Source organism: Cibotium barometz, chromosome 2 (genome assembly GCF_041138505.1).
Source record: "Cibotium barometz isolate CiBa-2024 chromosome 2, ASM4113850v1, whole genome shotgun sequence".
Lineage (NCBI taxonomy): Eukaryota > Viridiplantae > Streptophyta > Polypodiopsida > Cyatheales > Cibotiaceae > Cibotium > Cibotium barometz.
Genome location: NC_141047.1, coordinates 32,013,756 through 32,085,844, shown reverse-complemented (window position 1 = coordinate 32,085,844; position 72,089 = coordinate 32,013,756). Strand labels below are relative to the sequence as shown.

Sequence of the window (72,089 nt, the reverse complement as noted above, 5' to 3'; positions counted from 1 at the left end):
ACAAAGCCCTTCGCATTGAGTTTCTGTCAAACCTCCGGAGATGCAGGGCAGTGGTTGAATGCTGAGTGGTGCTGCGTTTTGCTGATGGAATGCTGATGGTACAAGCGATGATGCTCCTAGGGCTGTAGGACTGAAACGCTTGCTCCAAACGATGATGAATGATGAGGTCCACTTGTTGTAGGCTGAATCCAGGATGAGCCAACTGCTGAATGCTGAGATGATTGAATGAGATGCAAGCGATGGCTATTTATATGAGCAAGGGCTGGTCGGCTGGCTGCAAAAGCTGGCTGACTATAGCATAAGATGCTACACGACTTGCTTAATGAATAAATAGAATAATGATGGTATTAAATGCTAGAAAAATATGGAAAAAATGCCAAATAATTAGGATAAAATACTCGATGATATCCTGAGGCTTGTGCAATGGTCTAGGTGGTATATATGCATATGGGATGAATGCTATGCAAAATGCAAACATCTCCTGATGCAAACTCTAAAGCTTCTATGACTTCTATATGCATGAATGATTCTCTCCAAGTGGGTTAAGGGACTTTGACTGAGTGACTGACTCTCTAAGGTTGAGGAATGACCTACGTAGCTCGTGTCTGACATATCCTAGAATGTGGATTACAATGGGGTCACGACGTACAACAAATATCAAATCCTAAAGAGTTCTAATGCTATATAGTGTTGCAATGATGATGAGCCATCTTGTCATCATGCACTACAGTGCAGAGTGCATGTGACACACTACAAAAATACAAAGATCGGAGACATGAAGGGCTAGTCGTGATGGCCATGGACTTAGTGGGCCAAGCAACTGGGCCCCACGTAACAATGTAGAAGGGGCATAGTTGTTGCGAGGCGCGCCTCTAACGGTTAGAAGCATTCGAGGCGTACGACTGCGTGATCGAGGGGTCCACAATTTTTTTTTATTTTTTATTTTTGGCTGGTTTGAGTCTTTAGACGGGGGCTTTAAGGGCCCAAGGCAGCCCCTCTCACACACACTCTCTCTCCCCCTCATTCTCTCCCTCCCTCCCTTAAGCCTTTCTCAAGACCCAAAGTTCAAACTTCAAACTTCAAACACACTAGGATGATGATGTTTTTTATACCCACTTTTGGAGCTCTCTCTATACTCTACTGGTTCATTTCAGTTCATTTCATTTTACTTTGTACCCTTGAATCTTGATGATGTATCCAGATGATGAGGATGGACTATTTTGGTCTCATAGGTCATTTTGGCCTTTTGCAGACGTTTAATACAGCTTTCTTTCTTTCACACACACACTCTCTCCCTCTCATACACACCCTCTCTCTCCCTCCCTCAAGGCTCATACATACACACTCTAGTCTCTCTCTCTCTCTCTCTCAACTTTCACTATATATATTATATCTATCTATATATATATATATATAATAGACGCCTCTAACACACCTCTAATGTCTCTAAAAAATACGAGTCTTTCGAGGTGCGTACCATACCCGCCTCGTACCAAACGCCTCTGACGCCTCTAACAACCTTAAGAAGGGGGTCCGGTCCATAGTGAAGATGGAGAGGATCCGTTGCCAAACTTGCTGAGCCTTCGGGCAATCCCAAAGACAATGACGATGGGACTCCTGGGGATGGCCACATGTCGGACATAATGTTGGCCTACCTCCGATGGCCAACCAAGTGCGAACCACCAAACTCCTATGTGCAAGCTGCCACATAAAAAGAGTGATCTTCCACAGCCAAAAACTATCCCACAGCGTCTTCCAGAAATCTAAGAGTGTGCGGCGAGAGGCCCTAAAAAAGGGGGTACCAAGAGTCTCCTCCATGTCCTTTGGATCATGCCATTTCCACTCCCCCAAGTGCTCAAATGTATGTCCTGCCTCCAGGGGTCCTCCAGAGAAAGAATACCGGTGCATGATCGGAAAAGGTAGTGCATGCCAAAATACCAATCATGCCACCACGACTCCACGGGCTTGCCTTCTTGAGTATACATTCACTCCACTACCTGTATGGCTTGCCATAATGTTTAAAAGCACTATCAGTTAGTGTATGCAAGATAACGATCATCTTCTACAGGAAGATCCTAGGCTCTGATACCAATGTAATTGCCCCAAAAAGGGTTGAGCACAATCTTGACACACACTTACAACTATTAATACTATTAAACAAGATGAAATGGCACAAAACCAAATGAGATAGCAATGCTGAAATTTAAATAACGCTACAATAGGGCTGGAAAGGGCTGACCCCCCTTGTAATATGACTGTATTATCAAGGATTTCTCAAGATCCAAGCTTCATGGGCATTACATGCCAGATTTCCAATGACATCCATGCAATGAAAATATTTTGCAAACATGTTTGTCGAAGTCGGGGTTGATTCCATGGCTTTTGTCACAAAGACCCTCACTCCCCAATCCCAAGTGTCTTGCCACAAGCAGCTATGCTCCTAGTGACATGTTTTGGAGTCTGCGTGCTCTCTTTTTTTTTCCCCAATTATTATGTGACTATACCTTTTTTGAAGTACTACAGCTGATTTTCTAGATCATCTGATGGCTACAGGTTTGTCTTTCAAGGGATAGATGAAGGCTCTTTGAACAGTGCATTGGAACGCGCTTTTAACTACTTTTCAGAAAGTGAGTGAGTGAGACCAATCTAAGGATAAAAATTATAGAAATTTCTTTTGGCTCTAACTTGTAAAGAGCCCATTTTCTGATGGAGCAGCTGTGTGCAGGCCCAGATCGCTGGATGTCTTTAGTTTCGAAGGTCATGAACGAAGACAATAGCTGGAATAAATCTGCTAGAGAATATGTTGCAGTCTACAAATCCATTCGGGTTAGATGGTGATCCCAGGGCTCGTGGAACCTTTTTTTTTTTGCAGAGTTTATTATTATTAGGTGTTTTAAACACTTAGTGGAGATCTTCCTGCCGGACGGGGAGTCTTCCCCGCCCATGCGAGAAAAGGGGGAAGTCTGTGAACACCCTTACTATACTATACTAGCACTGAGGTTCGACCTGCACGTCCATAGATCGAGTGCATTATCACTCGGCTAGAACCCCAAGCTCATGAAAACTGAAAACTGTTTTATGTATAATTGTACCCATGTTTATGATAGTGTCATTGTGACAAACCCCATCCTAAGAAAGCTCGTCGGTGAGTCTTGCAGCATATCACGGCCATAGTTCCCTTGACCTTAATTAATCACTTTCCTAGAATTCTAGTTTTTTCATTTTTTCCAAAGAGAGATCCTTCTATTAGTTAAAAAGACCTGCCTAGAAGGCAGAGTACAAACACTACTAAAGCAGTAAAAGAAACACAACATGGAGGGCGCTTCCTCCATGGCTGGCCGCTCTCGGAGGAAGGCTACATTGCTAATACAAAGGTCGAAAGCTGCACTAGGGACCTACTCTGAGTGTTGACACCAGCCTCCAAGCCTCCAAAGAGGGGGGCTAGCGTCCAGCTGAAGAAAGGATCCTCCGGCATTCCGAAGATCCACAAGGGGCATCTCATGCTTGGAAAGAGTGTCATCTTGAGGTCAGAGCCTCTCAACTAGACTGCGTTATAATAAAATGACAATAGCGAACCGGGGGGGGGGGGGGGGGGGGGGGGGGGGGGGGGGGGGCGTTGGTTGGCTGCTGAAACCTCCGTCTGCTCCCTAGGTGCCAAACCAACCAGGGGAACAGGTGCCCGAGGCTGGGTCGTCAAGGGTGCTGCACAGGACCCAAACCCGGGGCATCTGTCTCCTCCTACAGCTGGACTGCAGAATTTGGAGTTGTAGCCAGGGGAACCTCAAGCCCAGCTGTCTCACATGTAACTGGGATCTCAATGACTGCTTCTGTGGTGTCCTGATTGCGATGCCTGCAGCTCTCCCAGGACCAGGCAGCTGTCCCACCCCTGGTCCTGGTCCTGGGGACGGCTGCAAGGGAACACCTGGCGGCGCTCTCTCATCTCCAGCTGGCGGACCCTGGGCATCGGCTGGTGCAGGTGCCCGCGCGGGGGGGGGGGGGGGGGGGGGGGGGGCTGTGTCAGGGGTGTCAGGCTCCAGGTGAACAGGCTGACGAGCTGTTGAGGGAGGTTCTCACGGCAAGGGGAGGTTCTCACTTAAAGACCTGTCCGAGGGTGCACCTGATCATCGGGAGTAGCTCTAGATACTCCTTGGGGAATCCAAGAAGGCAAACAGTGACCGAAAAACCTGCTACTCCAGCTAAAGAGTCCACTCCAAAGAGAAACCATGGAAGGGCGGTACGTCAAACTTTTTACACTGTGTACTTCATTCTCCCAAGATCAATAAACATTATTTGAGGAAGAGGCCTGCTATTCCGGCTCATTGTGTCTCTTGTGAAGTGAGCAAATTACATCTTGTATTGTGCTTGTTGTCCATTAAATCTGGTGTATTTAAGTGTATTGATTACCATTTCGTTCAGCCAAACATTCCACACCAACCAGTGGAATTACATTGGTATCAGAGCATACAATTCTCGTTCACTTCCATTGTGAAAGACGATCACCGCAAACACTAGCTATCTCTACACTTAGAACACTATGGACAGTCGTACGGTGAATGTTGAACATGCCAACACAAGAGGCAGGGACAATGATATGCATGCCTCCAATGCTTTATAGGAAGAACAAAACTCATATGGTGCATATTAGGGAATTGGAACATGTGAGACAGTCATCCCGTGGTAAAGAGAAAATGCAGGAAGAAGAGTCCATAGCCCTAAGGGCTGAGCTTACTCCTATGCAAGCTCTTCTTTATGCACAACAAAAAGAATTGAAGCTCTATCACTAGGATCCATTGGCATGTGATCGTTTGAAGGCCAAGAAAGCTTAATCTTTTATGGATCATGCCATTATTGGGAATTACCCCAAAACTACAAGCACTCCATAAGCACATTAAGCAACAAGATAACTCAAGAAGACACAAGATGTAGTCCACAAAGAACTAGGCACGTAGCCCTGTTATTCAAGTACTAATACAAGAGTTAAACAATGGTTACATGGAGCTAAGTGTGGCCTCCCAATTTATAGGAAGAGGTGGAAGAAGGCACATACTTCCATGACATCATCCATGATGTCTAGTGCCCCTTGAGAGCATCTAAGGTCACCTCCAAGACCTCTTCAAATAGGGTGTCCACTTGACCCATGCCATGTGACACCCATGCCACCTAGACTCCTATTTGTGACTAGCTTATCTAGTCTCTTTTACTCCTTGTAAAAGCACCTATTACAAAGGTTTAAGATAATCGTAAAGCTAAACCATTTATTCCAATACTCCCTCTTGGTTTAGCTTCACTATGCAGGGTAAGCTCACCAAGTTTCTCAGTAATAATTACCCTTGTCTCTGAAAGTTGATTCATAAGACTTCTTATATTTGCTTAGGTGGGTTGCAACATTATCCTTGTCTCCCATGTCAAGTCTATACAGTCTCTTTCTTAACCACAAGCTTGAAGCAGCATTAGTTTGATCGAAGATACCTTTAAGCCTAGTCCATGCTTCATTAGCTGAACTTGCTACTTGTGGTATTTGAGTGTCATCTTATCCTTTGACAAGGAAAGCCAAAGCCTTCATGTCAAGTGCTTCCCAGACCTTTTGTGCCTCTGCATCCTGGTTCGTTTCTTGTAATTACCCTTTGTTATGGTTCAATAGTCCTTCTCTATCATGGCCATTTGCATTTTTATGGACCATGTGTGATACTTTGTACCATCAAATCTATCACTCTTTTCAAAGAAGTCCTTTCCCATTACTAAGATTTTGAAGAGCAAGATTAGGCAGAATCAAACAACTTTGGCTATTTAGAAACAACTGAAAGATTAATACAAGTCAAATGATAAAAACCAATGTTTTAGAGTCTGTCACCACAGCCATAGAGCTCCATATTAGAAGCTAAGAAATATCCAAGTCCTTGAGCTAGGATAGCCTCGTAATACCAAGGCTTTTCTTCTGTTGCTTCCTCGTCTGATTCTCCCTTCTTAGTTGATTGCTCCCTTTTTGAATTTTGATTTTTAGGTTGTCTAACCCGAAGTGTATCAAATTGCCTTGTCCTTTTTCTGGCAGTTTGTTTTACTCTAGAAGTCTACTCTCTTTTTCTGGATGTGCTTTGAGTAATTTACCTCCTCTGTGCTTTGAGCTGCAAAGTACTCCCTCTTGACCCGTGCTTGAGGATTTTGAAACTCAACTGATGAGTTTGAAGAAACTTCTACCACCCCTTGTACTCTTGATTCTTTGGTATCTGAAGAAATTTCAATTATGTTCATTTCATAATACCCAGTAAGAACCTTTTACAAGTGATTTTCTCCTCTCACAATAATGAGTGTACACAAAACTTGCCCCAAATAGGACCCTCACAAAAATATACTATGGTTGATCAACCCACCAAAAAAATAGCTCTTTTGAATGGTGCATTAAAGTGATTTTAAGAAACCTCTAAAGGGAATCTTGAAATTTCCATTATGCATCTTTCTATGCATAGAAATCAAATTTAATAATTAATATCAGTGATATCCATGCATATTACAGTGCCTGCCCCAGCACCAACTCGACGCGTTGATTACACTCGGGTCTTCTGTTCACCGCCTGGTTCCTTCACCTGTCTGCTTACTGCCTTTATCAGTCGGTTTGATACAGCACCACCGCGTTCCTTCGCCTGTCTGGTCACTGCCTTTATCAGTCGGTTTGATACAGCACAGCCACCTTGCTCCCCCTTGCTTCCTCTAGGCAAAGTGGTTTAGCGTTTTGTTGGCCATGGGGAAGCGTTGTTCCTTGATAGGTGAGGTAGCGAGCCAAAGCACACCAACCACAACGTGGGTACTGCCCCTCTCCCAACCAAAGCACGAGTCGGCCACCGAGAAGGTAAGAGCAGCATTAGAACTGATTCATGGAACAGCGCTCAGCACCAGCATCATGGAGCAGTAGACCTCTAGTCAACATTGTTGAATCAGTCTTTCTCTACTCTCTCCGCACGTCCAATTAGCATTGTAGAATCATTCTTCTCTACTCTCTCTCTCTCTTTAATGTAGAGAGTTTATCAGAATGATGCAACAGTCCAGTAGAACTGAATTTCTCTCTTTCCCTCTTGAATGCCTCACACAAAAACACTCAAAACAGAATGTCAAACTCTTTCACCTAGACTCCTATTTCTGACTAGCTTATCTAGTCCCTTTTACTCCTTGTAAAGCACCCACCACAAAGGTTAAAGATAATCTTAAAGCTAAACCTTTTATTCCAATAGCCATGGCAATGATAGCTCAAGAGGTGCACATGTAATCGAGAGATGCGGCACGTGCATACTTGGCTCGTACCGAGGATACCTGCTGCAAAAAAAAGGCAACCATCCCACATGTCTTGGTATCCCCACAGGTGGTTGAACAAGAACATATCTCTAAGAGGATGAAAGAGAGAGATCTCTTACCTTAAAAGGCTTGTATGTGTAGATAATCTACAAAATTAAAACAAATAAAGAAAAAAAAGTATTAGTAAATCTTAATAGAAAGCATATATAAAATCCTAATCTTAATAAAAGCTTTTGAATGACATAGAAAACTTATTGTATCTTTTTTTTCCCTTCCCATTGAAGCTTAACCCTAACCCTAGCTAATCCTTTTAATCCAAATTCTTCCATGGTTTGTTATGTCATTAAATTCACAATAGCTCTGCCATCCAATTATGCCCTAGGAATTGTATCTTTTTTTTTCCTTCTCATTGAAGCTTAACCCTAACCCTAGCTAATCCTTTTAATCCAAATTCTTCCATGGTTTGTTATGTCACAATAGCTCTGCCATCCAATTATGCCCTAGGAATTGACATATTACGTATGTTCACATCTATCATAGGGGCTCCTGGTGGATCCAGGAAAAGGTCAACTATACACACATCTTTTGCATTTTCTATCTCCATGTGCTCTTCTTCTCATCAATTTTTGGTAGAGTTATATCCTATAGCTTGAGGGAACTTCTAATAGTTGTCTTAAAATTACATTCCTAAAAAAACCTTCTCTAATTTTGTTCTTAAATCAAACACTCTAATGTCCATGAATCTACCAACTTCCCTCTCTATCTTCCTTGCTTAAACTAGTCATTCAAGAAAGGGTGCCACTCTCACCTAGATTTGTGGATTATATGGAACATAAACCATATGGGTTAGGACTCATCATAGCTTGCCCTTGCACACTTGTTACAAGCATTTGGAACATCCCATAAGCTTGTGGTGGCTCTATTGTCTTTACTTGTGTAATCAACAAGGATTGTGGAGGCCTAGGATCTTGCAACAATTATTGTCATCATTGTTAACTCAATTAGACTTCCTCCTGATATCTAGACTCTTGTTTGGCGTTACAAAAGTGGCAAGGCATCTAAGACTCGCGCATTTGTGCTTCTCTATTTCAAAGGCCATCAATGAATCGACCTTAAGAATAGGATCCCACTTTGGATCTACTAGTACCATTATTCCATCACGACATACAAGCTGGATACGGTTTGGGATGCCATCTATGCATGTCTCTTCACTCTAACGTTTATTTCTATTATTGTCTTTTTTTCTTGATCGCATATAATACAAACAAGGGAACTTTGTATTGAAACCATGTCACACACCAAACATGCACGTGAAAGTTTTTAGATCTCCTGCAAGATGCCATTCTACTAAGTGCTCACCAAAATTGTCAACCTTTAAAAGTTTCCCGCCACTTGACGTCTCACAACTTCTAGTTTGATGAGGGGGAGGTACTTGATGAAGAGTCTTATGCATCAAAGGAATTTGCGGCAACATTGTAATGAGAATAGTTGAGACTCATATTTGTTCAATTTGAAAGTGAGTCGATCTTTTCTTTATTTGCTTTTCCTTGGTTACATGATTATCAAAAGATACATTTGATTTCGTTGATGCTTATTTATGTGTTTAGTGTGAAGCTTATGCCTTCTGGATACGGTCTCTCATCCATGACATGGGTATTAATACACATGATTTGTCATATTGTTTTGATGATGTGGCATATTTTATAAATTTGAAAAGCCGTATTGATAACTATGATTTTAGTACCTTTCTCCTATGACCATTTGGATACCCATGGACATTGAAGGCTCTCCTTGTGCTTTGCACTGCATAAGGAGGACATAGCAACATGATGCATATTCTATGATTCCATATGTGGCAAATCAAGGTTCTATGGGTCTTTCCTTAGTGGATGATCCATAGCTCCATACCTTATATGCCACGTGCTTCATCAATTTGAGTTTGAGGTGGTATGTTATGGTGAGCACATTGTGTAGCGGGCTGCTGGAGCTTCATTGATTTTTTTTTTCGATAGGTGGTGTTATACCTATGCTATGTCCACTCTGTGCCGGTGGAGTGTAGATATACTTCTTACTACATGGTTCTATTTGTTCATTCTTTATGCCCATGTATGGATGACATTATATTTTATGGGTTCCGAGCCGTGGCATGTGGCCATGAAATGGTGCACCATACTTACACTATGACAACACTATGCTGCACTGTAATGTGTAGGTTAGAAAGTTATTTTCCACACCGTAGTAACACATTCAAATTTGGATGCCTTGTGTGGGTTTGAGTCTAGATTTTGCAAGCCAATCCATTAGGTGTGCTAGGTGAGGGCACCAACAAACAAATAATCTTAATTGCTTTAGTATTATGCACAATAAGGGTACCCTTGTAGTAGAGGTGATGCCAAGGGGTGTGGTTGGTTGGTGGGGTGTGCCTCATTGGTTACAACCACTCCCACCATCTTAATCTCTCTTATGGTGGAACCATGGAGCGAGCAATGTAATCTCTCTCTCATGCAATGAAATTACATCAATAATGTTCAATCTTTATCTCTCTCTCTGTGATTTAATCTCTATTAATGGCATTTTCCATTAACATAGCAAAAGTGGATAAATATGTCATTTATAAGCAATTATAAGGATCCAAGACCAAATTCAAGCTAGTCGAGCATAAGTGAAAGGACACGAGTTTCATGTGAATGTGACTGAAGAACTCATGTGAAAATGGGCATTTATGAGTAGCAACTCGTTGAGAAGAAAGGAGAGAAGAGGGTGGAGATTTTCATGTATGGAGAGCTTGAATCAGGGGTGCTTGAACTATGATCTATTGCTATTAGCTTTCAACTATTAAAATATTATCATGCTTTCTTCCATATTAGGACTTAATTAAGGGATAATTAGTGATTAGAGAGAGAGAGAGAGAGAGAGAGAGAGAGAGAGATGGAATCCAAATCCGAGGAGGCTTAGCAACATAATTACTCTCAATTGTGCATTCAAAGTTGAAGATCTAGTGAGGTGATTCTTGCAATTATGAAAAAATGGACCATAATTAGTGAAAACTAAATGTAATTTGATGCTTACTTAATAATTCTTATTTAATTATGATAGAATTTTAATTAATGAAAAAAGTGTATGATGCTTAATTAATAATAATTATTCAATTATGATAAAATTTTAATTAAGGAAAGAAGTGTATGATTTGTTGATGTTTTCTATGATGCGATTTCAATCAGAGAAATAACCTAAAAATAGAATCTTAACTTGAGTTTTTGATTATTATTTTTTGGAGCTATACTACTAATTAAAGATGAATTTCCAAAAATCACAACTTTTGCTACATATTTTCAAGAAAGTGGGTTCCACTTCACAATTTGAGAAATCCACTTAATCACAAATGAGTTAAAGTGTGTTTAGCTTTAAAAATTATAATTGCTAATATGGAGGATAGCTATAAGCAATATTAGGGTTTATATGTATTCTTATGAGTAGTAAACATTAAAAATAATTAGAGAAAATTACAAAGCAAGAGGATGGTGAGAAAGAGGAAAATATTTTAAAATATAAATTATCATATTTTTAGTATTTTTGTGAGTTGATTTAAAAATTTAAAATCTCTTAATTGAAAAGGAATTTGGGAAGGGTGTCAAAAAGGAAAGTTATTTTTTTAAACATAAGAATATGTCCATAAAATTTCACACCTAAATGATTTGATAAGAATATTCTTTCTTTGTAAATTGACCTAAACGGTAATTTATTAGAGGACGTATAAGGGAAGTCTTAGTAAGAATTTGGGAGTAGGGTAAAAACAAAAGTTAATTATTTTCTAAGAAGAATAAGCCTGGGTAGTTTGAGATTTAAAGGCCTTAAATACAGTATACTTCCTTTGTTAAATGAAGCTTAACGATGGAGGTGAATGTGAGATATGAACCTGTTGAAATGGGACAGACTTAGTGATTTGCGTAATATTTGTATGTCTAGAGTATGGAGTGATATACTACCAGGACTCAAAAAAATTAATACTAATAGGGAGTACACCCTCTAGTATATCCAAGAATGGTTCACAATATTGAGATCGATTTTTTTTTAGTCCTGGTAGTGATGAAAAGGGTTTTAAACCCTATAAACAACTTAGATTACCTCTCAGTGTGAGCAACAAACATGTGTGTGTGTGTAATAAAAGCTCACACACACACACACACACACACACACACACACACACACACACCACCACCACCACCACTCCACCCACACCCGCACCTTAACCCCCCACTACACATTACACCACTACTCATTGTACCCACGCAATAGTGATCATATCTATTGTAATAACATCTACCATGGCCTCTTATCGATGGATCCAGCTACACCTCTCTTGACACTCACTTCTCAACTCATAGCACTTCTCCATTCATCTGCTATTGCCAACTTTCCCCATACTTCTCATTCCACCACCAAATCTCAAACTAGGACAATGCCCCAAAATAGTTGGTATGATGTGGTGAGTGCCGCACTACACGTGCCCGTCTTTTACGAGAAGTAGCTACGGGCCAAACCTCGACCCAAAGGCTTAGAGACTAAACCAGTCCCTTATCGTAAAAAACGTGCACATGAAATAGAGCAATATTGGGAGCTATACCAACTATTCTTAAGCGATGACTCTAAGGAGGCTTGGCGTTGGATACGAGAATGTCGACCACCCACACCCATCATTGACCCACATATTTGGCACCACTTATTATATCACATTCATGATCAGTCCCCCCTTCCACACCCACCAAATCCTCGCCCCACTACATCTAGCTTTTTCACCACATACATGGAGAAATCTATGAGGAGACTCCAGTATGGTTATTCCAAGGATCACACAAGGAGTGGAGGAGAGCACCTCTCCTATGCCTCCAAAACCCTTGCCCCCACTTATAGCACACATATTTAACAGAGCAGTTTTCCACACACCTGGTCTCTTCATACTATTGCCCCCATCCACAAGGCTAGGGATACCATGGGTCCTAGCAACTACAAGACCATTATGATGGGCCATAGCATGGCCAAGCTTTATGGATCAGTTCTTAAGGCACAGCTCAGTGCCTTGGCAGAGAGGAAGGCTTCCGCACACCAACCAAGCTATCTTTCGTTGGGACTTCTCTACATTAGATCATATCTTCATTCTCATGAGCCTCATTGAGCAGGCTAACGTGGATGACTCATTTATTGCTACTTTATGGATTTTCGTAAAGCCTTTGACATATTGCCACCACGTGACTACTTACTCCAAAGGTTACAGTTACTGGGGGTTCCATTAAATATGATCTGGGGGATATGAGCTGGTAGTGGGGAGAGTTAGATGCCCAGGGGGCTTTTTAGAGGAGATCACTAGCACCATTGGGGTGAAACAAGGATGCCCCCTATCTCCCACACTCTTTGCTATCTATATTGATGAGATCTCAGCCTTTATTGACCAGGCAGGCGGGAGAGGTGCATCTTTGGCAAGCACTCTCATTGTGATACTCCTCTATAATGCCATAGTGCTGATTTCATATTCTCAGGCCATACTACAATGTCATATGGATGCACTATGGGATTTTTGTACACTACAGGGGCTCTCAGTTAACCTTGGGAAACCCAAAGTGATGTTCTTTCACAAAGGGATTTTTATGTGATGAAGGATATAGTGATCACATATACAAAGAAATTAGAGTAGAGGTGACTAGTTCTTACGTCTACCTTGGCGTTACCTTCACTAGTATGGGGAGGCATTTCTCCACAACAAGCCTCCTAGGATAGATTGACCAGAGGATATGCCGCACTAGCCATCCTGGAGCGCTAGTGCCATCAGTCTCACTTCCTGGAACCCCAGACAAAGGGGTGGCTCTTTGACACCTTGGTCACTCCATTGATGTTGATATATGCAGTCCCCTTTTGGGCATCGGGATTATTAGCAGCAGACTATAGTAGTAGATTGAGCAGCCTCTAATCCTCATGCTATCAACGAATGATTCATAGCAAACCATCTGTCCCACATCATATCATTCGAGCAAAGTTTGGTGCATCCCCCACCATGGTTATAGAGGTACTCTTCCAGACAGTTACCTACATACAAAGAGAGAGAGAGATGGACCCCATACGACTCCCTCGCCTAGCCCTGGAGTCTTTAGAGGAAATTTCTATGAGAGGCACACACTCATCTTGGTATGGCTCTGTTATCACATGGTTTATGGCACCTGGGCTTTAGATTGACCAGCTCCCTCCTTACCAGTAGTATAACCCAAACTCACCATACCTGAGGCTTTCCCATGTAGACCATAACTGGGTGCTCTGGTATGATTTGCTTCAGGCACACATTAGGGACACTTGGATTACCCTAGTGCGGCCCTTGCCAATCAAGATGCAATATTATCATGATCACTTCTTTAGGCTCACTGAGGATGGGTTCATACAAAGACCATGCATAATCGTCAAATTTGGAAATATAAAAACGCCCTTGTCCTAATAATAAGATCAGATTCCCCAACAAAAATGTGAAATGTTATGTTCTCCATCTCAATAAACAAAAACACCAATTTTTTTTAAAAAAAAGAGGAGAACGAGATTTGTGTTTGTAAGGTACTATTTGCCCTGATAAACAAAAACATAAATGAAAAAAAAAAGAGAGAGAAAAGGATATGTGTATGTTTGTAAAGTAACATATGACCTAGAAGTGCATAGTGAAAAATAGAAAATGAGTTTAAGTTTAAAAGAATGGATCCAAACAAATAAAGAAAGAAAAAATAATAATTTTCAATGTATAAAATAATATATTATAACTCACAATAACATAAATAACCTTTTAATCATTGTAGGCTGATGTCGATCATTATGAGAATCTAAAATTAATTTTTAATGACAATATTTGATATTAAATGCATAGATAACTCTAATGCATTTATTATTTTGATTGTAAATATAAATTATTATTTATTTTTTAATATCAATTTTATAAATTATTAAATATATGATATAATCTTATTATATATTGGTTTGTGGTGTGTAGTTTTGAACTTGATACGCTCTCTCTCTCTCTCTCTCTCTCTCTCTCTCTCTCTCTCTCTCTCTCTCTCTCTCTCTCTCTCTCTCCTAGATGAGAGGGGCGACCTACCGGGAGAGAGAGAGGGGGTGGTGCCGGCCCGCCAGGAGAGAGGGAGAGAGGAGGCGATGTCGGCTTGCTAGGAGGGAGGGAGAGAGGAGGCGATGCCGATCGCTGGAGGGAGAGAGACCGAGAGGAAGAGAGGTAAGGGGGGGAAGGAACGAGGCACCAGGGGGTGGCCGTCGGGCAAGCGGAGAGGCAACCATATGGGTGAGGCAAGAGAGAGGTGGGGGGAGGGGTGGAGAGGAGGGTATAGAGAGGGGGTGATGGGGGGTGATGGGGGGCAGCGGGGCAAGTTGAGAGGGGGCTGGAGAGGAGCAAGGGGGGAGAGGGAGAGGTGGAGGGGGCAGGGAAAGCAGGTGCCCGGGGGGGGGGGGCATGGCGAGAGGGGCACAGGCAGAGAGGGACAGGAGGGGATAATAACCCCCCCAAATATGGTCATTAGCGACCATATTCGATGGTGCACGAATATGGTCGTCCCCCTATGAATATAGTCATTAGCGATCATATTCAGGCCCCCCTCGAATTTGGTTGCCAACGACCATATTCAGGGGGGGTAGGTTTACCCCTCCCGCTCTCTTGCCACCTATAGATATATCTATATATATCTATATATATCTATATATATATATATATATATATATATATATATATATATATATATATATATATATATTCAAGGGGGTAGGTTTACCTCTCCCGCCCCCTCTTCGCCTATATATATATATTCAGGGAGGTAGGGTTACCCCTCCGGCCCCTCTCTACCTATAGATATATATATATATATATATAGGGGGGTAGGATTATATATATTTGTGTGTGTGTGTGTGTGTGTGTGTGTGTGTACACACACACACACACATATATATATACACATATATCTATATATATATATATATATGTATACATATAATACACGTGTGTGTGTATGTGTGTGTGTGTGTGTGTGTGTACAAAATATGCATGTACACACACACACACACATATAAGCCGAGAGGAGGGCCGACACATTATCCCTCCCTCTCGGCCCCTCGATAGCCCGGCCTACCTGTGGCCCCCCTTCCCTCCCTCCACCTCTTAGGTGCTCCTCCCAGCCTGATGTTACTCTGTCCCTCCTGGCCCTAACACCCCTTCCTTTTGTTTGCCCCCTTGCCTATCTTCCCCTTTCTATAATATTATGATTTAATAAAATAATTAATTAAAAATATATAACTCTCTCATTGATCTAAATAATATATATATATATATATGTAGCATAAATATATGTATTAAGTATATTTTAAATTATTATTAAATAAGAAATACGTTCATAAAAACTAATAAATCAAGAGTATACTTTTATTATTAGTATTTATTAAAAGTTATTTATATTTATATTAATCATATTATTTATATATATATATATATATATATTACACTAGCATATTTGTTAAAGTATTAAATTATTAAATTAATGATATTTATAATAATATACTTTTTTATCACATGGTTGATTGAAAAAAAAAAGTTTTAAAGCTCATCTTTTTAGTTAAGGTTTTTTTTGTTAAGGATATGAGATGGTATGTTTTTTTAATGATGTCAATTACACATATAGATCAAAGGTTAGAGAAGGATTGTATATGGGGTTTATTCATAAAAAATTTGGAAGTGGGCAAAGGTATGGTTCTACAAATAGAGCCAAGAAGGGATTTTGTTCATGGTGTTCTTGTGACTTATTGCAAGGAAAAAATGTGCCATGGAGAGATTGTGTATCTGATGCAACAAAAAGCTTTATCATTTAGCCTATAAATGATCTGGTAAGATTTTATCATTCACTTTAATACTTTATTATTTTACAGCAAAATTATGAAAAAGTGACATTTTATGACTTTTGCTTAGGTAATAATAGAACGATTAGGAAATTCTTCAAATGTTGAAAGAAAGAGAGAAAGAAACTTTGAATGCACCTAATGTGCCTCAAGAAAAAGTCAAATCAAAGACACCTAAAAGTAGCATAAAAGTATCAAGCAAGCACACTCATATCAAGCAAGTGGATAGCCATAAGGATATATGAGGTTAATAAAGGATAATTGCATGGTTCTGTTGATGAGAATTATTATGGGAATAGTGATGCTTGTGATGAGACTTTTCTCAATGAAGAGGATGACTATTATAGTAATCTTCATAATGGTGACTCTCAACATGTCAATGTGTATTATGATCATGAAGATGAGACATGTGTTAAAGATCCATATGATGATAATGTGGATGATAGTGGGGATGCAAATTATTGTGATCCATATGAGGACATTTATGTGGAAGATGATATGGGTTATGATGCCTATGAGGACATTTACGGTGATGATCTCTCTCTCTCTCTCTCTCTCTCTCTCTCTCTCTATATATATATATATATATATATATATATATATATATATATATGTTAATGACTCATGGGAGGTCTATGATGGTGATTCATTGGATGCTCATGATAACCATGCCTCTAATGATGATGATAACCATGCGTCTAATGATGATGATAACCATGCCTCTAATGATGATGATAACCATGCCTCTAATGATGATGATGATGATGATGATGATGCATATTCCACAATGGTTTTGTCACTTTCATGTTCAAGATAATATCGTTGTGCATTCATTCATAAATGGATAAAATAAATAGACCAGAATATTCCCTCACTATGATACTTTTTTGCACTGACAGCTATGTTGTACATCCCTAGTCTTTGGAAAAGGAACATTGGCCACTTCTAGCTTCGAGGCCAGCCACACTGCCGCCAACCGCCAAAGAAAAGACTTTAACTAGTTTTTGGAAAAAGAACATTGACCACTTCTACTACCATCGAGGCTAGCATTCAACAGCTGCCGCTAGCTGCCAAAGAAAAGACTCTAACTAAATGCACAAATTTAATATCGGCCACCTCCTCAATAATGAATGAAGTCGGATAGTCACCAAGTGACACCCACCGAATTTAATCCTATTGAACACAATCTTCATCTCTCCATTCATTTTTCAAAACAACAGATCTCACAGAGTGCAATGGGATTTCAATCATCTACATTATGTGCATAGACCATCAAAATGTAAGTCTCGAACTCAAAAATTATCTTCTTTACTATGCATACAATAGCTAGAAGCTCATTTTTTGAATTCATCATTTTTGGTGGGTTTCCTCTCAATCTAGATCTCTTGATTTCTGGTGGGTTTTCTTCTATATCCCTTATATACACCTAGATTTTATGGCCAAGGAAAATCCCATATCCAGATTTGAGAAACGTTGTTTCAAAACCAGTTTTATCTCTTGATTTTTGGTAGCCAACAAGATAGCATATCTCTTTCACGCTTAGTGGCGCGATAGAAATATGCTCTTGCAAAATAGCACGTATTTACCATTCTTGAGCCAAAATAGGATTTAAACGTTCAGTGAAAAAAGAGTCTATAATTTTTTTTGCAAGATATCTTTGTTTCGTGCTCATCATCATGAAAGGATGGAACTATTCCTATATTGCGATTTTGGGGTCGGCTTGCTCCAAATTTGGCCATTGGGGCCGACTACAGTGAGACATATTTCTGTCACGCTTAGCGTGAAAGAAAGATGCCAACCTATATTTCTCCTCACAGGCCGACTATAGGTCGGCATCTTTCTTGACGTCTCCAAAGTCTCCCTCGCATGCCGACCTATAGTCAGCATGTGAGGGAGACTTTGGAGACGTCAAGGGTTGCGACCTTGGGGACGGCAGGGGTTGCATTTTTGTTGGGGACAATAGGGCCTGCGAGACGACCAGCGAACGAGCAATTTGGGGTAGACATTTTTCTTTCACGCTAAGCGTGAAAGAAAAATGTCTCCCCCCAATCAACCCCACATTGTTAATTTCGGGAAGACGTCCTCCTGTAGTAGGCCGATGCGTTAGGGGCTGCGACTTTGGGGATGACACAAGCTGCGACCTTGGGGACAGTAGTGGCTGCGATTTTGGGGATGGCGGGGTTACGAGACGATTAGCGCTTTGGATGCCTCCCCGAATCAGCCCTATGTTGCAGAAGGATACCCTATAGACCTGTACGTTCTTTGTACGGCATCCTATATGTCTATGCAAGGTCATGCAAGACCTTGCTGTGTCGAATTAGCTCGAAACTGATAGAGATTTAAAAACACAACTATCTAATATCCACGGAATTCTTAGGAGCCAAAATTTGTGTTTGCATATACGAGAAATTTGCTATCGTAGAGCCAAGGAGAGAGAGACGTACCTTTCGTTTATATGGAGTCGATTGCTTTTGCGAAACAGAGACCACTTCCCTATGGGGACTTCATGGATGAGCTCTGTGAAATTTTGTCTAAGAAAGCTCACGTTCAAGAATGAAGAATCGGCCTAAAAAGCAAAAGTCAAAACAATACACCCTAATAAAGCAATTAAGGAGGTATATAAGTAGACGTGGAAAATTCATAAATAGGAAAAACTTAATAATAAGTTGACCCTTGATTTTAAGTGGGGATCCAATGAGATAACCGTGATTCACACAAGAATTTGTACAAATTGCCGGGATTTATAACTAAACTATCCCATTTTCAACCTTGAAAATTTAAAGCCATATATAATGATAACCGGGATTTCCAAATCTTAGGTGAGAAATTTACACAACAAAATTTCTAAATCTGTGAACACTGGACCTTATTTATATTTGTAGTTCAACAACTCACATACTTGTACTTCAAGCACACAAACAAGAATACTCAAAACTGAGTAACAAGTGATTTGTATTACTTGGATAACATAGCAAAAAAGAAGTTGCACTTAGAGTAGCTATTGCACACTCCTAATCACTATTATCATCAATGTCGTCCATGTCTTCATCTTCCTCAGCATCTAACTCCGCACCATTGTTGTCTGACGATGGTGGGGAGTCTTTAGGAGTGTCGGGGTTGTCGAGATCATCACCGGAGGTGCGGTTGTCATCAACCATGAGTGGCTATACTTCCTCCTCCTCCTCCTCTTCTTCAGACTCATCCTCCTCTTGTGTAGACTCTGAGTAGCCTGGTGGAATCTCGTCCGGGAGGTCACTTGTTGCTGAGAGAGCTTTGGCAAGGCGTCTCTTCTCTCTTTTTGCTCTCCTCTGATCATCATTGGAGGTGAGGTCTGATGATGAAGAAGAAGAAGATGATGACACGAACAAGAGCCGAAATGCATAAAAGGAAGGATGATTGACAATGTTTACGATAATAGGTGCTTTATATAGAAATGAAAGTCCACGTTCTTCTTGTGAAAATGATGAATGTAGTGTGCCCAAGGATTACTATATAATTTTTAGGATAGACAGATGTAAGAATATTTAAGACTTCATTAATGGAATGCTTTGTAAATATTCATCTAGATTTTGATAAAGACTTCCAAGGTAGTCCTTCTTAAAGGACACCTTTCCAGGATAATTAGATTTTGCAAGAATAAGTTGTCCTTTCTAGGTTTGTTTGTGATATTTAGGACAAGTGACAAGGAATACTATGAACATTGAATTTATATTAAACAAATGATATCCTACATTTTTTCTTTATATTCCCAATGAGTGATATAGATACAAAAAATAAATAAATTTGACGTTTACTTTTATTTTTCATTAAGAATAGGTTACATTGCGAGTTGTCAGCTCTTATGCTAGTTTAATTTATTCTATATTTAATTTTTGTTGACACTATCCCAAATATGTGAGGCTCTTATAATTATCATTGAAATGTTCATGCATATTAATTCTAAACCAACTTTTCTACACAGGGACATGATTAATGTAACCATTTTTTTAGGTGAGACTGGAGGTGCTTCCTTAGAGGTTCCTTTCCTAGGGGGGGCGGGCAAGGGCTTCGCAAAAGTCATTGCAACCTATCTTAGGTGTCTTCTCAAACATCATTGTGGAAGCTCTTTTGAAAACATAAGATGGTTTTGAGGTACTGGGTCCCACAACCACGCTGCCCGGGAATCGAGGGGGACAAGTACTTTGTTCTTGAACAAAGTCTATCCAACTTCTACCTAGCACATGGTGACGAGGCTGATATAGCAGGCCAAAAAAACACAGGGTCAATGTCAAAGGCTTTGGAGAGTCGAGCATCACCCATGTATGTTTTTTAAATTATTTATTTATTTCATCTATTGTGTTAATGCTCAGTGTTAATGCTTAGCCGTGCTAATATTGCAAGTCTGTGCTATTTCTAACCCGTGGTCCCATGTTATGGATGGAGTACTAAACAGTGCACTAGAAGATGAAGAGATGTCATTGATATAGTTCTTTGATCAAGATGTCATTGATATTGACATGGATCCATCATTTCTAAAACTAGTGTCTACATTCCAAATCATAAGGGTCCTTCCACCCAACGACGTGCTACACACTTTCGTGAGAGACTGTGAATACATGGGCAAGCTAGAGTTCCTCCCCAAAGAATACAATGGAAATTGTATTTTTGAGCTTATGAATAAAGTATATGGGGATGGAGGAATTTTTTGGACAAAGCCTCAAACAAGACCATTTCAAACAAGTCCTTTGTATTGAGAAAGTCAATTTGTGGTGGCACTTTTCAGTGCATGAACAAGACGTGTGTGTTCTTGCTACACTCCTCTAGGCCGAATAAGCTTTACTGGAAAGGACAATTGATAAAGCACCACCTCAAGGATCTCTAGCAATGGGTAGTTATGGGGAGCTAAAATGTTTTTTCTACAAGCATGTACCTATATGCACAGATACATGCTCTACAAGTGCTCACTATTTCATGCCCAGATAATCAACACATACACACTTGTTTATACATCGTGGCTTCCACTCCCACCAGGTTCAACGGGGCATGTGCAGAGATGCCCTCCGCAACACCAAGATCCTTGAGCAAAAAGTTGTATAGATGGACCATAATGCAGGCCCCCGAAAAGTACAAATGATTGTTCCAAGAGATCTCATTATGAAGGCATTCACTAATGAAGACAGATTACAAGGAGAGCATATGGCAGAGCTGGAGTTTATAGAGATGGCGGACAAATTGCAAGGCTTGCTTCGGTTAGACAAGGATTCATTGTATGGATTATAAATGCCCTTGCTACATTCACTTTTAATCTCATGTAAAATTGAGTTTTAGGTTGAAGAAAATGGTAGGAAGGGCAACCGACTTGCCAGGAGTGGGCTTGAAGCTATCTTAGAATTAAAGAAAAAGTGCCATTTCTAGTTCTTCCATGGGAGCTGATTTCCTCTTTAAGCGCAGTCCAAGTCGAAACGTAGCTACATTTTTAAAATCTCCACCACCACAGGGCCTGATTCAAGAGTTGATATTGTTCAATGCATGGATGCTGATAAGAATGGAGACCTCAAGGATGCATGGGTGTGTTTTGATCACATTCATTGAATAGATGGATGACACACGATGGCTGCACATGTGTATGACCTGTAGTAAGTATCCCACCATCACCTTTCCCTTGTGTGTGATTAGCTCTCTAAGTATCCATCACCTTCCCTTGTGTGTGATTTGTCTGGCCACTAAAATCGATGTGTTCTTTGTGGGAAGTTTGCAAAATTTACTGATAATAGCATGGGCAGAGTTTCAACAAGAGGACGAGGTTGCCCCAGCAATGTTTTGGGATACTCTAAATGCTGTAATGGTTGAGCACATAGGCAACCGAGCTAATTTTTATGGTTTTATGGCTGACGAGGCAACTACCAATTGGAATGCCATACAATGGGTGTTCAACAATGGAGAGGCAATGCCGGATAGGGAGAGGTCGTGCCTTTTTCATTGGCGAGATAGCCTCAATAGTCACACAGAGAATTATGTTTTCTCACCCATCGTGAAAGCCACATCAAAATGTATGAAGAATGGATAACATGTGCTACTATTGAAGATGCATTGGTTCAATTTAGAAAAATCTATGCTTGGTGGGCCACTGGTAAGGTGGCAGATCGCAGCCTTCCCAAACTTAATAGTTGGGTAAGCTGGTGGCACTACCATGTAGGGGATTAGGGACACTTTATAGTTCAGGGTGGGGTCCCGAAGGCAAATGCAATGGTGCCACAGACAAACCTAGCTAAATCCAAACATGGGAGCTGGCTTGCTGGAGAGGGATGTAAGCACAAGATATCCTTATATGATGCATGCGTCACTAACCTCATAAATGCAATCCTGCAAAGTGCTTGTTGGCAACTTGCATTCATGGAGGAAGCGGCCCCAATTTGCAAGTGCTCATGGATAGGACCATGTCACGTCAAAAAACAACCCCTTCCTCTAGTGTAACCTCTCAGGTGGTGGGTGATGCTATTATGGGAATGCCCATGTTTGTTGATCAAATGGAGTTCAAAGGAGAGAAGAAGACGATGAGAGCAAAGAGGCCTCTGAACCAGGGGAACACAGAGAATGCTCAAAATTGTAGCCACATACCTGATTATTTATCTGTCTCCCCCTTATCTTTCCTCACTGTTGATCGTGTTGATGGACAGAGCAAGGCAGTGAGGAAAGATAAGGGGGATACTGCAGCTATCATTGCCCCATGACAGAGCAGGGCAGTGAGGAAAGATAAGGGGGATACTACAGCTATCATTGCCCTAAAGGCAAACGTCCATGACACCAAATGGGCTATAAGACGAGTACTAGTGGGTAGTAGAGTAAAATGCCAACATTGGTCGTTTGGAAGGAAGTGTGATGCTCCTTTAAAAGTTAGAGATGTGGTCTCATGTTTCTCAACAAGTGATTGCCAGCTAGGGCAGTAGAGGAGAGAGAAGATGTGTTTTTTTTGCAACACATTAGTGCGTCACACATACAATCCATGCAATATTACATAAACCAGCAGATGTCCCTCCAATATGGCCGATAGCGTTGGGCAGCACTTTATCTACTAGGAAAGCAATAGGTCTAGTGAAGACAGGCTTTGACATTGGCATGAATTTGAAAGAGTTAAAGAGACTAGACAAAAGTGAGATACACTCATATGCCACACTAACTAATGTTGAAGAGGCTACTAGCAGGATACAACCTTATCACATGGGTATTTCAAAGGCAACATATGAACAAATATCCGCCAACATGTGTACAAAGAAAGTGCTGAAGAACTCTTCTATCTAGCAAATGAAGAGAAACAGGGTCCACCTTTTGATGTATTCATCCAAGGATAACCATCATGCTCTTACCTCGAGTTTGGGGAAAGAACAAGTAACAAGAAGAAGTATCTACCATGCAAGCATATATACTATGTGTTTTTGATGGTTCTTGGGCAAGATGTGAACAATAGCATGCACATCCACCAGCCTAGAATAGCTCAACATATCTTGAAAGACATGCTTACGAAGGTTGTGCGGTCTGCCAATCAACAACCCAATACATAGTGACTGTGACTTTTGTCTCAATGTTGTATACAGTCTTTGTCAAGTTATGTTTCACATTGTACATAGCTTTTTTCTTATTATGTTTCACATTGTCTACACCCTTTTTTATTTGATGGTCATGGTCAAATCTTGGGCATATTTGTGGATTTTTGAACCTTCCTATCATCAACCGCCCAATAAGTACCTTTTCGCTCCCCACAAACCACATCCAAAATAAAATGATGCTCATTGCTCTCTCACTTATGCTCACTCCCTAGACGCATCCCGTTTGAGTGAGCGAAAAGGCGCTCTTTCATTTGCAATGTTTGAGTGAGCAAGCAGGTGCTCTTTCATTTTCTCGCTTTCCAGAATGCAAGTCATCGGTAAGGCGTATCTCTCTTCGTTTGTTACAGCGTTTAAGTGAGCGAGAATGCACTCTTTTGTTTGTAGCGCTCTTTTGTTTCCTGGCTTTCCAGAATGCAAGAAATTGTTAGCAAGGCGTATCTCTCTCTCACGACAAGCTCACAAACCATACATGTTTCATCACTTAGCTGGTCATTGTTGCAACAAGCTCACAGAACATAGTGCAATGCTCTCTCTCTCTCTCTCTCTCTCTCTCTCTCTCTCTCTCTCTCTCTCTCTCTCAACAAGCTCATAATGACTCGTGAAATGTCATCTCTCTCTCTCTCTCTCTCTCTCTCTCTCTCTCTCTCTCGTGTGCCCGACACCCCCGGCCGTCAGCCATGATCACCTCATAAGCTCTAGATCCAGGACATGCTCCACTACCATCGAGCTACCTTTCCACGTGACATAGTTGAGGGAGACCTCTCGGCCATACTCATTAGCCCCATGCTTGATATTTTGAAGAGTGTTATACCATCTACTAGGCGCTAATGCTGCTCTCATGTTTCTATGTTCTCAGTATTCTATGATGAGTTTCCATGGACACTTTTGTATCTCCCTAGTGAGATAGCTATGTTTATGTTTTCTTTCTATTTTATTTTCCATTCCATGAAGAGATATGCCATGGACGCCATTGACATTATTGTATCACTTTGGTCTCATATGCCCATTGGGTCTTTTCTTTCTTTCTTTCTCTCGTTTCATATCACAAGCGCACACAACAAAAAAATAAAAAAATAAAAAAAATTGCTTCATCGAGCTACACTTTGAGCTCTCCGCACAAGGCCATAAGCAAGTGTCCAAGCACCGCATCCGAAGGTAGATAAAAAAATTATCACTACTCTCATGCACTATCCCTGACTGCTCAAAACACATGAACTCTATCCACACAAATGCTGTGTTATGAATATTAGGAGTAGTGGTCGTATCAACGATATCTCCACAAATAGAAATCCTAAAAGAATAGCCTGATGCATCTAACACTAAGAACTCAGGTGCATTTGTAGTAGCTGCACATGCTGCACCTGAGCCTGAAGAAGGCGATGATACACGAACACCCATCTATTGCACATGCTATGCCTAAGGTTGACAGTATCGTATGCTCCTCCACTATTGTCACAATATCCGTGAGCAAGAAGCCTATGCCTCATCCTCCCTCGCTCCTGTCACACTTGCAAAAAAGAACAGCTCAAGAGGTGTAGCCACACTATATGCTCATGAAAATGGGCATAAGCACTGGCTAAGGGTATCAACACAGATCCCATGGCTTTATCCCTGCCATGTGTCTCAAGATCATAGATGGCAATGGCAACGTTTGTGATGCCATCGGGCCTCGAACAGAAATGTCTGGTTTCAAATGGAGTTACTCCCAAAATGGGCATGCATTCCGAAGCCATCTTTGGGGTTGACTGATTTTTATTTTTACTTGCTTTAGTAGTAGCTACTTTTGTGGGCTGGGAATCTCGGCGTCATTCCCCCTAAGAGCACATAGGGTGCCATGGCAAAGAAAATGCATGATTTGCACTAAGCTTGAGTTGAGCCTCCAAAAGGAAGTGATGAAGCTTTGCTGTAGTAATGATGAGTTAGTGTTAGAAGCTTTTCTCTGTAGAAAAACCCATGCGTTGTGCTGTTAGAGAAAACGAGGAGTTGTGATCAAAACTCTCACTAGAATTGACGGTCTCCACCAAGCCTCTTCCATTGTGATGACCCTTATATTTTGCATTTGCACTCTACATTGCTCATTGCACTTGTACATAATCATTGCACTTGCATCATGCAGTTTGATGTTTTGTTGAAGCATTTGATGTAATCTTGCTTTTCATTCAATTCTGTTTGTTTTTTAAATATTGTTGTTGATGCTTGTATGCAGGTTAGGGAACCCTGTGGTGTATGAGGCACACTGGCTCACACCAGTGGACTGGTTTCAATTCCCAACAGGGCCATACTCTATATTTGCATTAAATACACAAAATTTACATTGTTTTCTGCATTAAGCTGCAATCTACACTCAATCTTTTCCAAAACTAAAACACTTATGTGAACTTGTTTGCTTAAACTTCCACAAGATTAACAATAATCTTTGAAGATTAATACTAGTCCACTTGATTAAGTTGTAAACAACCTAATCTGAGGATAATTTTCACAAACCACTACTGTTTAATCTTTCTTTTGCAAATATTTATTGGTATTTAAACCCTTTCTTGGTATTTCAAATGTTTCTTGCAGGAAATTAACAAGAACTGCAACAAATTGCAAAGAGATGTAAAGAATGTGTAGGATTTTGACAAATATCACTCACAATTGTGAATCTTTGCACAAATCTTGCTCTTTGTAATTGAACCTTTAATTCTGCACCGAACTTGAAACGAATCTTCATTGTTCTTCAAACTATATTCTATAAGTGAATTTTGCACAACTTTGTTTGCAAGCTCTTCTTGAATCCACAAACTGCAACACTCTACACACCAGTAATTTTGCACACTTTCTTGAAAAATTTCACCAAGACTTTGCACAACAACCAATAGGTTTCCCAAACTGCCAAGATTCCCCCGATCTAGGAAAATGATGAAGAAAACTAGGGTTTATGTGTAGGTTGATTGAAGAAAGGCTCTAATCAAGATGGTTTGGCAACAGATTTCACAAAAATTCATGTCGAAAATGGTTGTAAAATTGAACTTGAAAATCAAGATTTTCTCAAATATGTGTAGGAATTAGGGTTTTTGAATTTGTGATTAGCATGTATCCGAAAATGATTATCACTAATCTCCTTGCTAATCCACACAAAATAGAATCAATGAAAAATCTGAAAACTGTGTAAAAGTACTAATCCAAAAATAGATTAAGTATTCATCACTCCTTAATCAAAACATCAAGAGAGCTTTGATATACCAATGCAAGAAAGCTACATCTAGGTTAGCTTGAGATTAGTCTAATTAGCCTAGATTAGCCTGGTTAGTCTAGATTAGAGAGAAAATTAGAAATGTCTAGGTGACTAAGATATCAAGTGATATTCCAAAGATATCAAAGGTATACAAAAGGGTACCATAATCCTAGGGCTAGTGCCTTTTATAGTCCCAGGGCCCTCATGCCCTAACACTGCATGTGTAAATTCTCCTAAGGCCCATGTGCCTAGGCCCATCCCCCATGTGCATGTGTAAGCCTAAAATCCCTTTGTTACATACACATTTGCAATTTTCGGTCCAACAGCTCCTTCTTTGTATGCAGTCGCAAATCCAAATACTTCATCAATTTCACTAGAGTAAAGGAAAATGCTTGTGTGTGTGTGTGTGTGTGTGTGTGTGTGAGAGAGAGAGAGAGAGAGAGAGAGAGAGAGAGAGAGATGGGGGCACGCTTAGGGGGGGAGAGAGCGTGAGATGGTGGCACACCTAGGGGGGGGAGAGAGTGAGATGGTGGCATGCTGAGAGAGAGAGAGAGAGAGAATAAAAGCAGATTTCAATACAATATAAATAAAAATTACATTAAATAATATATATGTATGTACATGTGTGTGTGTGTGTCTTCACTCCTATACAACTCATTTTCGTAAGGGGCATGGCCCATTCTCTAACTAGCCTAGTTAGGCCTAGAATCTTTCATAAGTGATGTAATCTACTAATAATAGTCTTCACCTCACTTTTTGGATTTACAAGGACTACAAGTAAAATACTACACACCATTGCATGATGAGGTCCTTGTCGGTTAAAAAGAGAAAAGCGCCTCTTTTTATACTGCATACTTAATATGGAGTTTGAAGACTTATTTCAAGAAGAGCTCTTTCAAGAAGAGCCCTTTTCAAGAAGAGCAAGAAGCCGTAGCCCACTTGGCAGTACTCTTTATTATATAAAGGTACTATGCTGGAACCACAATACCTGCAAGCTTGTAGATCTCCTGCTAGGGCCTTACTACACCACAACTGCCCTTGGCTCCATGGATTCCCAAGTCTTTTTACCTTTTTGTTCTGTAAAGTTCTTGACATGGATAACAACTAGCCTACATACTTGACACCTGTCTTCCATGCTACATTGTGATTTGTTCTAACACTTCCCTTGTGCATGATGGTGATAGGTAACATATGGAGGCTCTTTTACTTTGCTCAACAATGGTGTAATGATGGCCCGCTTTTTTCCTTTAGGGGAATCACCCTTGTACTTTATTTTGGTTAATGAAAGCTCCTTGTTGAATTTGCTATGGGTACATTATCAATTGATTGTGTCTAAGCACTTTGTTTTGGTTTTAGCCAGCGGAACACTCTGATTCTTCTTGTCTTGCTATTACTAGCCACCTGCACACACCCCCACCCACCCACCCACCCACACACACACACACACACACACATGTATGTGTGCATATATTTTTATTTATAAAACACACACACACATATGTATGTGTGCATGCATGTATATGTATATAATATATCTATCTATATCTATACTATCTATGCCCAAGTTTTTGGGAGGAGAGAGGACATGTGGGTCTATCTATATCTATACTATCTATGCCCAAGTTTTTGGGAGGAGAGAGGACATGTGGGGGTTGGAAGAGGGCCAAGTGTTGGGATAGGGGAAAGAGAGAAGGGGGTGTGATGGGGGAGGGGAGGAACCATGTGTTGGGGTAGAGGAGAGAGGAGAGGGGGGAGGGGGGGGGGAGAGAGAGAGAGAGAGAGAGAGAGAGGGAAGTGGAGGCAAGAGAGAGGAGTGTAGGGGTACGTTGAGAGAAGAGAATTTAAATAAATAATCTAATACGAAAATATAAAGATATATGATAAATAAGTATAAAATATATATTGAACACAAATATATGTAATAACAATATAAACCTATAATAATTAAAAAATAAAAATAAAAATAAATATATACATAAAATAACAATATGTAAACATATAATAAGTAACGATATTAAATAATATATAATATATATAATAAATAAGTATAAAATATATATAAAATACACACACATATATAATAACAATATGTAAACATATAATAAGTAAGGATATTAAATCTATACTAACATATTATAATATAAAAATATATATAAATACATAAGTAAATAAATAAATAAATATAGTAGATATATAATAATATATTATAAATATAGTAGATATATAATAATATATTATAAATATGATAATTTAAAATAAAAATATATAATATATTATAATATAATATATAGGTATACATAATAATATAGCATAAATATATAATTAATAAATAAAAATATATAAAATAAAAAATTTAAACATAAAAAATATAATATAAAAATGATATATAAATCAATACATTTGTGTGTATGTGTGAGAGAGTGGGTGTGAGGAGAGAGAGTGCATGTATACGTGTATGTGTGTGAGAGGGGTTGTGTCCGTGCACATGAAAGAGACATCGAGAGAATGCATGTGAGCGAGTAACACATAGATGTGAGATCACACATAGACACATGCACACACGCATACACACATGTGCAAACAAATACACACACAAACACACTCACATACATATGTATGCACATGCATACCAGCAAAAACTTGATAGGTCACTTATTTGTACATTTTAAATGTACATGTGAAACCACAGGATACATGATGCCTTACATTGGAACCACAGCCTCTGCATCCTTGCCGCTTTTTTAAATGTACACGTGAAAACCAGAGTCAAGCATTTCTAGTTCCTTAGAGATTTTCATCCAACGAAAGGGACAGACATTTAGCATTTGCTAGCGGAAACCATCTCTGTGTGTGTCCTTCCGCGACTTCGCCCATCGCCATAGCCATGACCTTCGCAGGCATCTTCACGCGCGCCGCCCCGCAGGCCCTCAAGCAGCCGCGCAAGGTCGCAATCTTGGGTGCCGCTGGCGGCATCGGGCAGCCGTTGGCCCTGCTAATGAAGCTCAACCCCCTTGTCTCCCGCCTCTCCCTTTACGATATCGCCAACACTCCCGGCGTCGCCGCGGATGTCAGCCATGTCAACACCAGAGCCGAGGTACATTCTCTGGCCTTTGTTAACTTTTAGAAAAGGCTTCTGTTTCGGCGAATCGGGGTTTGTTGTTGCTGATCTGCTGCGTGATGCCTCTTTGTTTTGTCCGCTGAACCTCTAGGGTGTGATTTGCTATCGTTTTAACTGCTGGGTTGACTTGATCCAGCGAATTGCACGAAGGCTGTTGTGATTTCTGATGTACATCTTAGCCTGAATTTTTACGAAACCGTAGGTGCGACTTTCAACATTAAACGTTCGGGACAGAGACCGGACCAAGAATTTGCTCCATATATGTTTTTTGTTGATCTGCTTGAATGCCGTTGTTGATCTTCTTTCTAATGCTTCTTCGATTTGCATGCTGAACAACTAATTTGCTTCTTTGGGGTATATTTCTAGGGTCCAATACTCGCCATGACTTCTTGGATGTAGAAAATTCTTATTTTTTGAGCCCTTTATGTTTGTTTTCCATATGTGGGTGCATGTCTTATGCATCTTCTTGTGTTTTGTTTTAATATGATGGAACCTTTTATTCCCTCCATTTTGTGCTCTTAATAATTTATTTTTGAGATGTATACTATCACTAGTTGCACATTCTCTACGCTTCTGGACCTATGGACGGGCTCCATAGTGTGGACATGACACCTCGCATGGGCCTTATGTCTACGCTAAGGGTCATGTGGACTGGTACCTCATGGTACGGGATTGATGTCTACAACAAGGGCCACTAGGCTATGAGAGGCTAGGGATTTGGTCCGCGCCCATATTCAGATTATGGTATTCCGATTGGCTTGGGGACGTAATATCTACGCTTAGAATGACCGCTTGCTACTACAAGCGAAATGAAAGGGAGCTCGACCAATACATACTTATGCATGGCATCCTTTCATGCCTCGAATTGTTATTATGTGAATGTTTTATTGCATGCAAGAACTATGTGTCTGACAGGGGCGTCCTCTCATGAATCGTGAATCAGTATTCTGACCCCGCTTGTGGGTTGTAGACAGGTGGTACGCGTGACTGTAAACTCTTTGTTTAAGCTTATTTGTGTTTTAACTCATTGTGCTGCTTTGCAGCTCCACACTTCATTAAAGTACAACCGAACAACTTATAAGTGAGTTTGGGCATCCACACTTCATTAAAGATTGGGTGGACAGGTTGTAGGTGAGTTTGGGAAATTATTGGATGGCGGCTGGCCAAACTCTCATAATCAGACATGCTTTTAAATAAAAGAGTGTGGACAACTTATTGGATAATCTCTCCACTTATGGGAGAGGTGTGGCTCCTGTTTTTGCAGTGGCCCAATGGTCATCCATTATATGAATGGAAAGACTTATCCTCTACCTCCCTTGTAGGGAAAGACTTATCCCCTACCTCCCTTGTAGGGAAATAGGTGCCTTCTTCACGAGGAGGAAAAAGGAAGACACTTTTCAGCATAACCAGGCCACACACATACGTTTTGGCATGGTTTATTGCTTCTCCAACTCTTGGATCAATCGGCAAATGAGTAGTAAACTGCTGTCCAACCTCGGGAGTGGTTTTCAGCTGCTATCTCATGGATATGTACCTGCTGAAAATGATTTGGAGCATTTCTATCACCGACAATTTGATCAAAAGCTAATTTCATTAGAAAATTCAGCGGTAAGAGCTTCTTCAAGTTCTCTTCACCTATTTTACATCCACGTGCTTGACCATTAAGGTCTTCTATGACTCGGCCTAGCACACACATGCTTGTTGTGTATGGACGCCAGTGGAACATAGCTGCGTGTGGCAAGACACTAGGCATTGGGGAGTGAGGTTCTTGGTGACAAAAGCTGTGGAATCAACCTCGACTTCGACAAAGCATGTTTGCAAAATGTTTACATTGCATGGATATCATTGGAAATTTGGCATGTAATGCCCCTGAAGCTTGTATCTTGAGAAATCTAAGGGGCGTTGGCCCTTTCCGGCCCTGTTTGCAATGTCAAGCATTGCTATCTCATTTGGTTTAGTGCGATTTCATCTTCTTTAATAGTATTAATAGTTTAAGTGTGTGTCAAGATTGTGCTCAACCCCTTTTGGGGCTATTACATATACATATGTGTCCTGCGGGTGTAGGTTGGCAGGATTCAATGCCCGGCAAGTCCAATCCCTCAACCGCCAACATATATGCTTGTGGACCCATTTTGTGCTCGATTTGATGGAACTGCCTGCTCCCAATGTTTTCTGCATGGAAACTTTTTTTAATTTTGTGCCGAGTAGGCTCCACCATCTGCTGCAGGAGGATACTTTGACATCGAGCAATGAAAACATTTGATTTGCTGCCTTATTGATTGATTGTTGTATCGTAATTTGTGTGGCTTAATCTTACTTCTGCTTGATTGATTTTGTGGGTGTAAAATCAATTTCAAGTGTACTTGTATGCGTTAATTAACCTGTCGTAAGCTTTTCATACTCAAATCTACATTGGGTGCTTTGTTAGTTACTTTGTAGTTTTTCTAAGGGTGTCTTCCCACGTTTACTTGGATCACAGGTTTCTGGGTATGCTGGTGAGGACCAGCTGGGAGCTGCCTTGGAAGGAGCTGATGTTGTTATCATTCCTGCTGGTGTACCTCGCAAGCCAGGCATGACTCGGGATGACCTGTTTAACATAAATGCAGGCATTGTCAAGTCTCTGTGTACAGCCATTGCAAAGCATTGCCCTGAAGTAAGCATATTTTATATGTGAATAATCATATTGTCACTGCACTCATTCATTCAAACTGCTTCTCTTTGATACGTGTGCTTTTTGTGCCAAGTAACAAATGAATTTCTGCTCACTTATGGGGTCTACATAAAAGCATTTTCTCATGCACGGAATTGAGTTGCATCATAGGATGCCTGCATTCATGTGTGGGGATGTGTGCTTGTGTTAGTATTCGAAAAGTTGATCGAGCTTATTTGCCTTGGCTGTGTAAATGTGGGCAAGAGAAGTTAAGATCTTGTGCTACCTAGGCCAATTATTCTAACTTTTTGGTTTGGGTGTGTTACGTGTGTCTGGAGAAATATCTGATAAGTGATCTTTTTCAAGTGGGTTTTATAGTAGCTTATGATGTACATTTTAGCTTTTCTGAAGCATAAGATGTGCATGTTAGCTATATGGGATGGATAACGAGCAGTTGCACTTTTTTCTCAGAGGGGATGATGAATGTCTTGTGCATTCACTGGTTGATAAATGTCGTCTTAGGCCTTTATGTACAGGGTACAGCTTTTGAAGGGTCTGAGCAGCTTGTTTATAGCGCATATTCATTGCTTGTAAATTTTACCTAACAAGTTCCTTGCATTGAAGGCTGTGGTGAACATGATCAGTAATCCAGTGAACTCAACAGTTCCCATTGCTTCGGAGGTTTTTAAAAAGGCTAGTACTTATGATCCCAAAAAGCTCTTTGGTGTAACTACACTAGATGTAGTGCGTGCCAGAACTTTTTATGCAGCCAAGAAAGGTCTTGCTGTTGAAGGTATTGTAGTTTTTTTTTCCTTGCTCTGATATGCCCTTAACTGTTCTGGTCTAATGGGTGTATTGTGGAGCATGCAGATGTTGATGTGCCAGTGGTTGGTGGTCATGCTGGAGTCACAATTCTTCCCCTCTTCTCTCAGGTTTGTCTAGCTTATTTGTGCCTAAACAAGATCAGGTTTGTTTAGTTTATTTGTGCCTAAACAAGCTTTTTTGTATACCAAACCAACAAATATTCTTGCCATTGTTTCCTTGGAGTTGATTCTATTGATGCTTTATCTATGAGCTTCTTCTGGCTTGTTGTTACCTTTTTATCTTCTTCTGTTAAGGATAACAAGGCATGGTAGTTGGCCTTCAGATCCTAATCAAAGTCCTTTCATTTGGTGTAGTTAGTGAAGGAACACATGATCAATGAAAACCAGATCTTTGTAAATTTACTACCAAGCTCTTAGTGAGAGTGCAGCATATTGAGTTGCTTTTTGGTCTTTCCTACGCTGCACTTGACCACCGGTTACTTTGAGTTTTCCCCTGTATGTTCAATCATTGTGATAGGATGCTGAAAATTTTCACATGTAAGAAAATGTTCTTAAGGGTGTTCTTTTAATCAATTTTTGAGCTGCATGGTGCATATTCTAGCAAACTGTGCTAAGCATTGCAGCACGGGTGGAATGGAAGTGTATTGATGGCATACTTTGGCATACATGTTACTGTTCACCAAACAAATGTGGTGGTGGGCAAAATGTAAAGGCTTATTTGTCTAGTTCATGTGAGGTATTGCTGAGATGCATGAAATATGATGGTGTGTGGTGTCCTTAGGCAACACCAAAAGCAACGCTAACAGATGAAGAGATTGACGCGCTAACAAAACGCACTCAAGATGGTGGGACGGAAGTTGTGCAAGCAAAGGCAGGAAAAGGCTCTGCAACACTTTCTATGGCGTAAGTTGACCAGATTGGTCTGTTTGTATTTGCAAATGGGTTTAGTACAGTCTTGCATGCAAGCTGATGGCTGTGCTGCCTACCTGATTTGTGGGTATCACGATCAAAGTTGCTCTATATGATCTCTGCAGTTTTTTCACTCCCAGGTGATTGCTCAGATTTTGAATGTTTTGTCGGAATTTTACAGGTATGCTGGTGCATTGTTTGCTGAATCCTGCTTGAAAGGCTTGAATGGTGAGCCAGGTGTGGTGGAGTGTAGCTATGTCGCATCTAATGTTACGGACTTGCCATTCTTTTCTTCCAAGGTATGTCTGGTTCTCGGTACCATCAAGTGTGAAACATGTTTTAGAAACGTTTTATTTCAGATGTTCATACAATAAAGGGTTAAAAAATTCCTGTTTCAGTTTGGTAGACACAAAAATGCAATTTTTGTGCATACATAATGTAAATATTAAAAGTTGTGCAAAAACATTGAATTTCAAAGTAAAACACCATATAAGTGCATGGAATTATAAACATGAAATATGGATGAGACTCCATCTTCCAAGGTCCATGGCAAATGCCAAGGCATGCTCCATGTTGCATAATAGAAAATAAAGCATCACAAGTGTAACAATGCCTTGACTTTGAACTCAAGACTCTAGTGTCTGAATGACAAGTGTGAAAGATCAAATTGAGTAGTCACTACAACAATGAATATACCACTAAATGTGGTTACTGGTTATCAAATAAGTACAAATCTCTAGTTGAAATCTACCAGCTCTAAGCTGACGATCTAAAAGCTGCAAGGAACTCAAGCTCTCTCTCTCCTCCACATTCTCTTTATGGTATTAGAGCTCTGGTTCATGTGAGTGATAAGGAGGCAAGCAAGAGGCAAGAACAAGGAAGCAAGGAAGTGGTACATGGGTAAGAGCATCATCATCTCTTTCCCTTCTTGGTTTAGGTACAATACTCCTCGGTAGCTCCGGGAGCTACACATCTCAGATTAAGGAGTTGTCTTTGTAGGCTTGGAGGTGCCAATGTGGTACACAATACTTTGTACTAATGTTTTGCGGCCAGAATTGCATTTCGGACACGTCTCGGTCTCCGTTCTATCACTGTAATGTATTTTTGGCAGTTTCGAGAAGTTCTGGTTGAGAACTGTCTTTGGTTGAAATTTGGTTATTGCAGTGTAACATTGCATTTTGGAAAAGCAAACAGTGTTTGCACATGTATTGTTGACATTGGGTGTATTTACATGTACTTTGGTCAGATTTGGTGATCGACAAGTTGTGCAGAAGTACCATTGCACAGTAGTCATAGAAGATATTGTTGTATTACAGGTTGCATATAAAAATTGTCTGTTACAATTTTTTGATTGTTGCAGGAAAACATGTCTGAAGATGGAATTAATAAGATTGTCAGTGAGAAGCTGGACAAGAACAACTTCCATGCTTGGAAGTTTAGAATGACCAATTTTCTTATTATGGGTAAAGGATTTTGGGACTATGTTAAAGGAGACAATGAGGAGCCTCCTGAGTTGTCTAAAGAGAATGCCATTCTAGCAGACATAAAGGCATTCAAGGATTGGAACCAGGGTGCAAGGAAAATCATGTATTAGCTTTCCATTAGTGTCAGAGACACGATGATAGGATACAATGAGGAGCCTCCTGAGTTGTCTAAAGAGAATGCCATTCTAGCAGACATAAAGGCATTCAAGGATTGGAACCAGGGTGCAAGGAAAATCATGTATTAGCTTTCTATTAGTGTCACAGACACGATGATAGTATACATACATGATGCCAACACTCCAGCAGTTGCATGGCAAAATTTGGTGCAGATATTCTAGACCAACACAATGGCAAGGAAATTGCAGTAGAACTATTTTTGTCTTCTTATTTCTTTTAGGAATTTTGGAGCTAATTTTACTCTATCACTTTCCTAATGTTTCTAGCCTTATTGTCTCACTCTTCTCTAAGTGCACTCTCTTTCCTTCTTGAAATCTATATTAAAAGAGACACATACATGGCTTGGGAGGGACAAAACCCGCAATGGGATGCTGGTAGAATAGCCCATGGGTACAAAACTTGATTCAGGGTATCAAAAAAAAATTAAATAAATGCCACGGCCGTACCAAATATGCCACAGTTGTACCATTAGAATTCCAAATTTGCCACGGCCGCATCCTTTAGGACTTCAGATTTTCCCCGGCCGTTCTGAATTTGCCACGGCTATACCAACTGTCAAAGTGTTGTGTCCCGACCGTTCCATCATTAAACCAAATTTCCACCACGGCCGTTCCAACTCTTGATCACCTGTGGTCACGGCCATACCATTCCCACACACAAAATGCCATGGCCATTTCCTTCTTAGCCAAGCTTGGTACGCCCGTTTCAAACACTTGCCGCATCCTTACCAAATCCAAACCGAAGGTGCCTCCACCTTTCGCTCAAGATGTCATGTCCATTTTCTGGAACTACCACACTCGTACCATTCGAATGCCATGGCTGTGTTCTTCTAGAATTGTATAAATATGGGCCGCATCCCCTCATTTCCTCACTTTTACCTTCCAGCGTAGCCAAACTATTACATTTTTTTGTCACAAGCTTTCACATTCTCACACACTTTCTCCACCATGCATGACACCTCCTGCTCCTCCCTAGAGGCCCAGCACCACCCCACCCTCGAGGAAGCGCCCGGCAGGGAGTAGATTTGAAGAGTATGCTCGCCACCCCACATAGCTATCACATCTAGGGGAGGCACTCATGAAGTAGGTGAATGGCCACACCGGACACTCATTGATGAAGAACAAACACAAGGTGGAGCACAAGCTCCTCTACTTCACAGGGCCATGCTACAGGGCATAGGGCAGTAGCAGCCGACCCTGTGGTCGTCCTCACAAAGCTAGAGTAGCTGGGCTTGCACTTTGGAGCCATGGGGGCTAGACTTATAGAACAGTTTGTATTTCACTGAGACTTATGATGCCAACATGCACACCGAGAAAGTCTGGGACAATGAAGGCCATCCTGAAACGGCACCGTGTTCAGCGTGGAGCTTATTAGAGATGCCTTAGAGCTCCCCAACCTGGACCAGCCCTATGTTAAGCTAACGAATTTTCCCAAGCTGACGAGTGGCACATAGAGGGGCAACACAATAAAGACGGGGTGAAGTGGGTTAACGTTACCCAAGAAGATTTGATTATGCCAGCCCAAGCCCTACAGTTTCTTCTCACCACACACTAGATAGACAGATTAATGGGAGTCAGGACTTGGAACGCTTTCTCCTCTTTCTTTGCTTCCTAAGAGGCCTTACTCTCACTGCCACTGCCGGAGTCTTCTATTATTCGCCATCTGAATTTTTTGGTGTAGCCTTGGTACTAGCATCTCTAGTAGCAACAAAAGATTCACTCGAGCTGGAGCCATAATCTCCTTTTACAATATGCCATATATGTCTCTCATCTTGAGGAATGTATGGAATCTCCTTGCATTTGGTGGTGTCAATCTTATTCGGATTGACTTGTTGAGGCTCTATGGGATGCCCCTTCTACTCCATCAAACAGAGGTTGCAATGGTAGTGTCCTAGCCGTTTCAATTATGCAATGGAGAGTTTGTTCTTTTTTTTTTTGTGTGGAAGAGGGCCCGAGTACTCATTCTCCCTCATCAAGGTTGTGTACGCCCACACATGTGGTTGCCACATTGCAATAAATGAGAAGCTCATTCTCTAGCTTTCTCAAAAGATTGAGATCGCCATCAACCAGCTTGTTATGTAAGTGTTCCAACCCTCCTCAAGCTCTTCATTGATGAACTGCTCCTCATTTCCCAAAGAGGGTGCAATTTGTGTGCAATGGCGTGGATTGGCCTATGTTACCTATCCCAATGCTTGTTCCATATCTCCTTGATATCTTGAACTCTACATGTAAGCTAGAAGTTGTAACATAAGGAAGTTAACAACTTATAATAACTTAGCAAGCTATTATCAAATGGCAATGAAAGTATAATTCCCAAGGGAGATTTTAAGTATAGCCTACTTGGTACCTCTCTGTAGACAATGTGGAAACGTGATTTTGGAGGGCTTAAAGGGATCAAGCTCACTGTTGTCTGGGTACATCGCCATCACTTTAGGCTTTTTGGTGACAAAGTTCACCAAGCACACCCTACGTGGTATGGATTCTTTATTAAGGGAGGGTGTTAGAAATATGTGCTCTGGCATCCATTCTTAGTGTGTTTCCTTAGTGATACCTTAGAGTGGTTTGTTCTAAGGTTAGAAGGCTCAAATGACTAGAGTGACTGGGTGTAGGTCTAGTAGTTATCTTTTTTTGATTGTGCTACCGAGACTTGATGCTCTCATACCAATGTAACATGGGCGCTTGCAGAAGCGTGTTTATGAATTGATTGATTGCGATTATGCCTAATCAAACACTTAAACCTATGCACAAACTGCTTCTTCTTCATGTTCAATACACAGTCAAGAGAGATGACCCAAGAATAGAGATAATCAATGGTAGCACTGCCTTGAGTGTCAACAATGACTCAATGATGATTGACTGATCAAAAAATGAATATGGCTAAAGCCTAGATTCCTATTGATAGTGTCTAATGTTGGTGAGTTGGCTATTAACTCTACCCACCCTAATAATAATGTCCAACAAAGTGTATTCACACAAACTCAATAACTAAAGTGACGTGTTCGAGGATGTGTGTGAATGCATCAATTTGTGTTCGTGGAAGCATCAAGAGGGTAATGCCTCGACTAGTTTGCACGCACACCACCACTGATAGTATTCCGTCTTTCTGTTAATGAGGTGGAATATTTTATGTACTGGCCATGGCCAGATTTCATTCTGTATCTTGTATGCCTAGACTTCGTGTCGGAAGTTTTGCCTAGATGAAGTGGCCAGTGATGATTATTATTTTGCTTGTTGGATGAAGTGCCTAGGAGCTCTCAGAAATAGCTTGCTGGATGAAGTGCCCAGGAGCTTCCTGTTCAATCATTTTTTTCTATAGCTTGCTGGATGAAGTTGCCCAGGAGCCTAGTTGATTCATTTTTATTTATTTTATATCGCTCCAGAAGGTTTGCTTGGAAGGATCATTGTATGAGGTATGCATGGCAGCTTGCTTGTTGGATGTTTTTCTCGGAGGCTTACTTGTGTTTTCTTGACATTCATCGAGACGGTGAATTGAGTAGTAGTGGGCGACCTGTGGACGGGAACCTAGTTCCTCCACACTCCACCGACCGCTCCGACCACCGTCAGTGTAAGGTCCCTGTCCCCACCGCGCAACGAATTCAAGGCCGCTAGCAGTGGAAGTAGCACTTCTTACGCGGTCCAAGGTCCCTCACTCGGGACCTTGCCCACGGATATCCGGACAAGAGACTAATCCATCGGTTCTTCTAAAACCGAACCCGGAACTTCCCATTGTCCGGAAACCACGAGCGATTCCTCCAGGATAAATTTTCTCTAACGTAGTCAAAAAGTCTTAACTAACTGAACTGATCTGACCGAACCCGTAAGTTCCAGAGTCAGATCAAGGAAAGATTGCACTTGGATCATAGAGACCAACGCTTTTTTTCCTCATTGAAAGGCACAGCCGTTGATTCTTTTCCATAGAACAATTATTGTCCGAGATTTACTTCATCTATCGTACCATAACAGAATTGAGTCTCAATTTAGGGATCCATCAGTCCAGCCTAACCCCATCCAGTCCCATGGGTTAGCCAACCACCCAACCACTGTAGTGATGGGATCCAATTAAGAATTTGGCTAGGTTTTGTTGCGGGTACTAGGAAAAAGAGTTCCCAAGATCCCTAGCCGGATATTCATGTAAACTTAAAACTAGTCATACACCCAATATGAAATTGTCTTTTTCACAGAATCAGTTGTCTTTAAAACAATCATTTAATGAAACCATAGTATCACTGGTCATATCCTCAAAATCTCCGGTTGAATCTTTATTTTCAATCATTGCTTCTTCGGTATATCTATGGCATCATTGGCAACCAGAACGCTCACTACCTGTCCACTCAGGGGCCTTTTCGATAGTTCCCAGCTCATAGTAACCGGCAATATATTCACATATCAAAAATGGAATCTTTATTAAAGATCAGCAAGATCAACCAACGGATCTATATAAAAGAGCCATGGACTCATCCGTTGAGAACCAATAAGGTCAATCAACCAGATCCATGTCCGAATTCAGAAAATAACTTTCTCCTTGTTCTAATATCTTCCACGACGCACGTGTGGGGATCTTCGGCGACCCAGAGTCCGAGCACCGTATGGTCAGCACCCTCTAGGATCCTTCGCAGGTCACCTAGCGCTTCACTCATAGGCCGCTTCCTTGGTCCCTCATCCATCGTACCGGAAGCTCACTATTTTAATCGAATCGAGGCTGGTCAAGACCTCGGTCGACCTTGCTACGCGAGACGTCCTCCATTAACTCTTCGTTGGCGGTTGCAACTTTATCAGATTAGGTCTCCACGACTACATTCACAAGACGGTCAAAATGCTTCTCTAGCATTCTTGACATAAAACATTCATTTTAAAAAACAGGTCATAAATACAGTTTCTATAGCGAACTCTCGTCTTTCCACATCATTCCTCATTTATTTTTTTTGTATTCCCTTTCTCATCACATCATAATCATTCACATCATAATTCACATGACACCACATCAATTCTCGTCCATCACATTCAATTACATCACCTCCATTTACACCCATCACATCTCATTCATTCATATCCATCACATTCGTTCATTCATACCACCATATACATTCTCATAACCATCCCATCACATACATTCTATCCACATTATATCACATCACTTCTGTCCACACCATATCTCATTCATACACATCCATCCAATCGTTCACTTGTACGACTACCCACATCTATTCATACATTCATATCTATCACTTCACATCCACATATATTTATGTCACATCACATCACATTCCTTTGCATACACATCTTAATCACATTCTTTTACATACATTCACATCCATTCTTTCACATACATCTACTCACATCCCATATCATTCATTTACATCCTCATTCACATGACATCACATCTCATCACATCTATTTACCTCACATCTCATCACCTCTATTCACATCACATCTATACATCCCTTTATTCACATCTATTTGATTCACATCACACATCTCTTCACATCTATTTACCTCACATCTCATCACCTCTATTCATCTCTTTATTCACATCTATCTGATTCTCATCACACATCTCGTCATATCTATTTACCTCACATCTCATCACCTCTATTCACATCACATCTATTCATCCCTTTATTCACATCTATCTGACTCTCATCACACATCTCTTCATATCTATTGACCGCACATCTCATCACCTCTATTCACATCACATCTATTCATCCCTTCATTCATATCTATCTGATTTACATCACATATCTCATCACTTCTATTTACCTCATATCTCTTTTTCTTCTTGAATTATCTTTCTCGAAAAGGGGATGATATTTCAATTACTAATTTATTGAATTTCATTCATTGAATATTCACTTAACTGATTTCTAAATTAATCACGAATTTCGATGAAGAATAAATTAATCATTTATCTGAATATTCGACTTCGATAGATTTCTTGAATTTTCTCTTTACAATCCGAGTGAATATGAAACAATAGAATTTTTTCTCTCAGAGTATTTACTTATTCATTTATCAAATATTCATGCAAATTAAACATAGAATTAAAGAGAATCTAATTTTGATATAAAAATTCTTTATGTATCTATTTATACAATTTAATAAGAATAACACTTTTAAAATAAAAATATTTTCAATATGCATCTTTCTATGCATAGAAATTGAATCTAATGAAAATGACACTTTCATAATAAAATTTTTCAATATGCATCTTTCTATGCATAGAAATTGAATCTAATAAAAATAACACTTTTATAATAAAAAATATCCAATATGCATTTTTCTATGCATAGAAATTGAATCTAATGAAAATAACACTTTTATAATAAAAAATATCAAATATGTATCTTTCTATGCATAGAAATTGAATCTAATGAAAATAATACTTTTATAATAAAAAAATATCCAATATGCATCTTTCTATGCATAGAAATTGAATCTAATGAAAATAACACTTTTATAATAAAAAAATATTCAATATGCATCTTTCTATGTATAGAAATTGAATCTAGTGAAAATAACACTTTTATAATAAAAGAAAATCTTTTTATACATCTATTTGTGCATACAATAGGAATGAAACTTTTAAAATAAAAAGAATTTCTTTTAGAATACACAAACGGTGGGGATTATTCTTTTTGAATAACATAAAGATAAAACTTATTTTCACAAAATTTAAGAAAATTTTGCCATAGCCTCTTTTGTACTGTTGACCATTTCTTAATTTTTACATTCTAAATTTACTTTAAAATTTATCCCAAGATGAAATAAAGCACTCTAATCTAATCATTTTTTCACTTCTAAAGAGTAATCAATAGGAAAAGTTTAACTCAATTTATTTGTTACTCATTTTAGGATAAAGAAAGGTTGAAATTCTTAATGAAGAGTAGGGGGAAGCCTTTTCATCAAGGCTTATTATCCATAATCACATTAAAAAGCAAAGAATTCAGAAAACCATAGATTAGAATTAAAAAAAGGGAGATTTTAGGTATAGTCTACTTGGTACCTTTCTGTAGACAATGTGGAAACGTGGTTTTGGAGGGCTTAAAGAGCTCAAGCTCACTGTTGTCTGGGTACATCGCCATCACTTTAGGCTTTTTGGTGACAAAGTTTACCATGCTAGATACTACCGAGACTTGATGCTCTCATACCAATGTAACATGGGCGCTTGCAGAAGCGTGTTTATGAATTGATTGATTGCGATTATGCCTAATCAAACACTTAAACCTATGCACAAACTGCTGCTTCTTCATGTTCAGTACACAGTCAAGAGAGATGACCCAATCTACCACGTATTATTAACATGAAATATATACACTGTTGAATAGAGATAATCAATGGTAGCACTGCCTTGAGTTGTCAACAATGACTCAATGATGATTGACTGATCCAAAAATGAATATGGCTAAAGCCTAGATTCCTATTGATAGTGTCTAATGTTGGTGAGTTGGCTATCAACTCTACCCACCCTAATAATAATGTCCAACAAAGTGTGTTCACACAAACTCAATAACTAAAGTGACGTGTCCGACAATGTGTGTGAATGCATCAATTTGTGTTCGTGGAAGCGTCAAGAGAGTAATGCCTCGACTAGTTTGCACGCACATCACCACTGATAGTATCTCGTCTTTCAATAATTTCCCAAAAACGATGTCGAGAAGCCCGCACACAGGAGTACAAAGCGTGGGTGATCACACTTAAAAAAAGGTTGTCGTTGTGGACTTTAACTCCTTGGAAAAAAACAATCCCCTCACGGGAGGGTTTTTTGAATTCTGGAAAATGGATAGGGCTTTTGGCTTTTTAGTTTTCTTGAAAAAAATAATGCTTTTTATATGGGTTTTTGGCAAAACAGTCGTGTCGATGTCCGCTAGGGCCCAGCCAAGCCCAGGAGAGTTCACACAGTTTGTTGCACAAGAATGGCTTCTAGACAGCCGTCGGAAACGAGCACAAGAAGTTATCAGAAAGCGACCATGGAAGCCAGCCAACACATGGCTATGTCCAACTAAACAAGCTACACCAACTAGAGCCGTCAACCACTCAATGTGAACACCACACCACAAAATTGTGGCAGCGCTTGATTCGAACCCAGGTCATGGCACAAGCAAGAGCTTTAAGCTCTCTCACTAGCCAAGAAGCCCCCACACGTGAACCGCATGTTAGGAAAGGCAACCACAAGTCTTACAAGGCACCTTCTTCTTGGTTATTACCTTGCTCCCGACGCCGTTTCATACGCCGATGATGTGATAGTTATGATGACGTTGATGATGGTGATGATGCTTGCCTTGTTATGCGTAGTAGCCTCCCTCCCTCCCTCTCTCTCTCTCTCTCTCTCTCTCTCTCTCATGCGTATATACTTGAATAGAAGAATGAAAAAAGCTTTTCCAAATCTTATGTTAAAAAAAACAAAGCCTTCTTTCTGTTATTCCTTCTATGCTTCTTCAGTACACCAATTCTCTTCCCTCTCTTTACAAATATAAACCTCAAGGCTTAAATAGCCTTGGGCTTTCAAAAAAGCATATAGCTTAAAAAAGCCCTTAGTTAAAATAACTAAAGCTTTCAAGCTTCTTAAAAGTTCTTTTGAAAAAAAACTCACACATATTATTTACAAAGACCATGACGGAACTTGACAACCCAATGTCGACATGACAATTGCAAACAAAAAAGAGCAAAATCGACGTAGACAAACATGGACGCGCACACACGTTTCCTACTGAACGTGCGTCAAAAACTTGGAAAAAAAATTCCCATCACATTTTACCCTCCCAAATCGATTTGCAAGAGTGTCTTCCATATTGTCTTCATGTTGATGAGGGTAGATCTTCAACCGATATGCATTGACTCGACTTTAATGAAGATTACCATCCAAATCTTTGAGAAGATAAGAACCATTCGAAAACTTCTTGTGTACCATAATCGGCCCTTCCAACGAATTAGAACTTCTTATCCTTGCAGTTATGCAAATGGTTGTCATACCTCAAAACCAAGTCACCTTGCTCAGAAGCGGCCGCCTCCTTGAATTTTTCCTTGCGGTTGTGCAAATGGCTTTGTGGATAGTAAGGTGACGAGCGTCGATGTTTGATAGAAAGTTTTGTCATCGACTCTCCCCAAAAAAAACCTTGAAAACCTGGCCCATTGTTGGTAAGAATCTCCTAAGGTGTATCTTCATCAGGTCACACACCGGCTGTAGTGAGCAGGGTTGAATCTATGACGTTTGTGTTGGGACCTCAACCCCCCTAACCACTTGACTACACGGCGCTATGCTCTTCAATGCTAGCCTTCAGCATTGCTGAGAAGCCATCCAGCCCTGCAAAAGTGGTCTGAAACTGGTTGCTAGATAGTTTTTTGGGAGAATTTGAAGCAGTTGTCTAACAGTCATGCATACTTCCTGGCTGTGGTTTGTCTCTCTCTCTCATGCTTGGGGAAGTAGTGAATGCCTGAGTGCTACCCTTTATGTTTGAACATGCAACTTGTATCTGTTCCTTGGCAAACAGCTCATGAGCCTTTTTTGTTTATAGGGCTGATGCGACTACAGTATTGCATCCAAATTTTCAAGTAAAATGTCCTGGTTTTTTAACAGTCGATTGGAATTTTCTTTTGGCAGGTTCGCATAGGGACAACAGGTGTGGAGGAAGTGCTGGGGCTTGGTTCGCTGTCGGAGTATGAAAAGAAGGCTCTGGATGCCATGATGCCCGAATTGAAGTCCTCCATTCAAAAGGGCATTGACTTTGCTCATCAAAGCTAGGTGCTTGCTCATTTCAACAAGAGGATGCCTACAAGTAATAACAACACTCAGGCATTTTTGATATTGCCGGAGGCTATTTTTGAAAATAGAGTGTAGGGTTGCAGAGACGGTGCGCAGCGGAGTTAAAAAATAAAGAGCTACTTCTTGGCCTAGTCATAGCCTATTCAAATAAGCTAAGTATTTTCGAACGGATGAATCTTTAATTGGCGAAGTATCCTTTTGTTTTCCTTGGAGTTTTTCAGGGTTCATGTGGTGAAGTTTTTTGCTTGCTTGCCATGCAAAGGTAGCAATAGTGGTAGTCCATCTTTTGCCATGCTCAATTATTAGAAACTGTGTTATGTATTCATGGCCTTTTTGTTGTTGGCTCTTCAACTTTGTAGATCCTTTTTTATGCTTTTTGCCTGCAAATCAATGTAGGTAGTCTTTCACAAAAGAATATTCTATATATTCTCTCCGGTGCCCCACCAGCGTTATTTTGCTAGGATTGTCCACTTTAGGGGTTTAAGGGTTATGTTACAATTTATGATTGGCTTGCAGTGGAAGGAGCCTTGAATGTGTTAACGAAGAGTGCTGTGTGCTCACATAATAGCTTGAACCATATCTCAGCGGGACTGAGTTCTCTCTCTAGCTCTATCTTTGCATTTTTTCCAGAACACACCCAAACTCGGTTCTGCATCACCACTTTTGTTGGGTTGTTGCCCAACCTCATGACCTCTTCTTTGCATTGGTGTCAATGCCTATGATTTTGGTCATGGGGTCTCCTCTAACTCACTTCAATTTATCCTCTTAATTAGCTGTGCGGCAGAGGTCTATGGCAATTCTACTTAGGCATGGTTGCATTTTTGTTGTGAATCTCATGTGGGCTCACAGGAAAGCCTGATTTTTGGGGTTGTGATGATGCGGTGGATCTCAAAGTCTGCATGCAGTCTTTTACTGATATTTTGTATATGTGAGTTGTATTCATTTACAAGGTCAGTCCAAGCCTCACCTGTTCTTCCTGTTGCCCTCGTATGCGACAATGCAGTGCATTGGCATGAGGTGTGTTCCTAGCATTAGGAGAACTATGCCTTTGCAACAATCACTCTTGGATTGTGACCTATGCAACAATCACTTTTTACTCGATGTTGAGTGGCATCAATTCACAAGAAATTTGCTTCACATATCCTTTTCCATGTCATACTAAAGCGAGATCAATGTGAATTTCTCTTCCCCCGAGATATGTACTAGCAAGTTGATATCACTCTAATATCCTAACACCTACACCCTATGTTGATCTCTCACAGTAACTTATGGCTCCCAACTTTGCAACCCAAGCTACCTTGCACTCATTGCAAAGACTTAAAGTAAGTATGATTCTCTTTAAGCTCAAGGAGAAGTTCTATATAAGTCTATGAGTGCACTCTAAAGCATTTAATCTGACAAGTATAAGTTCTCTCATGAGAGCTTTCACATCAAGTGAGTTATCTATGGCTCATTGGAGAGTTTTGAGGGCTCACAAAATCCATAGCACTTGCAAATCAATGAGGGTATATCACAGTAGTGAGATATAAGAATCGCCATCAGGAGGGAAAGAGACTGGTTTTAACGTGTAAGATGTCTATTAGAATGTAGAGAGAGATGCAAAGGTTATGCTAATGACTTCACAGATGTACTTAGTCCAAGTCATGCCTTAGCACTATAAGAAAGTGGCTTTGTGATGCCAATTACATACTAGGTTATACTAACCAAGTTTGATAATTTGTATTTTTATATGCTTTAACCCTAAAATTTTGTATATATATGTTTTTTTAAATAAAGGGAAAAAGATATATTTTAGAGTACAAAACCTTGTTTAGTACAAAAATGTCTATACACACTTGCTTCCATATTTCTCTTTGACAAGGGGGAAGCTTTAAGAGAGAGAGGTCCTTGGTAATTGTGCCTCACTTCATAAGCTTGAGGGAGTTGAAGATAGGAGGCGTCCCTTAGATTATATATTCTTTTTCATCTTTCACACTATCTTTACATGTGGGATTACTTGGCATCCCTTTTCCCATCTTGCAATCCCCATTACCCATATGAGATTTGTACCTCCAATAAGCTATGTGCTAGCTTGCTAGAGGCTTCTAGTTTTTCACCTTCTTGGCTTTATCCAACCTTGCACCTTTATACCATTTGTTGAACTTAGAAAAAATGCAACCACTCTTAGAACTAACGTTTTCTATGCTTACCCCAACATAACATAGGATTTAAGGTCACGTTATTTTCAATATCCCTCCTTGATCTAGTAATCATCGGTAGGGACAATTGATCTCATCCAAACATATAGGGTTACAAGCAGTGTCCTTTCCAACATCCCTCCTTGTTGTAGTAATCATAGGTAGGACTCATCCTAACATATAGGGTTACAACAAGCAATGTCCTTTAGAACATCCCTCCTTGTTGTAGTAATCCTATTTAGGGTTACAAGAAATGTCCTTTACAACTGTACAATTGTAAGACACGATTCCAAATCTCATGGCTTCAATCTCTATGCATATGCAAGACAAGGTTGTATATATGATTCCCATGCCAAGATGTTGATGCATCAAGATCTCTAGTATCCATGGTGTTGGTGGTAGAGTGCTTCTTGTTCTTCCTCTTTGACCAACAGCTCTTGACCCAATAGCCAACCTTGCTATAGTGGGTACACTTCTTGAGCGACTCCTCCTTGGATTTCTAGAAGAGAAGTTTGCATCACATGAGGGATCAAGCTGGCTTTCAATCTCTTACCCTCTTTCCTGAGAAAGCTTTCAATTCCATTGAAGGAGGTTTTGGTAGATTATTCAAAGTTGAGACAAGCACACCAAACTCCTTCTGCATGCTCTTGAGTAGTGTAGGATGGCAATTGCATTATCTTCATTAGCTAGCGCACCAATACTAGCAAGAGGATATCAATTTATTGAAACGATTCTTCAAGCTAAATTTTTGTACCAAAAATTTAAAATTTACAGGCTAATACGCATGGGCACCAAATAATCTTTTTAACGTTATCCATGCACTATGTGAAGTTGTTCTGTGCTAATGTGGTGCATCATCAAATCTGACACACCCAATGTAATTATGGCTAATGTTTTTTTTAAAATCTCGGCCTCTCCATATTGCTAATGAATCTCTGCTAGGGTGACAACACAAATTTTCCTGCATTAACTAGAATTTGATATTCATCTTCCATGTGTGAAACCAATCCCCATTAAATTTATCTACAATAAGTGTGATACTCATCAAGAAGAGAGAGGGTCTTAATTCTAAACACAATAATCAATTTATTAACCCATTTACAAAGATTTATGCATCAATGATGCCCTAAACCAATGATAAATCTCAATACATCAACCCTAAGGGAATTGACGGGACCCACTTGCATGTGCGTTGTCTTTGATATTTGTTGTCTTTGATATATGAAAAAAAGGGTGTGAAAAAGAGTCTATACACAAATGCTACTCCACAAATTGAAGATGTCCGCATTGCCAAAATTATCAAGGCTACATTCGATGCTTAACAAAAAAAAAGGTATGTAAGATTAGCCGTCGTACTTTTTCTTTTATCAAATTTGATGGTTAAAAAGGATGCTCGGCTCGTACTTTCATGGCTAAGCCAATTGGATGATTATTTCTTTGAGGAGACCTTTTCAGAAAGAGATAAGATTAAATGTGCTACCAACCACATGGTTTACCATGCATCATTATGGTGGAATGTTTTTCGTAAAAGCAGTGATGATAAAACAACTACTTGGGTAGACTTCCAATGTAAAGTGAAGTCCATATTTTTGCCACCTCAGTTTACTCTCAAAGCATGTTGTGCATGGGATACCCATCGTCTGATCGTGAGACACTATCACAATACACAAAGAACTTTTGGCAAACTCTACTTCAACTCCGTATCCTTGAAGAAGTCCCTGAAGATACAATTCAATGTCATTTATGAATTAGGACTCGAAGAGACTATTCAAGCTGAAAATATGTTCAAACCTTTTACACTTGTTGATGAAGTTATTTCTTTAGCTCTCATGATGTAGAACGCAAAAGAGGTTTGCACAAAACCCCTTGACAATTCAATGTTTTTTCATCCAACAATTGATAACACTTAGGTTTCAATAACAAGCGGCAACCAATGCCTCGTCATTATGGTACTCACACTAGGACTTGTCATTTTTACAATTTTAATGCAAATAGAAAGCCTTGGGTAGCACCTAGCAACACACGCACAAATCCCACTCAAAATGTAAAGACTATTAACGTTCAAAGCAATGTATCTCAACCCAAGCCTATTAGTCACAACACTAATAGTGCAAAGAAGCATTGCCCTACATGCTACATGTAAGGCCCCCAACCCGTAGGGCGGGGGAATCCTTTTGATAGGCAGTTAAGTCTCGTGTTATTTTCCGATTGACGACACCTCGATCTCGTAGAAATACGAGGTTACGAGCAAACGGACGGACCTAATTCTATCTCGCAGGGGAAACGTAGTCATCCTGAAGGAAATTCTAACCTCCAGCACGGAATGTGCATGGAGATGGAACAAGACCCACACTTGGTTCAAGGAAGCCAACGCCTTTTTCCCCCGTATTCATGAGGCACGGCCGCTGGCTCGGTCCCCTAAAACAAGTCTTGTTCGTGACTCTACTATTCCCTAAATATCGTAGGTTACGACTAGTAGAAAGCTACCCGACTGATCGGGTCCACCCATCCTTAGAATGGTACCGTCAGGGCATCCATTCTCCCACTTTCCACACACTCACCCGTTCAATTTTTTTCCTAATTAAGTCCTACCACACTGTGAAACACTTAAAAACAAATTCCTTTGTTAATTAATTACACTTGATTCCTTAAAGAAGGTCTTTCTTAGCACAACATTGAAATCAACGAGCATACTTACAGTGAAAAATATTTACAAAAGACCCTGAAATCGGGCCGATATTCCAATCCAAACTCATGTCCAAACCATAACCATAACCACAACTACATGATGATCTAGAATTCGATCTTCCAGCCTCAACCAGCTGGGTAAACCTCACGGACCGTCTCCCCTCATCGTCAGCCAGCCGATGAGGGCCAAGCCGTCCTGTCACCCCCTCAGGTACTGACGCTTGTACCAAACCCTCTCGCTCTTCGGAGGGGACGTCTCCTCATGAGGTGGGGGTTAAGTCACCGCACTAGCCTGGACCCACAGAACTAGGCAGCATATATACATCACCCTGGTGGTGAAAACCAATTCCCAGTGGCATAGGAGGGGATTGCCCTGGGCCGACTCCCGGCCTCGCTATATCCTCCGCCCGGCTACACAGGCAAGCACGGAGTTAGCTAAGGGGGGGAGAAGCTGTACCTGCATGTTAGCAATAAAGTAACAGTATATCCAATAAAAAGAGACATAGCCTTTATTCAATGAATTCACGCATTAACAAAAACCATCGTTTCGGAAAGACAATGATTCAAAAGCAAGATTACTTTCCTATAACTTTACTTAAGAGTAACCATAAGGTACTTTAGGCCATCTATACTAGGGGTTTAACCTTGGTTCCTTTCCTATTATTACGAATCTTTGCATTAAGCTTCATAAGAGAGAATTTTACTTAAAACTGTTTAAATGACCAACCTGGTTATCGTTTTCATGCCTATTCACTTCAAGAGGGGCGAAGTCGATTGCAGGGACGCGATTTGCTTCATTCCCTCCTTGGGCAGCGCGCGGTTCTTCAATTCGGCGGCGTTTCGGCGCCATAGGAGCACTAGAGTTTTAAGAGGATAGAGAGAAAACGAGGTGAATATAAGAGGTTGAGAGCGTGGAGAGAAAAGAGAGAATTCTATTGGTTCAAACGGATTCGAAAACGGAGTCCGTTTGGGGTAGGAAAAGCTTGTTGGGCTTATGGGCAGGAACGACCTCTTAGCCTAAGTTTAAGTCGCCGCATATGGGGGGGGGGGAATTGAGAGGGGTGTCCTTAACTTGGAGAGCTCTTGAGAAGAGTGTACGTCTAGGGAGGCCTAGGGAAGAGTAAGGCAAGGGGTAGAGGAGAGGCACACTTTAAGTCTATTCACACGGGGGGGGTGGGGGGGGAGAAGAGTGTAGGACATGTCCTAGAGCTTGAGAGAGAGCTTGCGTGTAAGGGCTTGCTGGGGGCTTGTCTGGAGAAGGGGGCTGGGAGGGTCCTTTTATAGGTGCTGGAGGGTGGACGTCCGGGTACGGGAAGGTGACACCTGGGTGGTGTAGGTGTCCGGGAGAGAGTGTGGGCGTGAGACACCTGGGGGTGGAGGTGTCTCGAGGAGAGAGAAAGTGTGACACATGGGGGTGGAGGTGTCCCCAAGAGAGAGAGAGAGCGACACCTGTGGATAGAGGGTTCTGGGAGGAGGGGGTACGTGTAGGGGTGTGCTGGAGGGTGCGTCTAGGTCGTGTACACGCTTGGGTGTCCCGGGCGGATTGTCGGTTTTTTTCACGGGCGGCGCCCGTGGTGGGGCCCACGCCGGCCGCCCGCCGCCCCGGGGGGGTCAAAAAATTTTATTTGATGAAAATGTCCGGCCTTGCCCCGTGACCATGGGGGCGTGTTCCGTTCGTTGATTAGACGCCTGGATAGTTACTATTTTTGGTCGGAAGTCGCAGATTTAAAGGCTTAAAAGTTTAATTAAACCCATTCCGGGTACCCATTTTTAGTTCGGAAAAAACTATTTTAAGCGTAAAATTACACGTAGATTCCAATTTTGGATTCAGAATTACAAATTTCTAAGCAAAAATGGCTCATTTTCCAAAAATAGAAGTTTTTTTATCGAAAAAATGACAAGCTAAGATATATTTTTCAACTCTGAAGCAAGTATATTGTTATTTACAATGGGTATGTTACACTACAAGTGCAGCCAACCAGGCCACTTTGCTACTCGATGTTGGAAGAATCTTAGAACAACAACTGCTTAACTACACAACATCGAAGAAGCACCCAATGATGATGGTGATTATGTTCCACATTGGTTTGAAGACACACTACATGATGATGGTAATCTAAAAAAAAGCAATATGCTAGGTAACCCTATTTCATTCTATTCTTTGCTTAAGATAAAGGGGAAAATCAATGGTCATGATATTATTGTGTTGCATGATGATGGTAGTACATATGATTTTATTTCAGAACGTGTTGTTAAAAAGTTACAATTAAAAAAACACCCATCACTTTATAAGGTTAAATCTATATTCCAAGGTACACATTACAATGATACTAAGGAAATTAGGTAACTAGAGATTGTCATTGGTCCTTATAAAGAGAAACACCATAGCTTCTTGATTTGGCCCTTTCATGCACCTAGGATACTTACTATGGTCAAATTCATCAAAACTAGGCTTATTTAAGCAAAAAACTACATATAGTTCCCCAGGACCTCGCGGGTGCATTTGGCATTATGCACGATTAAGTTGTGGAATCTGCTAGACATTTCCATTTATAAAAATTACATTTTCAAAATGTGTAGAAACCAAGGACATATTCATAGTCTAGTGTATACGACAAGATTATATATGTTGGCAAGTTTTGTACATGGGATGGATTACATACATGCATCTCAATTCTATATGTAGGCAAGATTACGTACATGGGCCAACAATACTAGACAAGATATAATAGCAAAAATATATTGATTTTTCCTTCACTCATGGCATTTGAGAAAATGTAAATTCTTTCTTGCATTGGTATTAGAGCCATGATCCCTTTCTTTCATATACACTCTCACCAGTATAAATGCTAGAGCTCCTAATTTGTGACTTGTTGGGTACACACTTATTGAATTATAATGAGAAGTGAGGAACAAGACTCAAATATAAGAGGCAATAAGGAGATAACAAGAGAGAACATTAAGAGGTAATGAGAAGATAATAAGAGAGACCATATGTAGACAAGCTTACTAACTTAGAATATCACCATCAAGACCCAAGGCAACTAGAATTCCATTACTAACACACTTTAAGTAGGAAAGCAATAAGCCACAAGAGTGACGGTATCTCTAACATTCAAGAAAGCACTATGGTAGCTCAATAGACCCAAGGAAACTAGAATTACATTACTAAACACACTTCAAGTAGGAAAGCAATAAGCTACAAAAGTGAGGGTAGCTCTAGCATCTAAGGCATCACTATGGCGGCTCAATATGCTAATGCTAATATATGTCAATATGCACTACAAGTGAGTAAGAGGGCTCCTTATATAGAATATTTCTCACCCTCTTCTCAAGAATTATGCTAAGTGATAAAAGGAGCAATCGATTGCCTAAGCACAAATGTCATTGTCACATATCCTTGGCTAGCTTTGACATGTGTCTTCTTGATTTCTTAATTCAAAGATTTGTTAACTTGGAAGATAGGCTAAACCCCACCTTGGGCCCACACAAAGTCCCCTCAAGTACATACGTCAAAAGTCCCCTTCATTCACATAGGACTTCTAGAAGGATTCTTCTCTCTTATGCATACTTCCACACTCCTCCACAAGGGATTTCTAGAAGGATTCTTCTCTCTTACGCATACTTCCATACTCCACCACATGCTCTAAATGCCTCCACAAGCTTGGCATGTTTTTTGCACTTATTTTACTAGAATTACCATCGCATGTACACATAAGGCCCACTCCTCTTTTATGACTCATCACCAATTCTATATATATTTAACACTATAACCCATATCAATGTATTTATAAATCATACACATAGTATTTACAATGAACACTCCACTCATTCTCACACCTAATACATAATATATATTATAAAAGACATGGTTTCTATTAGAATAGATGATTGAGCACAGTCTGCAAGTGAGGTTCAATCCTTAAGGGTGCTTTGTGGAAGACTTCTAAAATCAGTGTTTCTTGGTTATAAAGGGTAACATGCCTCTGAGGTGAAGGCATCCATGTTTGCACATGGAATAGGTGACATTGTAGATATCAATTGATATATGGCACAAGTGTATTAGTCATATGAATATATAACAGGTAAATTCTATACATGCCAAAAATATTATTGCAAGTTTGTCAAAGTTTAAGGTTAATGGTATGCACAAAGTATGTGAAGCATTCCAGCTTAGTAAGCATTCTAAACATGTACGAAAATCATGTCAATGTAAGGCCATCGGATTAAAAGCTCTCAAAACATCTTGATGATATGATAACTCAAAGGACTCAGTCTCAAATAGAAGATGTTACTATAGTAGAGATTGACATCCTTAAACTTGATTTTAGTTGAACAAAGAATGGTCTCTTATGTAAGAAAAAAATAGAAACAATCAAGAAAAAACCATCAACAATCTTAATGATATGATAACTTGAAGGACTCAATCTCAAAGAGAAGATATGCTTCAACTACATAGAGATAAGGAAATTATAGTGGTGGTTGATAATGTAGAGGAAGATTCCTTTGACTACACTTCTACCTTTACGTTGGATAGAATCTATAGAATGAGCCACTACTTGTTGCAGGTGGCTTTTGATGACTAGTTCTAATTTTTCCTTTCATATTTGGACCTCTACATGAAGAGAGTGGATCATCTATGCATGTGCTCTATTTGAGGTCTTCTCATTCGTTCTCAAAATGGATAAGGCAACCCGTATCCCTCCCTACTTCTTTGGTAGTACAAACTCTAAGTGATGATGTGAATTAAGTACTATGTAAAGGGAAATCTTTGTTAGACAACTGGTCTAGGACAAAAATAAGAAATTAACTTACTTTTGTGTGACCTAGGTTTACTAGAGAGGAATTGAACCTTGTGGCCTAACTTTATCACTTGGGTGCAATAGCAAGGCTTGTTCTTGTGTAAATAGGAGGGGCTAATGTATGAATTAAGAAGTGGACTTGGTAAAGATCTAGAATCTCTCTTGTGTGTTATAACTAGAAGATTTTCTTTAATATTAGCTCAGTTGGTTTTGTTTAGCTAACATCTAGTAACTATTAAGTTAAACTATTATGGTCATTAGTAGGGGTTAAACCTTAAATATAAATAAAATCTTAGAGTTCTTTTGGACCCTTTTGAACTATTAAAGTCATATGCATGGTTGATATGTGTGATAATTATAAATAGCTCGTGTAAATGCTTCATCACTCGGAGTTGTCTTGCCCATTTAGGTACCCGTTATTGTAAGATGAATTTGATTGATAATTGGTGATCCCCATGACCTTACTAAACAACCAAAATTATTCTAGAAAGTAATTTGGTAATAAAGCTTGGGGAAGATTAAAATAAAAAAATAAAACCATAGTGCTAAGGTCTTTAGCATTATGGTTGGATAATATCAAAATAATGAACATATAGTTAGCATCATAACTAGAGTGGTGACATTTGTCACTGCCCTTACCCATAGTGTGAAGGCAAGCCTTCTCATGCCATCTGCTAGTTGCTATCTAGAGTGAATATACCTCTCCATTACTAATTTTTGGTAACTACTAATGGTAGTAGATGGTGTGAGAAGGGAGAGGAAGTGTACTACAATCTAATAAGGATTAATGAATATTGGGATAATATTTAACATTTAATCTATCAAGGGTATCTATGGAATGATTCCTCTGCTAAGAACTCATGATTACTTTTTATAAATATCTTGGAGTCACTTTCATTCACTTTGATCCCCCACAAAACTTAAAATTTAAAATTTAAAACTTTTGACCCTTTCACCTACTTTATTCTTCCTTTTTCTCTTCCTCCCCTCCACCTCCCACCTCCTCCCACCTCCTGCCCCTCCTCTCTCCTCCCTTGGCCAACCCTCCTCCTCCCCTCCTTTACTTGTTGCCCCTCCTCTATTGCTCCTTCTCCACTCCTCTCCCTTTGCATGCTCTCACCCACTGCTATTGCACCTCTGTCCCTCCTCTTATCTACATCACCTAAATTACTCACCAAGGCTTTTCCTCACATCACTTCCCTTCCTTGAAATCTACACACTTCCATGAAGATTTTTTTCAATGTGATTCCTTTCCTCCTTGTTTTGCACATCACCTATATCACTAATTTAAGGATTTTTCTCACACCATTTCTGTTCCTTACATTTTGCATAGTCCCTTGATCATTTCCATCATGTCATGTTCCTTCACTTTGAGGTTTTTCTCCCCTAGGATTCTTCTCTCCCTTGCTCTACAAAATGCCTCTCCAAGTTATCTCTAACAAACCTTCCAAATTTAGGTTACATGTAGATCTTAACCATGAGTATACAAGTCTTCCGAGTATTAGAGAAGCTTAGATTTACATAGATGTCACCTTGGAAAGCATACAAACACATAATAGGAAGAGTATTGATCTTTGATAGTTGTAGAATTTACCCAATGGATCCTCAATCTGGTTCTTCACCCCTTTCAAAAATGTAACTAAGTTTCTATGTTTTTTGGGTGATGAACTCAATGGTCTTCTTAGATATTATATGAAGCACAAAGAAGGTTACAAAAAGAGAATATTATATTATTGAGTTAGAAACAATCAAAGGGATGCAAGAACGGTTGATAAGCTAACTGCTAAGATAAAGGCATCGAAAGGAGAACATATTGCCATGGAGAAAAACATTAGAGTACTGGAAGTTGATAAAATTAAGCAATGTAGCAATACTTTCACTACAAAGAGAACAACTTGAAATCTTGAAAAAAACCTTGCAAACATAGATTATATGCCCATGGGACTCAGAGAAAGAAAAAGGAAGCGGAGAGTGGTGGACTCATGTTGGTGGTTGAATGCAATGGTGCAAGAAAAATAAGACTAAGGGCCATAAGGTGTGAGCTCCTTCACTAATTTCATTTTCAAAAGTCTCATTGGATGTCTGTATGTTACTTAAATTTTCTCTTGTTTTGTAGAAATTTTGCTAGTCAAACGATGGGATGTAGTATTTGACCAAAAGAAAACAAGAGTTTGTCTCTTGAAGCATGTCATAAAAAATGCCAATATCATCAAGATGTTGGATGATCCCAATAATAGATGTTTATATGACATGCTACTACACAATATTTTTGCTGAGGAACTAAAGGACCTTGTTAGTCCATTGCATGCATGCGATAGTGGTGGAATTTGTTATAGGGGATATGAAGTGATATATAGAATCTTCATCACAGATGCACACATGGGAAAGTGGTATAATGAGACTGTTGCTACAGTGTTATCATGGCTAGATAATGCATGAATTTAGATGTAGGTGCCTACTCTGGGAGGTTGACATGAACCCATAAAAGTGATTGCAATAAATAAAATATTGAAATAAATTAAATGAACAAGATACTCAATACTTAATATTGGGTCCAATCTGCCCCCACACAAGAGTGAGCCCATGCTTCCTCTTGGTGTACTTAATATATATTTCATGAGTAGCCTTTAGGGTTCAAAAATAGTATACTTTTATAAAAATGTCAACTAACTCAAAAGTGGCTTGCTTCAAAAATAGCTTTGTTGAGCATGCAAGCTAGGCTTCTTTTAAAAATAGGTGTGAGCCTTGAACCTTATAAAAGTGCACGTCTTGAAAATAAAAATATGCACTAGGGAGCTTTCACATGTCCCAATTAACATATATACATTACTAATAAATATGAATAACGTCCAAATAAATTAATGACGCTCGTCATCACAAAATCAAATATTATATGTCGATATTCAAATTTTGTCATCTCAAAATATATTTCCTGATCATCACCAGCTCACCTCCATTATCCGGTCCAATGATCTGCACTTACACCAACTCGCCAATCAATAAATAAATTAATTGATTAAAAATAAACATCCAAATAAAATTTCATTATCAATAAGACGATGCAACCAATACTTCCCATGCATGTATGGATTCACTCGCGTACGTGTAAAGTAAGCTACGATCACTCGGATTTAGAAAGGTGTCCCAATAAGATGATGCAATCAATACTTCCCATGCATGTACGGATTCACTCGCGTACGTGTAAAGTAAGCTATAATCACCTAGATTTAGAAAGGTGTCCCAATGTAAACCCACTTGGGAAAATTCATAACATAAAAATGGAATAAAAATATTCCATGAATTCTTTTAAGAATCCATAATTACAAAACATGGGAATATATATAATATTCCATGCATTGATCCTCAATAACATGTCTCAGGGGTAATAAGCAATTGTCTTTAGTTGTCACAAAATCAGTAATAATAATCATGGGCTAGTATCCCTATAAGATGTAATCAAGGATGGATAGGTGGCGAGGGTATGATCAGGTAACCATTAAGAATCTTTGATGGGGTGACCTTTATATTTGACCAAATATCTATGATAAATGTTGCCTTTTCTTGTGGTTGTTTAATCGCGGTCCAAAATAATTTCTGGTTCTATGATTTCAGAATCTTTATCTAATATAGGTGGGTCATCATATACTGGATTGGTTCTATGATTTTTGAATCTTTATCTAATATAGGTGGGTCATCATATATCGAATAGTCAGGAAGAGGACCTCTAAATGGTTTTAGGAGACTAATGTGAAATGAGTTATGAATATGCCAATGTGATGGAATATCTAGACGATATGCATTGTCATTTATTTTGGTCAGAACCTTGAATGGGCCGTAAAATCTAGGGGCTAATTTAATTATTGCAGGGTGTTTTTCGACACTTTTGAGTCTTCTTTTTTCAACACGAAGCCATACATGATCACCTTGGTTGAAAGAAAATGGCTTGCGTTTCTTATTTTCTTGGGTAGTATATTTTGTTTGAGATTTAGCTATAGCCTCATGTACTTATTGCAATATACGGTTGTGATCTCTAGTGAAATCATCAGCGAGGGTGGTAGGAATAGTGTGTAAAAGTCGAGAAGAAAGTGTCGGTAATTTCTTAGCATACACTACTTCAAAAGGAGCTTTTCCTATAGCTGAGTGTGGTGTATTGTTGTAAGCAAATTGTAGTAAATGAAGATGTTGATCCCAATTTATTGGTGTGGAGATTATGTAAGACCTCAATAAATCTAATATAGTACTATCAGTAGCTTCGATTTGGCCATTACTTTTAGGATGGAAAGTAGAGGTGAAATCAGTTTTTGATCCTAGATTTGAAAATAAAGCAATCCAAAAATGATTTAAAAATCTAAAGTCATGGTTAGAATACAATAACTTTAGGTAGACCATGGTGTGTAAAAACATGTTTGATAAAAAGATGTGCAGCTTGTGAAGCAGTCAATGTACTTTTGCATGCAATGAAATATGCTTGCTTACTAAATCTATCAACAATAGTCCAAAGCATATCATTTCGTACAAAAGTAACAGGTAAACCAATAATGAAATCCATAGATATTTCTTACCAAGGACCTTCTAGAATAGGCAAAGGCATTAGTAACTATGTTGTTTTCCATGATGTCACTTCACTCGCTGGCAAAGAAAACATTTAGAAGAAAAATTGGAAACATCATTCTTTACGTTAGGCCAATAAAAATCATCAAGCACAACTTTGAGAGAGTAGTAATGATTCCTCTATGGACCAATGTAGGGTGGATTATGCAATTCTTCTAAGAGAAGTTGTCTAAAAGTACGAGTTATGCATAAATGTTTCTCAAAGAAAAGAAATCCATCATGATATGAATAATTCAGTAGGCAAATAATTATTAGAGTACAATTTCAACCATACATAATGAAAGTCAAGATCATTCTCATTAGTGTCACACATAGCATCAAAAGAATGCATATCAAGAACAAAAATGTTTGTAATTGAAGGACATCTACTTAGTGCATCAGCTACAACATTTTCTTTTCCTAGTTGATATTGAATAAGAGGATGAAAACTTTGAATAAATGATGTCCATTTAATGTGACGGTTAGATATCAATGGTTGGGTGAGTAGATGTCATATACTATGCTCGTATGTTCTAATGAGAAATTCAAAACCCATTAAATAATGTTTCCATGTATGAAGTGCATGAACAATAGCAAGAAGTTCTTTGTCATATGTACTATATTTAGTTTTGGATGGTTTAAGTTTTCAAATTTCATATGCAAGGGGATGACCATCCTACATGAGAACTACACCAGTACCGGATCCACTAGCATCAGTGATGACGACAAGGAAGAAAGGTCTAGAAAAATTAGGTAGCTAAAGTACAGGGGTATGTGTAAGAATATGCTTAAGCATATCAAAGGATTTTTGTTGAGACTCTACCCAATGAAAAACAGTTTGTTTTTTAAGAAGAAAAGTCAAAGTTAATGCAATTAAAGAAAAATTATGAACAAGTTTTCCATAGTAATTGCACAACCCTAGAAAACAACGAACTTCAGTCACATTCTTTGGAGTAGGCCAAGTCTTAATAGTGTGGGCCTTTTTGGGGTCTACTCTAATTCCTTCAGCTAAGACAATATGACCTAAGTATTCAATTTCTTTTTGAAAGAAAGAACTTTTAATTTAGCGTATAACTGATTTTCTTTCAAAAGATTGAATACAAAAGTAAGATGTTGTTTATGCTCTTCTTCATTTTGATTGAAAACAAAAATGTCTTCAAACAAAACAATGACAAATTGTTGATATTTCAAGAAAATACGATTCATCATTCGACTAACTGTTTACAGGTGCATTAGTAAGAACAAAAGACATAACAAGAAATTCATAATGTCCGGATAGAGAACGAAAAGCAGTCTTGTATATGTCAAATGAGTGCATTTGAACTTGATGATATCCAGATTTTAAATCTATCTTACTAAATACAGATGCACCACGAAGTTTGTCTAATAAATCATCAACACAAGAAATGGGATATCGATTTTTAACAGTGATCTTATTCAAAGCTTGATAGTCAATGCACATACGATAGGTCTAGTTCTTTTTATGTACTAAAAGTACTGGGGGGCACAGAAAGGAGAACTGCTAGGCCTTATGAGTCCTCGATATTTGAAAGTTCTTCTATTTGTCTCGCGGAATCTTTTTTTTTAAAAATTTGATTTTGTCTATAGGAATCTTTATGAGGTGGTTGACTACCAGGGATGATCTCAATTGTGTGGTTTTCTAGACGAGATGTAGGTAGACTTGGGAGTAGATCATCAACAAAAGAGTCTTTGAATTAATCTAAAAAGAGTTTTTGACTAGGTGATAAAGTATGGTCAGTTGCTTCTATTTCATTTACATATATCATGTATCTCGTTTACGTAAAGCACATTTAGCTTATGTGTGTGATAGTAGTGGAAAAAGTTCATTTGTGGCATCACTTTGAAGAGTTAAAGTTTCATTTTGGTGTGTGATCCACTTCTGTGTGTGTCATAATCAATTTGAGGGTTGAATTGATGATGGAAAGGCATACCCAAAATTATATCACTAGTGTGCAATGGTGCAATTAAGTACCTAAGATGCATGTAGAGACCAAATCAAGTAGCCAGGAGCTTTGCCTACACGATTTCTAGAGTGTTTGACCTAGGGTGCTTACTGGGGTAAAATTAATCAAAATTGGGCTTGGTTTGAGGAAAAAATTTTATCTGGTTTCCCAAGGCCTAGAGGGTGCATCTCACACTATATGGCATGATATAGGCAAGGGATGTGCACTTTAACAACATAATTTATCACATTATTCAAAACTTTCACACATTAAAAAATATTTAACTTTGTTTTATACAAGAACATAGATTTGAGAAAGAATTAAACTCATATTAAAATTATATGTCAAAGTGATTAAATTTTTTTCCTACTTCCCAATAAAGCTTTAATCTTGTTTGTATAGATGGGCCCTTGTGGTGTGTTCCAAGGGAGAGTGTTTGCTATTGCCTATGGGTTCGAGTTCCTAGCAGACAAAGAAAAAGAACATCTCCCTTGGTATTTACAACATAAAGAGTCTCCCTAGCAGATAAAGCAAAAGCACATCTCAAGAGGAGCCTCCTTGGGTAGTTACTATACGCCGTGCTTCTTCGTGTTAACAATACCTTATTGAATTCTTAGTGATGCCTTATTTACACAAACTTTTACTCAGTGCTTTGCACTTAAGAAGCTCTTTGAATACAGCTCTTTTGTTTTCTTTCATGAGGTCTTAATATCTTATTCCATTCCTAGTCACACATGGGAATTTCACACACACACACACACACACACACACACACACACACACACACACACAGAGTTCTACTTACCACATACACACCCGAGTACCACAAGGGGATACCACCCTTCAAAATATTGGCCACTTTGTAGGTAGTGTGGATAACCCGCAAGACAAACCCCACAAGTTAGAAGCTCAGCTAATTGGACTGCTGCATAGCTTTGGTAGAACTGGGCATCACGAGTTGAGTCATGATATTTAATGCTCATGTGGCAACCATCATCTCGGATCCAAAGCGTGAGCTTGAAGAGAAAGCATTTCACACTATTGTTGTCGTAGGATTGTCAAAGAGGGGGTGGAAGTAAGCATCATGATGATCAAACGATGATGATGGCATAAGGTGTGCATATGGCAACCTACATGCCCACCTGAACACAAACACACCCTTATTATAAGGTTCCCCCAAGAGGATTTGAACCCAAGATCTCTAATAGAAAGTCCAAAGTCTTATCCACTAGGCTACCACCTTAGGGACAACTAAAACTCTTTGGCTGCATGGCTTATGTAGTAGCGGCATGCACCACTCATAGCATCTCAGGTGACAAGCTGCCTAAGTAGTGCCCCCAAGTGCAACATCCCTTCCAAACGTCTCTCGTGTGCCTTGCATGAATTTTTTTAACACGTACAAATAAAACAAATTTACCATGTACAAAATTAACAATATTAAAATTTCATCCAACAAAGTTTGTACTTACAATTTTCTCTAAAATTTATACATTATGTTGTAACCAAATTTACTAGAAGTGATGGTGGATAAACATGTTGAACTTTCATAAGATGTTTACCATCAAGCATTCTACCTTTCTAAATGGCTAAGAGATAAGATGAACGTTCTAAATGGCTAAGAGATAAGATGAACGTTCTTAGAATCTTATGAGCTCCTTTCATATTATGTAGCCTATATAAGCCTAATGTATAGAGTATAAATCTATTGTCCAAAATTTCCTTTCACATTACTTGAGCCACTAGACTCAATGATGGATTTTGGTCTTCTCTTCTCTATGAAGGAGATATAGAGAATATGTGTCACACGAAGGAAAAAAAGATAATGTATGGGTGCTGTAAATGTAGAAGGGGTGGATGAAGGATGCTTTAGAGCGTAGAGTGTGATACAAAATCTTGAAGAATATTTTTATGTGGTGGATGATGAGAAAGGGAGGGGGAATATGGCAAATAGTAGAGGAAGAGGTGGAAGGTGAGGAATGAAGCAAAGGAGAGAATAGAGGGGAGGAGGAGAGGTAGGGAGGATGGTTGTAGTAGGAGGTATGAGGGAGGAGGGAGGGAAGAAAAGAAGAGGGATGGAGGAGGGAGAGAGGGAGGGATGAGGGAAGGAGGAGGAGGGAGGTGCTTAAAGGAGGGAGGGGGAGGGAGGAGGGTGGTGCTGTGAAAGGAGGGAGGGGGGAGGTAGGGAGGGAGGGAAGGAGGAGGAGGAGGAGGGAGATTCTCAAAGAAGAGAGGGTGGATGGAGGGGGGGAGGGAGTGCTGAAAGGAGGGAAAGTGAGTTATGCATATGAAAAAGAGGGAAAGTAAGATATGCAAGAAAGGATAATTTTAAAATTTAGAAAGTTACATGCACAATCGGTACACTTTTAAAGTGACCCTTAGTATCTTTTAAAAGTGATATTTTAGCCTTTTAAAGTGATATTTTATAGTGCCCAAATCTTTGACCACACCTTTTTAAGGGAAGGGGCATCCTACCATTAGACACTTTTCTAATCCTCTTTTTAATCATTAGTTCTCTTGAAGGGCTCCTAGAATATAACAACCTTCCCCTAATGATGAAGAAAGGAAGGATGACGTTTCCTTAGATTATGTGTAGATTATCAAGGCCTTAACTAGTGTACTATCAAGAATAAGCACCCTATACCTCACATTAATCCTTGATAGAATTCATGGTGCCTGTTACATCACTAAGATAAAGATTTGAAGTCGGAATATTTCCAAATCAAAATTAAAGAAGAAGATATACCCAATACTTCTTTTAACTCCAGATATGGACATTATGAGTTTTTACCCATTATATCACTAAGATAGATTTGAAGTCAAGATATTATAGATCAAAATTAAAGAAGAATATATACCTAAGATTTCTTTTAACATTAAATATGGGCATTATGAGTTTTCGGGTATGCTGTTTGGGTTAACTAATGCACCACCAACCTTTAAAACAGATTGATGGTTGTACCGTTCGGGTTAGCTAATACACCAATAACTTTCAACATATTGATGATAATGTGTATCGAGAACAACTCAATGATTTCATTTTAGTATTATTTCATGATATCTTAGTAAATAATCTAAGAGTGAGGCCAAACATGAGAACCAAATTTGAAAATCCCTAGAGCTCCTAAGGGAAAATCAACTTTATGCTTCAAAAAGCAAGAGAGTGTATTCTTTGGCTATAAGCTGCATACTTTTGGGATTTATGGTTATTGAGAAAGGAATCTCTCTTGACCTAGAAAAGGTTAAAGCTATTGTTCACTTGGGAAATCCAAAGACATTGTTGGAAATAGGGTTGTAGGAATGCACACACACATACACATAGTGGAGAAGCTCAAGAGAGCACACAATGAGATGATAGATAGATAATGAATGCATGCTGTACAAAGAAGATAAATATGCCCCAAGATGGGTGTATATTAGCACGTGGAAAAAACATCCTAAAGAGGAAAAAAGTGCCCCGTTTGGTCCTAGTGTGTTCACACACATCACTACAAATTATGGCTATAAATCCCCCCTTGTTGGGAATGATGATGTGAACAAGGCGTGAGCTATGCCAGGCTTTTTGGATTGTGATAAGGATCCCATAATAGTCCCCAAAGGGAAGTAAGTTCAAACCTTTACTACAAAAAGCTTCAAAATTCTCTTGTGGGAGAGCCTTTGTGAAAAAATCTTCCAAGTTGTCCTGTGTTGTCACAGAAGCCAAGCTGATTTCCCTTATAGAGCATCTCTCCCTGACATAATGATAGTGCACCTCAAGTGCTTTCTGCAAGCATGAGAATATGGATTCCTCATAGCCATAGCACTCTGACTCTTAGTGAAGATGGTAGTGGCTGAGGACATACCCAAATTAGTAAGGTGCCTAAGCCAAACACACACAACTGTAGCTGTAAACACTGTCCTATACTTAGCTTCACAGCTAGAAGTGGTCATAGTGGGTTGCTTCTTGCTGAGCCATGATATACATGAATCACTAAGGCAAAAACAAAAATCACTCGTGGACACTCGTGTGTTATGACATCCAGCCAAGTCTGAGTCTGTAAATGCATGCAATTGTGATTTACCCCCCTTGGGATAAAATCACCCAAAGTGCTTAGTGCCCTTTAGGTAACAGAACTCCCGTTTGATAGACTGCCAATGCTTTGTGCCTGGGCTATGTATAAATCTGCTCAATATTGATACCACATGATAAATGTCAAGCCTGGTGTTACACAAAAATCTAAGGCATCCTGATACAAGCCAATATCAAAAGAGTCACCTGCATCTTCAAGACTTTGCCATAAACCTAGCTCCATAGGTGTAGGCACAAGTTATAGTCTTCAAGATTGAACCTCTTCAATAACGCATCTATGTATTTCCTCTGCAGCATAACAATGCCATCATTACGTTACCAAAACTTATGTCCAAATAATAGGGCAATGGTCCAAGATCTAACATCTCAAAAGACTTCTCTAAATCAACTAATAAAAGCTAAAATATGATCATCATTAGGGCCTATGATCAGCATGTCATCAATGTATAACAAGATGACTAATAAAACATCCTTAGTCCCCTAATATAGAGAGTATTGCCAATTGGAATGTTGCAAAAACCCAAGAAACCAAGTATGCATGTATTTTTTTGTACCATATAAAGTTTTATTCAATCTGCATACTTTTGATTCCTAACTTCTCTCCACAAAACCATGAGGCTGAGATACATAGAGCTCCTCATGAAAATTTCCATTTAACAAGAAAGTAGTTTTGATATCCAATTGTTGATGTACATTCCAACCTTTATGTGCCGTAAATGCAATGATAGTCTACATGGTAGTCATATGACATGTGGGTGCAAAGGTTTCACCATAGTTAATGCCTTTCTCTTTTGCATAACACTTTGCAAAAAGCCTAGCTTTGTATCTCTACATTTGAGCTTGTAAACCCATTTCATACCAATGGCCTTCTTGCCACCAAGAGGCAAGTCTACCAAATCCCGTGTATCATTTTTGAGTATCGAATCATACTCAGATTACATAGCACTCATCCAATTTTTAGATTCCCTTGCTTCATCAAAGGAGACAAGTTCCTCTTCACCACATGAACTAGCAATAACAGGATTACCTACATCAAGAGATGTATGATGAGATCTGCATTTGTTCTTCTAGGAAAAGGAGTGGCCAATTTGCTGTGAATTTGCACGAGCCATTTTGGCATAATTATAGACTCCCTAATTTCCCTTCTTTTGTTGGGCAAACTAGCCGGTTTGGCTCCCGCCTAGATTGCTGTTGGATTGACTGTTATGTAACAAACCAGGCCTTCTTGTTTTGTAACAAACTTATAATAGCTTCTTGATGAACATGTAGTACCCATGGTTGTAATGGAAGAAAGGGGATTAGTCGGAGAAGGGGATAGAGAAGTGAGAGTGGATCTAGTCTTCCCGGCTAAGATTGTAGGAGTGAGTGCATTATTGTCTAGATAGAGAGACTCATGTTGGGTCTACTCAGGCCCTGAGGAGAGGAAAAATGCCAAAAAGGGGCACATGAGAGTTGAGTGAGCAGTTCATGAGTAGAGTTCTTACTAAGGCACTGTAATGTAATACTCAAAAATGGATTGGACCTTGTCTTAATACTTTCTATCTATTCATCTCTATCTACTTAGTGTTTAATCTTGTGTTAAGTTATTCTTGTCTGGATGTGGAAGGTTGTTTGGAATCTAGATAGCCATAGGAACTAACCTGCTTGCATTCTTGCTTAATCTCCTCACACTTAGGAAGATGGTAGCTCAATGTCCTAGCGTTGTCTTATCGCATTGGGTGCAACTACATTAGTCGCTCCTCCTCCTAGACCACCTAAGTGCCGGGTCTTGAGACTAGACATCCGACACTTAGGTGATTGGTATGCATGGTAGGGGAGTAGGAAGATAGAGGTTAGTTTTATGTCAGTCTTGCACAGTTACTCAGGAGAGTGAAACTAGTTGAAAGAGATCTAGAAAGGAAGTGAGCACACACTGGTGTTAGGAATGTCCAAGAGAGAGTCATAAGAGTACAATGGAGTATGCATGGAGAATGAAGGTAGCACAAATAGAGAAATCTGTAGCAAACAGGCCGAAGCTACAGAACACAAAGGACAAATGCATCATCTAAGAAGACTCATAGAAGGGATTCCACATCAGCTAGAAAGACAGATTTAGGAACCACTGAGAAATTAAGAAGGAGATCGTCAAGAGCCACAAAATAGGAGGCATGAAACTCAAGAAGAAGAAGAACCAATAGCTGTGGGAAGGATGTCTCTCAAGTACCCTAAGCTCAAGGGCAAGAGCGAGGAGGATCCAGATGCCCACATCTTTGCCTTCGAAACCACATTCCTAGCCCCACCAGAGCTCTATTACTACAAAAGACAATATTTTTCGACAACACTGGGGTGGGTGGTAAGGCCACTAGAGCTGGTACGCACAATATGGTTTGGAGCACTTCCAGACATTTGAAGAACTGAAAAAGGCCTTCTTAAAAAGATTTAGGAAAGATAAGACCATAACAGAAGTGCTGGAAAAGCTGTAGAGGCTAACACAGAAGAAGAATCCAACAGAGGACTATGCAGCTGAATTCCAAACAACGGACAAGATCACAATCAAGAGAGGGAAAAAGAAGGTCTGCATTTCGGTTGACAGGAAAAGATAAGCTAAATCTGGCCAACTGGTCAATGCATGAAAAGGGCCTAAACTACCTAGAAGGGGTAGAAGAAGACGACAAAGAAGAGTAGACCATGAAGGAAAATCTAGATCGGCTCTGTCACTATTTGAGTTGGATATAGAAAGGATTGTACAAAGATACAAATCAAAAGTCTTGGTGGCTCACCCTAAAGTGTTACTAAATGAAGAAAGTGCAAAGGAAGAGGAGGAGGACACTCATGATAGTGTGGTTGAACTGCAGGATAAGTAGGAAAAGGCCATGATGGCTCTCAAGTGAGAGAAAGACCAACTCAGGAGGGGAACATCAGAGTCTAGGAAGATGAACTAGAAGAAATGAACCTGGGGACGACCATGAGCAAAAAATAGTGAGAATTAGTGCCCAATTGAATCAGAAATTCAGAGGACGGCTCTTGGATTTGCTAAAGTCCTATAAATACGTGTTCACCTAGAATTACTCAGACATGAAAGGGATTGATCCTAGCTTCTACCAACATAAGATCAACGTGTAAAAGAGGATGCAACTCCTATCCAGCAGAGCAGATATAGAATGAACCCCAATTATGCCAAATAAGTGAAGGAGGAGATTGACAAGTTGCTAAGAGTTGGGTTTATCTATCCAATGGACAGGTGTTATGGCTCACCCTAACCCTCCTTGAAACACATCTAAAAAGAGATTACCTGGTGAACTGCAACTGTCATGAGGATCTTTCCAATGGCCGAGCTCGTAACCCTTGAGGTCTCCAAGCTTTACAACTCCTTGAGAAGCAATTCCACCTCGTCTCCCACGAGCGTTGTCACATCGCCACGTTGCACTATGGGTCCTCGTCCGTCCTTTCACTTCACTTCACTCACACACACTCACTAGCATGCATCAGGGAGAGAGATTAGCAAGAGCAAGACTCAATTGCACAATGGGAGAGTATGTTGTATTATGAGAGAAATTCACTTATATACGTGGCCATAAGTGTTCACACTCACTTAAACTGTGGCCAGTCGGGCACTTTAGGCTCATAAGAGGCCTAATGATATTACAATGACTACTCTCATAATATATCCATGAAGTATATCACTTAGAAATTCATTCTAACTTGCTACCAATGGGAATCACCATAAATATTTTGTCACACCATTACGGGCGCCCGTCCAAGTTGTAGCTTTGGACACTATTGCTTCATATCATGAATGTATGACCCTTTGGGTGTATCTACCATGACTCCTTGATGCAAGATAATGGTGGTAGCTCTTGTTAATCCTAGAATTGGATTAACATTCCCCCCTTCTTGATGACGATCACATTCGTGTGATCGCCGTTGGACCTTTGTGTGGGAAGAATGAACAAGCTTTGTCGATGGCTTTGATGTTGAATGATGTTCAATGGTCTTTGTTCCTCCGGAGAGGAAAGAAGAAAATATAGTTAATGAATGAAGAGGTTAGTGGTTTATTAGAAATTCTTAACGGGGTGGTGGGTGGGTTTTTTTTGTGAATGATTACATTTTTATATTGGTGTGAGCCCTTTTTTTTTTGGCTCAATTTGTTTTTGGAAATCATCGGCAATGTTACATGTGATTTTTGTTAGTGGGGACATTAAGAGATGTTAATAATGGGAGAGAAGAGAGAGAAGGATCCGGAGAAATGTAGACTTAATCATCAGAACTAGATGGTGATTCTCAGTTCCTTATTTGATTCATTGAAGCGACATTCATCATTTGAAGTAATTGGCTTGTGATGATGGCCCTTTGTGTGGCAGGATTCGTGTCAAATGTTGTTGAGTAGGACCTGATCCTGTCTTCTTCTGTCCATGTGCTTTTTATGTTTTTATGCATATTTAAGTGCTCTTATGAAGCAAATTTACATGAAGTACAAGAATTGAGTCATATAGACTCTTATTGAACTGCTTTGTGTTGAAGTAGTCATTTGTTAGTGAGGATTGAAAGAATTACGTCGACTTACGAGGCTAATATAGATATCTTCACTAAGGATTGAAGATCATTGATTTGTGAAGATTGTGGCATCGTTTGGAGAGGTTTGTAATTTGAAGGAAAATTCTAGGCGATGGGTTATACCATTGATCATGGCCCCCCTCATCCAGAGATGTACCTGGAAGTTGTAGATGGTGAGGCTTTGGTGCAAATGTTCTCTAGTGCATGAGTATGGATATGTAATCATGGAGCAGTTGCTACATTAATTTAGCCAAAAGAATAGTAAGCAATAAGTTTAACTGGCTATTGCGTGATATGGCTTAATTCGTGATGGGGCTTAAATTGTGAAAGTGTAGGTTCTTAAGCCGTGAGATGGAACTCCGTGAATTGTAATTCCGTGAATTTGCAGGTTTTGACCTCGACATTTTTTTGTTTGTTTGTTTTTTTGATTTTATGGATCATCTAGGTCATGATTTACAAGAAACAGCTTCTTGTGCGCTCATTTCTCACTTCCAGAGGGGTGACAAGAGCATTGTTATTTTATTCTGGATGTGCTCCTAAGTCTCCATATTGATTCTTGAATTTGTTGCTGAAATGATGTCGAGGGAGTAGGGAAGACTATTGATTATTTGCTTGAACAGACAAGGTCTTGTGTTGTACTGAATAACGAGAGTGGTTGAGGGATTTGCTTGCTGTTGCTTGGGCCTCCATTCTTGTAGAACTTTAGGTGAAGTTGTTGGGGTTGAAGTCAGTGGGTGAGGTTTTCTTCACATTGTTCGATTTTGGCAACCATATGATGGAATTACCATTATAGTATCCTTGTTGTTGAAGCACATGCACAGGCACCCATCTTTGACGAACACTATAATTTGGTGGCCGATGTGCTTGGTGTTGAGGCTTTCTTCTTTGTTTGTTGCATTGGTGGAGTTCTTTGAGGAACTCACGTAGGCTTTGGTGGACTATGTTGTGGAGTACTCTTCTTCTTCCTTGGCCTCTAAATGCTGCATTGAGGAGGAAGAGGTTTTGACTCTTGAGGCACCCAAATTTGGTTGGCACCTTCATAGTAGCCTTGAGCTACAAGTAGCTGCTTCTCCACCCATATTTTGATACTATTAAGATATCGTGATTGTGGGAGTCTTGGTGGAGTTTTCTTTAGGGTTGATGTGGAAGGTTTGGGGCCCTCCCTTGACTTGGCTAGTGCTGAGGCTACAAGTTTGAGACTCATGGTGGGCATTGTTGATGATGATGAGGTTAGAGTCTCTTGTGGAGTGGCTGTCGAGATGACGTGGGCTTTGAGCATGTAGTTGTCTCCTTTGATGAGGTTTGTCAAATGAAGATGCATAGGATCCGGGGCCTTTCCTTTGAG

General features: G+C 39.7%; 1 protein-coding gene across 1 annotated transcript; it reads left to right on the top strand.

Moving 5' to 3' along the window:
• The first annotated feature begins 29,740 nt into the window (after positions 1 to 29,740).
• Positions 29,741 to 46,221, top strand: LOC147640945 (malate dehydrogenase, mitochondrial-like). The gene is made up of 7 exons (XM_086816799.1): positions 29,741 to 30,097; positions 32,601 to 32,774; positions 33,396 to 33,564; positions 33,642 to 33,703; positions 34,377 to 34,498; positions 34,686 to 34,803; positions 45,763 to 46,221. Exons 1-7 carry the CDS (start codon positions 29,888 to 29,890, stop codon positions 45,901 to 45,903), a joined length of 996 nt encoding a protein of 331 aa, XP_086672925.1. The 5' UTR covers positions 29,741 to 29,887; the 3' UTR covers positions 45,904 to 46,221.
• The last annotated feature ends 25,868 nt before the right edge of the window (positions 46,222 to 72,089 follow it).

What these genes read in the sequence shown, in the direction of transcription:
- LOC147640945 (XM_086816799.1), top strand. Translation starts at nt 29,888, where the DNA reads ATGACCTTCGCAGGCATCTTCACGCGCGCCGCCCCGCAGGCCCTCAAG. An exon ending in TTCTTCCCCTCTTCTCTCAG is followed by an intron (nt 33,704 to 34,376) that starts GTTTGTCTAGCT and finishes TGGTGTCCTTAG; the next exon opens with GCAACACCAAAAGCAACGCT. An exon ending in TGCCATTCTTTTCTTCCAAG is followed by an intron (nt 34,804 to 45,762) that starts GTATGTCTGGTT and finishes TTCTTTTGGCAG; the next exon opens with GTTCGCATAGGGACAACAGG.